This window comes from Rhinoraja longicauda, chromosome 4 (genome assembly GCF_053455715.1).
Source record: "Rhinoraja longicauda isolate Sanriku21f chromosome 4, sRhiLon1.1, whole genome shotgun sequence".
NCBI lineage: Eukaryota > Metazoa > Chordata > Chondrichthyes > Rajiformes > Arhynchobatidae > Rhinoraja > Rhinoraja longicauda.
The window spans coordinates 53,766,234-53,838,322 of NC_135956.1; the positions used below are offsets into that span (position 1 = coordinate 53,766,234).

General features: G+C 42.0%; 1 protein-coding gene and 1 long non-coding RNA gene across 2 annotated transcripts; one reads left to right on the top strand and one right to left on the bottom strand.

Moving 5' to 3' along the window:
• Window positions 1-30,669: 30,669 nt before the first annotated feature.
• Window positions 30,670-34,398, bottom strand: lratd2a (LRAT domain containing 2a). Its single transcript, XM_078397748.1, has 3 exons — window positions 34,349-34,398; window positions 33,644-33,693; window positions 30,670-33,505 (listed from the first exon to the last, which is right to left on the bottom strand). Exon 3 carries the CDS (start codon window positions 33,411-33,413, stop codon window positions 32,541-32,543), a length of 873 nt encoding a protein of 290 aa, XP_078253874.1. The 5' UTR covers window positions 33,414-33,505; window positions 33,644-33,693; window positions 34,349-34,398; the 3' UTR covers window positions 30,670-32,540.
• Window positions 33,285-53,297, top strand: LOC144592768 (uncharacterized). The gene is made up of 3 exons (XR_013547176.1): window positions 33,285-33,387; window positions 34,356-34,537; window positions 51,660-53,297. It is a non-coding gene; the product is annotated as an uncharacterized LOC144592768 (long non-coding RNA).
• Window positions 53,298-72,089: the final 18,792 nt, after the last annotated feature.

The window sequence follows — 72,089 nt, forward strand, 5'->3', positions numbered from 1 at the left end:
GCTGCTTTTGTACAACTATCAGGTTCTTGAACCATCAACACATTCTTAATTTTACCTTGACAACCGAACAACTCTTGCACTACACAGGACCAGGTTTATTTTTTTAAATTATATTTTGCACTAATGTGTTTTTTGTTTATACACAGTCTTTTTTCCTTTTTCGGTCTTGCAGAATTTGATGTGTACTTTATGTGTAATTTATGTATAATTTATGTTTTTACATTTTTTTTCTGAGTCTATGTACCTATAAAGCTGTTGCATGCAAGATTTCCATTGTAACTGTACCTCATCCATACTTGTGCATGTATGTGACTCAACTTGACTTCATGACACCATCACGAACACTAGCTCACCACCAGCTCTGAAAGCTGGAGCTTTGCAGAACGATGAAAGGTTCTGGTGAATAATTCTACACGGATGCTCTTGTTATTTTTGGCACTAAGTGTCCGGTGCATTTGACAAGTTGTAGGTGTGTGCTGTGTTGGTAAATTAGTGAGTGAAAGCTGGATCACCATTTCCCGAGTTAGCAAATACATGATTAAGAGAGTGGAGATGGTAGTCACAAAGACTGCAATAGGAAATTGCTTCAGTTTATTCAGGAAGGAATCCAAATGGCCAACCGAGCGAATAATACACCCCTTGAGGGTATATCAGGCAATTCTTAGTCTCCCTTCCCGTTCTTCTGCCTTGCCTTTAAATTATTTCAAGGGTACACATGGAGAATGTCTGGGTGTGTCTGTTGCTTTACCTGTTGTGTAGAGGAGTGATGGAGTAGCCAATGGATTTTATGAGGTAAAATAGGAAAGGTTGACCACATGTTGGCAGTTGAACAAGTTGGGGGAATATTTGACTACCAATAAATGAACAAAACTTGGAAGATACTGGGGAACTGGACAAAGATTGATGTGGTGATCACATTCACATTCATGGTGTAAAATTTATTGCAATTTATGAATGCTCTTGACTGAGCCAAGGTGCCCCGATAAAGATGGGAGAGCACACAGGCATGCCCTATACGCGCAGGAAGCCAACCATAGCTACGATGACTCAGCCATTTGGACCATTGTCATCAGTCAACAAGGAACAATGTGCATTAGTTCATACTGAAGAAATAATACATGGCCACTTAGAGTAATAGAGTGATACAGTGTGGAAACAGGCCCTTTGGCCCTACTTGCCCATACCGGCCAACATGTCCCAGCTACACTAGTTCCACCTACCTGCATTTGGTCCATATCACTCCTAACCTGTCCTACCCATGTACGTGTCTAACTGCTTCTTAAATGTTGGGATAGTCCCTGCCACCTCCCCTGGAAGCTTGCTCCATACACCTACCAACACATTGTGTGAAAAGGTTACCCCTCAGATTCCTATTAGATCTTTTCACCTTCATCTTAAACCTATGTCCTCTGGTCCTTGATTCACCTACTCAGGGCAAGAGACTCTGTGCATCTACCCGATCTATCCCTCTCATGATTTCTCATGGAATCATGGATTCTCAAGAATCTCGCAATTCTTCACATGGCCACTTGCTTGATGTACTTCTGAATGGCTGGATTCTTGAGCTGGGAATTGTGTTAGAAAAGTTTAAGCACTAACTCAAGAACTAACTCAGTCCCCTTCATCTGTTAGCTTTTGAAGGGATCCACATCCCTTTTAGATGTTGCTGCCATTCCTTCTCTTCTATTAGAGTTACTGTAATAGTTCCAAGGACAAGGGATTTCAGCGACAAGTTTAGAAAGAGAAGCTGGAATTGTTCTTAGGATTTAGAGGAGATTTGGTGGAGGTATACACATTTATGATTGGTGTACTTGGGATAAATGGAAAATAAACTGTTCCCATTAGTGGATTGTTTCAAAGGACATATTTAACCTTTTGGACACTGACACTCAAGGCATGTCTTGACAATCTTTTTGTTTTACTTAAAAGGTGTTTTACTGTGTGTAAGGATGGTGGGGAAAAAAAGTTAATTGGGACTTGGAAAAGGAACTAGATAGGCACTCAAGGGAAAATAATTTCCTGGGCTATGCAGCAAGATGGTGCAGCGGTAGAGTTGCTGCCTTATAGCGTTTCAGCACCAGAGACGAGGGTTTGATCCCGACTACAGGTGCTGTTTGTATGGAGTTTGTACGTTCTCCCCGTGACTGCATGGGTTTTCTCTGTGATCTTCGGTTTCCTCCCACACTCCAAAGACGTACAGGTTTGGAGGTTAGTTAGCTTAGTATAAATGTAAATTGTCCCTAGTGTGTGTAGGATAGAGTTAATGTGCAGGGATCGCTGGTCGGTGCGGACCCGGTGGGCCAAAGGGCCTGTTGCCGCACTGTATCTCTAAAACCAACTAAAACTAAAGAGGGATTGGCGGCACTGCTTCAGTGGGAGCTAGCACTGCTGGCTCAATGGGCCTACTTCTATGCTCCAACAATTCTCCAATTTCTTCTGTGTCCAATTCACCTTGAGCACCAGCATTTGAAACTTGCAAAGCTTCTTCATAATTGGTGACCAAAAGCCTTTAAAAAAAAAAATATATATATCAGAAATCAGTAAACTGGTCTGCGATTACCCTGGCTCCAATGAACTCCATTACTGATAGATACAACATCACTCCGACTTCGGCATTAGTCATAGAGGTTTACAGCACGGAATCAGTCCTTTCGACCCAATTTGTCTGTGCCTATGAAGGTGCCGGCCTGAGCCGGTTCCATTTGCTGGCATTTGGTCCACCACTCTGAACCTTTTCTATCCACATAGCTGTCCAAAGGTCTTTCAAATTTTGTAATGAAACCCACATCTACCACTTCATCTGGCAGCTTGTCCCACATTCCCACCTCTCTATGTGTGGAAAAGGTTGACCCCCCCCCTCCCCACCTCCTGTATGGAGGATGAGTTGTGTCCTTCTGTAGCTTGCTTTGGCCTAGTTGTAACAGAGCAGGAGGTTACAGATTGGTAGATTAGAATGGGATGGGAGTTAAAATGGCAGCAACAGAAAGCTCAAGGTTACTCGTGAGGAAGGTACACAGATGTTCTGCAAAGCACTCACACAATCTGCATTTCATTCTTCCACTGTAGCAAGATAACATTGTGAACACCTAATTCAGTATACGAGACTGAAAGCAGTACTAATAAACTTCTGTAAATCTTCCCCATCCCACCTTAAATCTCTGCCTGTTTGTTTTTGTTTCATCATCCTGCAAGGTATCTCCTACGAGGAATGTGATTTCCAGTTATACTAATACTGAAGCTCAAATAACATATGTCAGACCTTATTTAAACTAAGGTCAGCCCCTGTGCCATGGATACGTTAATGAAAGCAAACATAAAATGGTACTAGTTAGAAAATAAATGATTTTGGTGTAACATACCCATATATCTTCCACAGATTCAGACCAGCAGAAAAAGCTGGATTATGGAACGTTAGAATTTCCCCTATCGCACTAATGTCAAGAGGAATGTCAAATCTCTTGTCTTAGAATCATAAGATCATGATTTCAAGTCCCACTCAGATACTCAAGGACTGGTTGAGAGCTGTCCCGAGGAAGTGCAGCATTCAGTAAATAATTAAACCATGGGCCCTGACAATTCTCTCAGACAGACATAAGATCCCTTGCCAAGACTCGAAACGCCACCCATTCCTTCTCCTGAGAGGCTGCCTGACCCGCTGAGGTACTCCAGCATTTTGTGATTCCTTGCCACTATTTTAAGTGAGTGCAAGGAAGTAATTCCTGGTAAATGTAAATTTGAAAAACAAAACCCTGAGATACTGGAAATCTGAATTGAAAACGGAATAGGTAGAAACATTCAACAATAGACACACAAAAGTGGAGTAACTCAGCATCTCTGGAGAAAAGGAATAAGTGACATTTTGGGCCGAGATTCTACTTCAGCAGGTCAGGTAGTATCAGGGACATAGAGTTAATGGGGACATAGGGACATAGGGTTGAAAACTTGCAGTGCTTGGAGCTGCTTGTCTTTGTCCTCCAGTCAGCTGAAGTAGATAACTAATTCTCTCTCTGTTCGTGTAGCTCCAGGGTGGGGGTAGGGGAAGGGAGCTGGTGTATGGGATGGCAGGTGAAAATGCCCCCTTTTTAGCTGAAGGTGCCTGCAGACCAACAGCATCGAGCAAATCCATCACACTGGTAACCCAAACACTCACATGTATGTGCAGAGTGTTCTTAAGTTGAGTTTTGGTAACCCCTGGAGGACCTGTATGTAAGTGTAAGCTTGTTGGGTATTTTTTTAAATGGTGGCAAAGTGGCTCAAGTAGTACAATTAGTATCTCACAGATCCAAAAACATGGGTTCAATCCGGGCGTTCGGGGCTGTCTCTGGGGAATCTGAACATTCTCTGTTACTATATGGGTTTTATCTGGATGTTCCTGTTTCCTTGACACATCCCAAAGAAATGCAGGCTTGTAGGTTAATTGACCAGAGTAAATTGCCCCTTATGTATAGAGAAGTGACTAAATTTGGAAAAAGTTTATGCAGTGTGGGGAAAATAAAATAGGATTAGTGTAGGATTAGGAGCTTGATAGTCAGCAGGAGATTTGGTGGGCCGAAATATCTGTTCCTCAGCTGTGTAACTCTATGACTGTCACTGAAATCATTGTGGAATTGAGTTCTCGGTTAAGGAATCCTCCAGGGAAAGATGGGGAAAGTGATTCAATATTCAATGTTACACAAATACTTTTTTAAACTTTCTTTCAACATAGTTTCTCGTTACATTATTTTATGATGAAGCAAAGCCTTGCCGTGTACTATAGATTTGAACACAAGCAACTGGAAAGTGCTCCCATATGTTTCAATGGCATTAAACTCGCATTATGTGTTAGACTAACACTATGAACATTGCATAAAGAGCCAGAAATTCATCTGTGAGATGTGCATGTTGAGTTTCCCTAAGAAGTATCACACTGACATTATCATTTTTAGCTCAGCAATTCCTTTTTAATGTGTTGAATTCTCTCCGTTGTCACAATGTAACATGGCAGCTATAATCTCGGTTAGTCAATTCTCATGTGGGCAGCACATAAAATAAGAAATACCTTCCAGCTAATATTCGAGTGGTCGTTAAGAGTGCTTGATTGCCATATGTAGCGAAAACAGAACAATGATTTTTTTTTTACTTGCAGCAGCATAACAAGCCTGCCAACACAGTATTCATAGATAACATAATAAACAAAAACAAAAATCAACAAATTAAGAATCCCAGTATTATTGCTAAAAGGCCAGTCATTTGTACAAATACGACCGTTCGTAGCTTGTGTTTGTAGCCTGATGGTTGTTGGGAAGAACCTGTTCTTGAACCTGAAGGACACAGTTTACAGACTCCTATACCTTTCTCCTGATGGTAGGAGTGAAATGAACCTGTGGGTAGTATGGGTCCTTGATGATACTGGGTGCCTTTTCGAGACAGAGCCTCCTATAGATCCCTTTGATATTGAGGTCAGTACTCTGATGGACTGGGCAGTGTTCACCATTTTACGTAATCTCCATCACTCCTGGGTGTTCAGGTTGCCCAAACAAACCGTAATGCAACCGCGCTGTCTACTGTACACCTGTAGAAGTGCAAGAATGTACTTGTCGACATACCAAATGTCCTCGATCTTTTAAGGAAGTAGTGGCGTTGATGAGCTTTCTTAATGATATATTAATGATTTGGATGAGGGAATTGAATGCAACATCTCTAAGTTTGCGGATGACACGAAGCTGGGTGGCAGTGTTAGCTGCGAGGAGGATGCTAGGAAGCTGCAGAGTGACTTGGATAGATTAGGAAAGTGGGCAAATGCATGGCAGATGCAATATAATGTGGATAAATGTGAGGTTATCCACTTTGGTGGCAAGAACAGGAAAGCAGAGTATTACCTGAATGGTGGCCAATTAGGAAAAGGGGAGATGCAACGTGACCTGGGTGTCATGGTGCACCAGTCATTGAAAGCAAGCGTGCAGGTGCAGCAGGCAGTGAAGAAAGCGAATGGTATGTTAGCATTCATAGCAAGAGGATTTGAGTATAGGAGCAGGGAGGTTCTGCTGCAGTTGTACAGGGCCTTGGTGAGACCGTATCTGGAGTATTGTGTACAGTTTTGGTCTCCCAATCTGAGGAAAGACATTCTAGCCTTAGAGGGAGTACAGAGAAGGTTCACCAGATTGATCCCTGGGATGGCAGGACTTTCATATGAAGAAAGACTGGATAGACTAGGCTTATACTCGCTGGAATTTAGAAGACTGAGGGGGGATCTTATTGAAACATATAAAATTCTTAAGGGGTTGGAGAGGCTAGATGCGGGAAGATTGTTCCCGATGTTGGGGAAGTCCAGAACCAGGGGTCACAGCTTAAGGATAAGGGGGAAATCTTTTAGGACCGAGATGAGAAAACATTTATTCACACAGAGAGTGGTGAGTCTGTGGAATTCTCTGCCACAGAAGGTAGTTGAGGCCAGTTCATTGGCTATATTTAAGAGGGAGTTAGATGTGGCCCTTGTGGCTAAAGGGATCAGAGGGTATGGAGAGAAGGCAGGTACAGGTTACTGAGCTGGATGATCAGCCATGATCATATTGAATGGAGGTGCAGGCTCGAAGGGCCGAATGGCCTACTCCTTCACCTATTTTCTATGTTTCTATATTTCTATGATGCACAGAAACCCAGTTCCCTGAGCTTGATAACAAGTTCAGAAGGGATAATGGCATTGAATGTTGCACTGTATTCGATGAACAACAGCCTGTGGTACAGTGCAGAGAGTAAACTCCTGTTGATCTATTGTGGCAGTAGTCAAATTGTAAGGGGTCTATGTTCTCGCTGAAGTAGAAGTTGATACGCATCATAAACAATCTCTTAAAACATTTCATCTCTGGAATGCAGCCATTGAGGCATGTCACCTTCGTCTTCTTGGGCACTGGTATTTTTGATGCACTCTTAAAACAGCAGGAAGCTTAGACCTTATTAATGAGAGGATGAAGATGTCTGCCAAAACACCAGTCAATTGGTCCGTGCAGTTTTTGAGAACCTGGCCAGGTACACCATTGATGCAGATGCTTTCCGAGGGTTCACCCTCATGAAGGATCTTCTAACGTTCTCCCCAGTGACTGAGGTTACAATGCCCTCAATCGCAATGGAGGTCAGACATCTCAGGGAGGACAAATAATGTAGTTTGTGTGTTTCTTCTTTAAGTATCATAGCTTCAGGTGAATTGGGAAGAGGAAAATGTGGTTGTTCTCTGGGTGAATGAAAACTGCCGTCATTTAGTGCAGAGAACTTGACAATCTTACCAAGAATGCATTTTGCCTGTTGCGCTAACGGTTTTTCTTACACTCGGAAGTAAGTGCTGGGAAGAATGAAAACCCACAGAGAGACTGATTAGCAAATGAGTGCTAAGAACCTACAAATCTGTTTATATCAAGATACTCCAGATTAAATAAATTTTCAACAATATATCTGGAGTTTACAAAAAATTCTGATCCATGATCTCTGGAACTCTAAGTGAAAAATGTTAATAAGTTTTGTCCATGAACTAAAAATTAAGATTGCATGTCATTAACTTTGAAGCAATTATCTACTAAATACAGTAAAGGTTTATTACTTTCAATCTCAAGGCTAATAATAACCACCTTTGATATTGTAGTTCATTTCCAGGGATATGACAGGCATTGAATAATCCTCAATATCAGTGACGACTGAAGTACCCATGTTTCAGAATATTAGCGGAGCAAGTAAGTGGATTTAATTTTATTTTACATAATCATAGAATTATCATTGCACTTATTTCTTCAAATCACATGGACAATTAAGTTAATCTGAGAATTACTATTTATTACGGCCAGCTTCTCGTCTTTCTATCAAGCCCCAAAGCTGCCATTGACGTAGTAGGATAGTTGGAACGATATTTTCTTGATGCAAACAATCAACAACAGAGATCTCCACGACATTTCATTTGAAGTTAGTCGTTTATTTGAAGTTGCAATATAACATATTGGTTTATCTCTTGTCATCGACTTGTTATTGATTAGTTTAGTCAAAATCCAATGTCCTACCGTTTCCTACGTGACTCATGCAAACTGCCAGATCTTATCTCCAGCAGATATTTCTTGTTGATCTTATATCAGCAGGTTCCTTTAGCCAATTTTATCAGCAGCTTCTTCTGGCTGATCATCTATCAGCCACTTCTTCGCGTGAACTGAAGAAATACGTCGGAGCTGGAAGCCCAGCCCATGTATGTAAGCATAGTATTAACCTTTTAGTGTCCAAAATAGACAAGAGAATCACAAGTAGTAGAGTAAAGAACCAGGCAGACCTGCACAAGTAACCATATTTTAAAAGATGTTCGATTAAAAATTGAATTGCATGCAACTGTTTTTTCTCAATGCAATGCAATTGGAAATTATTCTACCCACAGTGAAGTACACCATTGACCATTTCTGGGTTATTTTACATTACCATGGAATGTAATCAGGCCCTTTTCAATGTGAGTGACCCTTGCATTGCCTGCTATCTGTTGGACCATCGTGTATCATCAGGACCATCATAACTGAGCACTCCTGAAATAAATTCTCTTCCCAGTGCACTGTCATTCATAAGTGAATTACTTAGCTGTATTCTCTGCCCTTGTCACCCTGTACAATGCATCATCAATCACAGCATTCTGCCCTCCATTACCCCTGGATCCCAAAACTTGGAATCCCACAATTACCCTTGTCCCAGGTCACATCCCATTGATTCTGCCAGTCCATTCCCAGTCCCTCCTAGTCATCAGGATATAACTTATCTGGATGCTAAATGTTTCCTGACATCAGCAATATAAACTAGCAAGTGTGATATTGCTAATCAAGCACATTATGTGTTAATCCACCACTTATTTGACACGAGGCACATATAGAATATCCTTTATTGTTGTTTTTTTTATCCCAACACTGTTTCCATCTATTTTTAACATGTTCCAATGCATATCCTTCTCAAGTTATTTTGTCTTATTGTGGCTTTAGAGGGATTCAGGATGGGAACTTCAGGAAGTATGACTTGGACATTGTTACTTGTGATAGGGCTTGATGTTTTCAAGAAAGAGTTAGATATAGCTCTAAGGCTATAGGGCTAATGGAATAAAGGGATATGAGGAGAAAGCAGGAACGGGGTATTGATTCTGGATGATTAGCCATGATCATATTGAATGGCGGTACTGGCTCGAAGGGCCGAATGGCCTACTCCTGCACCTATTTTCTATGTTTCTATGTTTAATGGAGGAGTAGCACAAGGGGCCAGAGAAGAACCAGGAGAGTATTAGGGAGATTAAGTTATGCTGCATATGCAAGGTCAAGGAGAGAATTAGGAGACAGCGGCTAATTAAAAAACTTATGATCTTTGCCGATCAAGGGTTATTGACAAAGAAACAAGTAACACATGAGTAGTGCTTGCTCCAGTTCAGGAAATGGACAGCAACATTCGGAATGAGCTAAGAGTTAATTTAGAATAGGATAGAAAAAAATCTACAAAAAGGATAAAATAACTTAAGGATATCCATCGGTTAAAAAAAATAGACTGAAAGCAGTACCAAGATTAAAAAAACAACAATAAAGGATATTCTATATATTCACTTTATGTCAATTCAGTAGTGGATTAGTACTTAATATTTTTCAGTTAGATCGCACTTGCTGGAATTTATTGCTGAAGTCAGGAACATTAGCGTGCATTCATTGTATTTCTCAATCATTCGTACTGTGTTAAAAATAACACAAAAGTGTCACATGAGCACATGAATCACTATGGCTAAATATTATTGATCAAATCTATCAACTGTGAAAAAAGCGTACTGTAGATCACTTAACTATAAATGTGCTAATACTGGACATTGAAAATCGATCATCCATTTACGAAAAACTAAAAATAACAAATTGAAGCTTGTGAATAATTCCAGTTATTTTCTTACTCAAAGTTTAATTCTACAAGAAGTATTAAAAAAAAAACACAATTAAACCAAGCATTTTGTAGCCAATGAGATACTTACAATGAGGCACTGTGGTACTTAAGAAATTGGCAACAGTTTTGTACACAGCAATGTCACAATGCTCAGAAAAAAAGGTTTTAGTAATGTTGAGTGAGATCAGTCAAGACATTAGGGAAATGATCCCTGGTCTTCTCGGAAGAGGTACCAAGGGATCGTTTTCCAATGATGGAGCTGGAGTTTAATGTTCAGCAAAAACTTTACAATTATACATCCTTAAAACTCTGTGGCTCTATTGTAAAACATGTAGCTAGTTAAAATCTTCAGAAACGATATTCAGCATCAGTTATGGGAATTGGAATACTTAAAAAATCAACAAATTAATTACCTGAAAGCGCAACTCAGATGGGCACAATAGATTTGCCAAGATGGGTAATGCAAAACCTTTCCTTTGAAAATAATTAATTTCAGATTTAACTTTCTAGATAGTGAAGATTGCAGCAGGATCTGATTGGCCAGGTGGGCTGAGGAATGGTTGATGGAATTTAATACAGAGAAGTGTGAGGTGTTACATTTTGGAACATCTAACAAGGGAAGGACCTACACAGTGAATGGTAGGCCTCTGGGGAGTGTTGTAGAGCAGAGGGATCTAGGAGTGCAGGTGCATGGTTCCTTGAAGGTCGAGTCACGGTAGATAAGGTGGTCCAAAAGGCTTTTGGCACATTGGCCTTCATCAGTCAGAGCATGGAGTATAGAAGTTAGGAGGTCATGTTGCAGTTGTATAAGATGTTGGTGAGACTGCATTTGGAATATTGTGTTCAGTTCTGGGCACCTTGTGATAGGAAAGATATTGTCAAGCTTGAAAGGGTTCCGAAAAGATTTACGAGGATGTTGCCAGGACTAGTGGGTGTGAGCTGTAGGGTTGAATAGGCTGGGTCTCTATTCCTTGGAGCACAGGAGGATAAGCGGTCATCTTATAGAGATGTATAAAATCATGAAAGGAATAGATTGGGTAGATGCGCAGAATCTCTTGCCCAGAGTTGGGGAATCTAGGACCAGAGGACATAGGTTCAAGGTGAAGGGGAAAAGATTTAATAGGAATCTGTGGGATAACTTTTTCACACAAAGGGTGGTGTATGGAACAACGTTTAAGAAACAGTTAGGTAGGTATATGGATAGGACAGGTTTGGATGGATATGGACCAAGCGCAGGCAGGTGGGACTCGTGTAGCTGGGACATGTTGGCCGGTGTGCGAAAGTTGGGCCAAAGGGTCTGTTTCCACACGGTATCACTCTATGACAATGACTAACTTAAAAGTGATTTCAGCAAATCTTGTCAACACTGAGGAGAATATTAAATGCAAGATTTAATGCAAGAAAGAGATTGCAGGCACATTTTAATGCCTATGATGGCAATGTTCTATCTGATACTAAATTAATGATGAAAGAATAAGTAGTTTGCACATCATGGACGTGATGAAAAATCGTAATGAACACAGCTCTCAGCTTCATTTTCAGTCTCTTCAGCATGAATGAATTTGCACAGTATTCTGCTTCATTAGCTCTTGTGAAGGGTCAATAATAAGCTGATTGAAATAATGAGTAGATCATACTTGTGTTTAGCTAGTGTTTCTGTTGAGAACCACCAGTTATCCTCCATTCCCTACTCAACTCAGTTCAATTTATTAATTTGTGCATTGAAACACCGAATTTGGATACGAGTAGGACATTAGGCTGAATAAGATGTCAACATCCTATGGCTGATTTAGAGAATAGCAACCCCATTCATTTGAATGGGTATCAAATACAGTATGAGTAAAAAGGCTGGTGCAGCTATTTAAACTTATCCGATTTTACTTTATTTTCATGATTTTTGCCTAATGCATTATTTGAATAGTTGAGTGTATTTTTAAAATTTCTCTGACCGTCTGTGGAGCGGCTTCAAGAGTTACCACCTGCAGTCTCATCTCACAGTCAGTGTGGTAGGTTTTGACGAGGCGTTTTAGAGGCAGGCAGATGAGGTAAGACATCATTTAGAAAGCTCTAGTGTGCATGCCTGAGAAAGTTGAGCATTTTACCAGCAAGTGTGAACAGAAGATGAAAACATAAATCAGATACATTAATACAATGGGTATGTTTGGAATAAAGGACTGGAGAAGTTTGCGGGAGGTAAAATCGTCAAAGCAACATGCATTGCTTGACGTATGATGATTTTGGTTTGCTGATTAAGGGAACTATGGAAAATGACCAGGAACTATTGAAACATACAACGTAGAGCTGTACACCACAAGAAAAAGCCCTTCGGACCACAAGGTCTGTACAGAACATGATGTCAAGACCATCTTTTATCTACCTGTACATAATTCATATCCCTCCATTCCCTGCATATCCATATGCCTATCCAAAAGTCTTTTAAATGCCACTATTGTATCAACCTCAATCACCAAACCCAGAAGCACCTTCCAGGTACTTACCACCCTCTGCGTTTAAAAAAAAAAAGGTCTAATCCAACTCTTTAAATTTTGCCCCTCTCTCCTTAATGCTAAGCCTTCTACTATTTGATTTTTTTCCATTTGGGGTAAAAGGTGCAGACAGTCTCCCCAATCTATGCCTCTCATAATTTGATATACTTCTACCAGGTCTCCCGCAACCTCTGGCTTTCCAGGGAAACAATCCAAGTCTGCCCAACCTCTCTCTGTAGCTAATACCCCATAATCCAGGAATCATTTGGTAAACCTCCCCTGCACCCTTTCCAAAGCCTCCACATCCTTCCTGTTACAGGGCGACCTACTTCAAATACAGCCTCACGATAGTCCTTAAAAGCTGCTTCATGAATTCCTGACTCTTATACTCTATGGCCCAACATATGAAAGCAAGCATACTTTATACCTTCTTTAAGTGTTGCCACTTAAAGGAAGTTATGCATTTGGACCCCAATATCCCTTTGTGCGTCAATGCTGTTGTCATTCCATTAGTGGTATATTTTCCCCTTACATTTCACTTTCCAAAGTGCAACACCTCATACTTGCTCGGATTAAACTCCATCTGCCATTTATTTGCCAATTTCTGTAGCTGATCTATATCCCACTGTATACCTTGACAACCTTTACCACAGTCCGTGACCCCAGCAATCTTGATGTGATCTGCAAACTTACTAACCTACCCACCTACCTTTATGTCCAATTCATTTTTATATGCATTTTATATCAAAAAACAGAGATCCCAGCACAGATAACTACTGAACCTGAATGTTGTCTTTCCACCACAACCCACTCTCTTCTATCAGTAAGCTCGATCTAAAATTCATATGACCAAGTCACTGTTAATTTAGTCTAATTTAGAGATACAGCATGGAAACAAGCCTTTCGCCCCTCCGAGTCCATGCCGACCAGGGATCCCCACACATTAACACTATCCTACACTCTAGGCACAATTTAAAATGTTACCAAGTCAATTCACCTACAACCTGTATGTCTTGGAGTGTGGGAGGAAACTGGAAATCCCAGAGAAGACTCACGCAGGTCACGGGGAGAACATACATACTCCGTGCAGACAAACACCCATAGTCAGGATCGAACCCAGGTCTCTGGCGCTGTAAGGCAGCAACTCTACTGCTGCGTCACTGTGCTGCCCCATCCGATGCATCTTCCAGATTGCAGAATTGAATTAGGATGTTGGAGGTTTAAATAAGTTGGAGCATGTGGTACATAGGTCAGGAAATGGAGCCAAAGAGTTATGGAGTCATACAGTACAGAAATGGGGCCTTTGTCCCACCACGTCCAATGCTGTTTGCCTATCTATTCTAATCCCATTTACCAGCACCATGCCTTCATCTTTCCACCTTTTCAAGTGCCTGTCTAAATGCCTCCAAAATGCAGATATTGTATCTGCTTCCACCACCTCCTCAGTGTCATGTAAAATGCTTTCCTCTCAAATCCCCTTTAAAATTCCTCCTTTCACCTTAAATCTATACTCTCTTGATTTGTTATGCCTGCCATGGAGAAACCCTATCTTTGTCTCTTGTAATTTTATAAGCTTCTATCAGATCACATCTCAGCCTCCTTTGTCCTGCCTGTCAACATTTCCCCTTATGACTAAGGTCCTCCAATCCTGATGAATCTGCACGGCACTCTGCCTGGTACAACCACATCCTTTAGGTAGAAAGATAGTGGAGAAATTGAAGTTGGAGTAATTGTTTTTAGCAGCTGTTGTAATAGGGTGGAATTGAAGGCAAGAGGGATTCCTTAAGTTGAAACATGCATAGGCTGCAGAACATGGTGGACATTGCCCAGTCCATCATGGCTATGACCTCCACCAGTGAGGGGATCTACAGGGAGCACTGCCTCAAGAAGGCAGCTAACATGTAAGGCTCCAACACTACCCTGGCCTTACCCTCATCTGGCTGCTACCATTCAGAAGATACAGGAGCCTGAGAACTGTAGTCTCCAGGTTCAATAACAGCTTTTCCCCATCACCCATCATGCTCTTAACCCACACTGCACAACCCTAACCGCAACTCTACCTCAGCAACGAACGATGATGGACTTTGTCCAGGTTGCACTATGTACTTTGGCTTAATTTTGATGGTCAATATATCTGGTATATCTGATAATTTATTGTATTATATTATATTTATGTTGTGTTGATGTATTAATATATCAGTAAATCGACTCAAAACGTCACCCATTCCTTCTCTCCAGAGATGCTGCCTGTCTCTGTTGAGTTACTCCAGCTTTTTGTGTCTATCTTCGCAAGAATATAATTGTTCTCTTCCTGGTGCATATGACATTTAAACACTCTTGACTCTATTATTGATGTGTGGGATATAACAGAGTTCAGGAGCAAACTAGGCTCAAAGGCAAAAACAAAAACTGATTCTGGAAAACATTAAATAAAAGGTTATTTGGTAGGTCAGGTAGCATCTGTGGAGAGGAAAATAGGCATTGACCCGAAACGCTGATTGTGTTGCTCACTCAACAGACCTTCCCTGATGTGCTGAGCTTCCACAGCACTTTTTGTTGTAGTTTCTAAATACCAGGATTGCCCGGTGCTGATATTTATCCACATCATAAATATTGAGATCAAGATTACAGGTAACAAATGGTGCAATAATTTCATGAAATTATAGAAACATATAAAATTCTTAAGGGGTTGGAGAGGCTAGATGCGGGAAGATTGTTCCCGATGTTGGGGGAGTCCAGAACCAGGGGTCGCAGCTTAAGGATGAGGGGGAAGTCTTTTAGGACCGAGATGAGAAAACATTTCTTCACACAGAGAGTGGCGAGTCTGTGGAATTCTCTGCCACAGAAGGTAGTTGAGGCCAGTTCATTGGCTATATTTAAGAGGGAGTTAGATGTGGCCCTTTTTGCTAAAGGGATCAGGGGGTATGGAGAGAAGGCAGGTACAGGCTACTGAGCTGGATGATCAGCCATGATCATATTGAATGGCGGTGCAGGCTCGAAGGGCCGAATGGCCTACTCCTGCACCTACTTTCTATGTTTCTATGACTTTTGTATCATTCCTCTTTCTCTTCGCCAAGTTGACCATTTTCATCCCTGCTGATCATTCCATCCTTTTTTATATCAATTTCACCTTGGGTAATGATGCTACCTTGTACTGTACATGTGGACATTTCCTAAGGGATTGTGAGTGTGTATTACTGAGGGAAAGCTGCCTATCAACCGTGCAGTTCAGTCTGGGGTTATTGACAATAGACAATAGACAATAGGTGCAGGAGTAGGCCATTCAGCCCTTCGAGCCAGCACCACCATTCAATGCGATCATGGCTGATCACTCTCAATCAGTACCCCGTTCCTGCCTTCTCCCCATACCCCCTCACTCCGCTATCCTTAAGAGCTCTATCCAGCTCTCTCTTGAAAGCATCCAACGAACTGGCCTCCACTGCCTTCTGAGGCAGAGAATTCCACACCTTCACCACTCTCTGACTGAAAAAGTTCTTCCTCATCTCCGTTCTAAATGGCCTACCCCTTATTCTTAAACTGTGGCCCCTTGTTCTGGACTCCCCCAACATTGGGAACATGTTTCCTGCCTCTAATGTGTCCAATCCCCTAATTATCTTATATGTTTCAATAAGATCCCCCCTCATCCTTCTAAATTCCAGTGTATACAAGCCCAATCGCTCCAGCCTTTCAACATACGACAGTCCCGGGAATACAACAGTTCCGGGAATTAACCTAGTGAACCTACGCTGCACGCCCTCCATAGCAAGAATATCCTTCCTCAAATTTGGAGACCAAAACTGCACACAGTACTCCAGGTGCGGTCTCACCAGGGCCCGGTACAACTGTAGAAGGACCTCTTTGCTCCTATACTCAACTCATCTTGTTATGAAGGCCAACATTCCATTGGCTTTCTTCACTGCCTGCTGTACCTGCATGCTTCCTTTCATTGACTGATGCACTAGGACACCCAGATCTCGTTGAACTCCCCCTCCTCCTAACTTGACACCATTCAGATAATAATCTGCCTTTCTATTCTTACTTCCAAAGTGAATAACCTCACACTTATCTACATTAAACTGCATCTGCCATGTATCCGCCCACTCACACAACCTGTCCAAGTCACCCTGCAGCCTTATTGCATCTTCCTCACAATTCACACTACCCCCCAGCTTAGTATCATCTGCAAATTTGCTAATGGTACTTTTAATCCCTTCGTCTAAGTCATTAATGTATATCGTAAATAGCTGGGGTCCCAGCACCGAACCTTGCGGTACCCCACTGATCACTGCCTGCCATTCTGAAAGGGACCCATTTATCCCCACTCTTTGCTTTCTGTCTGTCAACCAATTTTCTATCCATGTCAGTACCCTACCCCCAATACCATGTGCCCTAATTTTGCCCACTAATCTCCTATGTGGGACCTTGTCGAAGGTCTGAAGGCCTCCTTCCACAATCCAATGATTTTACAATTCTATCAGAAATTTAGGATGTCCAGTTTGTGATTTCCTTGTTAGAGTTCGAGGAATAAAAGGTCAGGTATGCTGAAATTTCTCATGCATATTACTGACAAAGAAGACTCCACATGGCTTTACTTTTCTCAGCCCACTTAGAACATCTCAACATTACTCATGACAAAATGGAGAAATTGTCTTTCTTGACTTAGGGCCATATCTGTAGTCTGTTTGCACCTTCCTTATAACTTGAGAAGCTTGGTAGCAAAACATATTTTGAGGTCGCTTTCGAATCAGTATGTAGATGGAGGTACTTGGATGCAAAACAAGCAAGACAAAGAGTAAATGTACAGGAATTTGGTGAGATGGGGAAGAGGTGGACTGAGTGCAGTTTTATTCTCTGCACTCAAGGAAGAATGCACTTGTCTTGAAGGCAGTGCAGAGTCATTTCACAGGATTAATTCTGTTGATGAGTTCTGGTATTCTGTTAAGAGGAGAGTTTGAGTAAGATTGGTCTTTAATAACTGAAGATTGAGATCCAATGAAAAATTAGAAGTTCAGAGAGGGCTTGACAGGGTGGATACTGCTTCCTCACGTTGGTCTAGTTGAAGTAGTGGGCTAGTCTCAAAGTAAGGGTTACCTATATACAAATGAGTTGTGAAGACATTTTTTTATAGACTATTATGAATCTTTGCAATTCACTACCGCTGTGGGGTAATCATAATCTTCTCTTTAAACAACTGTGGATGCTCAGTCATTACATATAGCTGGGGGGATTGGTAGAATTTTGTTTTGCAAGGTGAAGATTGGGCAGAAAAATATAAGTAGAATGACATCCAGGAACAGCCAAATCTTATGAAATATCAGAATAGGCTAAAATGCTTCCCAATTTCACATATAAAATATGTATATACAGAGCATAACAAACCTTACCATGAAAACAGTACAGAATTTTAGAAAATATTAAATTTCAAATGTATTAGGGTTAGATGATTGGTGTTAACATATACTCCCATGCTAAGCTTATACCAATGGTTATCTCTTGCAGTCCCATGAACAAATCAAACTCCAGATCTCACTGCAGAGATCATGGAAACAAGTAGTGACTGGTCTCAAGCAGCAGACTGTGATATCTCCTTGGACAATTCTGACAGAGATTCTCAATTTTCTGCTTTCAAAGGCCTTTGCAACTGTTTCTAAATGCCCCTGGCAATCAGAGGCAGTTAAAAATTCTTGACTTTAATACCAATTTAATACATATGTTATTTTAAAAATAAAAATGTACTTCATAAAAATGGTGAACTCTCCAGTCTTCATTGATAACATTAATGCCATCTTTATAAGACCAGACATTTTAAAAGCAAAGTAGCTAGATGATCTGCACCAGGGACCACAGTCTTAGAATAAAGGGGAGGCCATTTAAAACTGAGGTGAGAAGGAACTTTTTCACCCAGAGAGTTATGAATTTGTGGAAATCTCTGCCACAGAGGGCAGTGGATGCCAAATCACTGGATGAATTTAAGAGTTGGTTAGAGCTCTGGGGGCTAGTGGAATCAAGGGATATGGGGAGAGGTTGGGCACAGGTTACTGATTGTGGATGATCAGCCATGACCACAATGAATGGCGGTGCTGGCTCGAAGGGCTGAATGGCCTTCTCCTGCAACTATTTTCTATGTTTTTATGTTTTTATATTGTACACCATTTCTAGCAACCCACAGGGGCAAAACTCTGCATCAGGTAGCTGTAACAAAATCAATTTCCAATCACATACCCTCTTATAGTTTTATGCTTTCCTGTAACTAGAAAGATTTTAACAATATTATTCTCCAATAAAAAAAGTATAGTTTCATTTAATTATGTTGTGATTGAATGCTGAAGTGTTAATTTTAGGGTCCTTAATGCATTCACAGAAATTTATTTTTATGTCCATGGGACTTCTGTTCAAAGCTGTACTGTAATACATGTTACCCATAAATGTCTGCAACTGAAAATAGTACTATTTAACTTTGGCAGTCTGAATAGAGCAGCTGATGATAATCCTCCATGTCCTCACTTCTTTCATATCTTGCACATTTACCGACAACTAAGAGGAAGTGAAGTACATTTTCTAAATTTGCTAGCACCAATGATTGAACATCCAATAACCAATGATTAGTTGCTTCATGCGTAACGCTATCTTTATGGTTCATGCACAAGACCTGGTGGAGCAGCGGTAGAGTTGCTGCTGTACAGCGCTTGCAGTGCCGGAGACTCGGGTTTGATCCCGACTATCTGTATGGAGTTTGTACGTACTTATGTTCTCCCCATGACCGCATGCGTTTTCTCCAAGATCTTCAGTTTCCTCCCGCACTCCAAAGGCATGCAGTCAAATGTAGATAAATTTGCTTGGTAAATATAAAAATTAAAGGGGGAGAGGGGGGACAAAGCTGGCAAGTGATAGATGCATACAGGTGAGGTGGGTTTCATTGGTAGATGGATGGACAAAGGCCAGAGATAGGAAGAGGACAAAAGGCTGAGAGATAAGGCAATAAGAGGCACAACAGGTGAAATAAGAGGAAGGGATATAGGTGGAATGGGACATATAAGGGAAAAAGGGTGTTGTGGGCTAGTTATTTAAAATTATAGTGTTCAATGCTCATACCATAGAGTTGAAAGCTACCCAAGTGGAATATGAGGTGCCTTTCCTCCAGTTTGTGTGTGGCCTTACTCTGGCAATGGGGGAGGCCCAGGACAGAAAGGTTGGTATGGGAATGGGAAGGCAAGGTAAAATGTTAGCAATCGAGAGATCTTGCTGGCCTGGACCGACTGAATATGTGGTTGCCGTATCCACGCTTGGTCTTGTGATGTAAAGATGGTCACATTAGAAGCACCGAATGCAGTAGGTGACATAAGAAATGCATGTGAACCTCCATCTCACCTGGAAGGACTGCTGGGTTACTGGGTGGATGTGAGAGAGTAGGTAAAGGGACAGGTGTTACATCTTTTGCGTTTTCAGGCGAAAGTACCCGGAGAGGGGGTGATTTGGGTGGAAATGGATGAGTGAACCAAGAAGCAGTCTGTGTGGAATGTGGAAAGGGAAGATGTGACTGGTGGTGGGATCACATTGACTTCCATTACCTTCAAGAGGTTGGTGAAATCCATCTCCAGGTGCATTGCACTTTTCCTCATGTATCCAATATCTTGTAGTAATAGTTGGCATACAATGGAAGGAATAATAATCACCATATTAAGGATTCCAGTATGGTTAATAACCCCAAGTTAAACAACAGTAATTATTGCATGACCAACATTAGATGACGTGCGCAAGTCATTGATGGACAACCTTGCAGAGAGCCAGACATGCTGAACAAGTACCCTCAAATAGCCCACAAAGACCACAAGATCTCCATTGTGGTTGATCATGGTATTTTACACCTTAACACCTGTTCAGATAACATTGGTAATTCTATCTGCAAACTGAAAATCCATAAAAAATGAAATGTGTTCAGTGGGACATGTTACCTTCCAGCTATATCAGGGAGGAATTGATACCATTCCCACTAGAACATTGCACAAAGGACAAATATGCAGGCGTCAAAGGCAAATAACTTGATTAACTTGCAAATTATCACAAAAGTTGATATTCCCATATTGGATGTGGTCACTGTGTTGCTTTAACCTTTTGAGGCAACAATAAATGAATTCAGACAAAAATGAATTTATGAGGGGAACACAAAATGATAGATTAATATGCTTGGTCAATAGGATTGCAGAGATAAAGATTCAAGTGCAGTCTTCAAAGGAGAAACAAATATAAATTAGTGAAGCAAAATGGAGAAAGATGGGGACGGCGACCAACTGGGTCGCTCTGTAACAGCACTGCCAAAGTAAAGGCCCGAAAAACATTGCATAATTCTCTGAATATGGGTTATTTGAGTGACCTGGATAAGTCATGCCATGGAAGACCTGATAATCATTTCTCCTTTGAAAGGATAACAAAAGTGACATCGGGACAAAATGGCAATGTTGCTGTTTCTTGGCAGGTGGATAAGAGATTTGCAAACAACTTAAACAATCACAAATTTAAAAGAAGCACCTCTAATTGGCAATCATTACATGAGGTTACAAACACAATCAATGGAGCTTTGGTAAAATTAATATTATTTTTAATTGCGTGATTAATTAATTGTAAGTTAATCATAATTTTAACTTAACTGTTAATATGTTTGAATAGTCCAATGGAAAAGGGGAAATAGAGAGCAGGGGGTGAGACAGAGGCAGAATGTGCTTGGATCCAGCTGGAATAATGCACCCAGTTCAAGGATGTGGAATTAGTTCTGAAGATTTAATGGGATGGTTCCAGGCATGAGGAAATACAGTTGCAATATCAGCTGGAGAAGCTGGGATTGTTCTTCCTAGAGCATTAAGATTAAGAAAGGTTTGATGGTTGTAAAATCTTTTAATACTTCAGAAAGAGTAAATAAAGATAAATTATTTTCAGTTAAGGGCTGATAACTAGCAGACATGGATTTACAGTGATTGACCAAGGAGTGGAACCAACATATCCTTTTGCATAGAACCTGGATCAGTACTTGGAGAAAAAAATCTTAGCGATTTCAGGAGTAAGTTTCGGTGAATGGAACTAATTGGATTACTCTTTGAAAAAGATAGCATGGACTCAGTGGGTCAAACTTTTCTTCTCTGCTGCCTTATTGGATGATTATATCGTCAACTTTCATCTTACCTTCATTTTCCAAAATTATAACAATGGCCCAAAATCTAGGTCTTAATAATATTTAATGACTGATTATCCAAGCCCAAAGGATGGCAAATTCCAAGCAGTCACCAAGCCTCAAGTTAAGAAATTTCTCATCCTCTGAACAGTTGGTACCCAAAACTGAAATAATACTTTGTGATTTTAGATTCCTGGTGTTTACCTTATGCACCTCTCTGCCAATATAACGAATTGCGATGAAACCATTCTGTGCTCGAGCAAATGCGGCCCCCTTCTAAAGTGTGCTGCCTTACTGCAGAGCTCTTTGTGAATCTTTGCTGCACCCCTTGTATGTCAAACAGGCCCTTACTTTAGTGAGATTCAAACTTAGTTTTCAAAGTAGAGTTGAAATAGAGAACTCGGGAAACACTCTGCAACACAGCAGCGTCTGTGGAAAAAGAAACAGTTAACACCGCATGTCCAGGACCCTGTGTCAGAACTGAGAGAGAAACCAAATTTTAGACTTGAAATATTAATGCTGTTTCTCTTTCTACAAATGACCTGCTGAGTGTTTCTAGTATTCTTTGTTTTTCTTTCAGAGTTCCAGTGACTGCCGTTTTTTTACATCTTTTCATTTCAAAGCATCGTAGTGCTTTTCAACACAAACTCTGTCACCATGTTACAAGATTGGAGTAGTTTGATGGAAATCTGCCAATATGTTTCTATCAAAATGTTCCATTAAATTCCTCGTATGTTGCAAAACATACTTGGCTAATAAAGTATGATTATGATGAAAGCACACTTTTTTAAGAAAGCGTCTATTGTATCAGCTCTTACCACGAGCTTAAATAGATCAGAACAATTTATGCAGCTGCATAAAACCTATTTGTATGATCATTTGATGGCCTTATCAAAGCCTTTTATTCTTGCAGTGCAGCGAGACTTCCTTTCTCCTACACAACTCGACAAGTGTGCGCTATCATTCAACAAGATAATGCATGTGCATCAATATCAACTCCACTTTCATGACATTTATCTGATAATGTCAACCACTACTGAATATTCCTCACCTTCACTGGTAACAAATCATTAGTTCTTGCACAGCATGGTACTGTTGGTTTAGGAAGATATTTTGTAGCTGGTATATTCAGCTTTGAGAAAAATGCTCGCCCACTTCCACTTGGAAACCTCTGGCCGATGACTGTTTAACTTGGATGAGCATTGAGGCGATATTGGAAATCTTAGTCCTGTATGTTGGGTACCCTGTGTAAGTGCTAGAAGGAATGTTCCACCTCTCAAACTATACACCAGCCTGCCCAGCCAGACACCTGCTGCACCATCTGTAGAAGAGTCAGGAGGTGCCTGATGGAGCACCTTCGGACACCTGCGGTCTTTGTTCACCAATGCCCTGAAAGTCGTGCTATTCAATGTGATGAGCAGCTCTGGTTTAACTCCCCAAAATGTATCACTTTGCACTTTGAGTTAAATTCCATCTGATGTCCCGTTTGTCTACTTTCCCAGTTGATCCACAATATGTTGTGACTTAAACTACCTCATTCGCTGTATTTTATTCTAGTTTTACTATTTTAAGGTATATTACCACCAGCAATGGTCCTACTACTGAATCCTTAGAACCTACAAAAGCTGGAGTGGGAGCAGGATATCCAAATAAGAAAACTGGGCTGCAAAATAAAATGACTGTACAAGGACGCTTCATGCAACCACGGAAAATGTTTTTGTCTCTTTCGACTTGTTCAAAGAGCCAGCGTGCGTTTAACATTGTACTTCGTACTTTGAAAACACCATTATGCCACATGTCTGCTAAAAAAAGATTATGCTATTGCAAAAATGATGACCCACCCCATAAAACAAACTTTAAAACTAGCTGTGGCTCTCGCAGCCTGCAATTCATAATCTAGAATGATACACACAAAAAATGTGGAATCATAGAATTTAATGCATTAAGCACACAGCCCATTGTTCAGTTATTTGGAGTGGCTCCAAAACTATGTGCTAAGCAACAATGAAGTGCTTATCTGTTTTCATGATCAATTAAAACAGTTAACATCAACTTTTGTTTTCCACCAGCACTGGTGGATTTGGAATGATTCCCAGTAATAGCTCATTTTTCTTTTCCCATGTCCGTCCTGGTGAACAACATTTAAGATAGTAGTAAAGGTCACTACAATGTAGGATTTTATGCTGCCTTGGTCTATTGTCACGAATAATTACTTGTAGTTTTTTCCCCTGAGGCAAAAACAGGACAGTGTTTTATTTCTCTTTTAATTGTAAATTCTTGTCTTGAATAGAACATCAATTAATTATTTTTCTTTCACGCTTTTAATCTTCTTAGTGTCCATTTTTCCACTGGTGCCTTGTAATTTTCTGTCATGAAAACACAAATCTTAAAAAGACAAAAGGACTACAATGTGTAAAAAGTAATCGTTAACAAAGTTTTTTGCTTGAAAAATACAAATTCCTACAAAATGGATTACCCACTAAAGATAGGTAGACACAAAATGCTGGAGTAACTCAACGGGTCAGGCAGCATCTCGGGAGAGAAGGAATGGGTGACGTTTCGGGTCGAGACCCTTCTTCAGACCGAAACGTCACCCATTCTTTCTCTCCCGAGATGCTGCCTGACCCGCTGAGTTACTCCAGCATTTTGTATCTATCTTCGATTTTAAACCAGCATCTGCAGTTTTTTTTCCTACCCACTAAAGATACATTTCTTCTGGTCACCATTAGTATCTTTAAGATTGCTTACATTAAAATTTGAAAGTGCTTGAAATGACGAGCACGTTTGACAGCATCTGCGGAGAAAAGAAACAGAAATAATATTTCTGGTCACTGATATGCCACAGTAGGCTGTGGAGTCCAAGTCAATGGATATTTTTAAAGCAGGATTAGATTCTTGATTAGTATGGGTGTCAGGGGTTATGGGGAGAAGGCAGGAGAATGAGGTTAGGAGGGAGAGATAGATCAGCCATGATTGAATGGCAGAATAGACTTGATGGGCCGAATGGCCTAATTCTGCTCCTATCACTTATGACCTGACATTTCATTGGAATGGGACAACAGTTCTAATGAAACCACATTGACCTGACTTGTGTGGTTGACTTGAACTGCGAGCATCACATTTGATATACAATAAACAAACTTTCGGAATGTCATTGGTTGCTATGGATTGGGCTTGTTATTAAGATGGGATCTCTTGTGATACCAAATAGCTTTTGCAGCATGCTTTTAAAATTGGCTAAGGGATAGAAAACAGAAAATTAAAAATTAAAATTGCCAAACTGACGGGGCACACAATTTCCCAGGATTCAATACTTGGACCCGGAATATACAGTAAAATAGTATGACAGACAGTGAAGAAAGTCATTTTCAGGTTACAACAAGATATAGATCAACAGGGAAACGGGAAGTGAATTAACTATTTAACAATAGGAAGATGGTATTAAATTCACATATAATGGACAAGACCAAACTTCCTTTCGCATTTTAAGGGATATCCACTTTGAAAGTAACTCAACTTTGCATTGTTGATGTGTGTGAACACCGTGTCTCTAAGTAAGTTCACAAAACAGTGCAGCTCACAGAGAAACCGTGCAACCCGATAACATCTTGCTGAGTTCCAAGTTTAATGGCACCTGTACAGGTACCAGCAGCTGTTGCCTGATTCACTTTAAAATTCAATTTGAGCTTTATCATCAATCTTGCTGCAAAACCTAGATCAATTATTGATTAAAAAGATTGGATGTAAATGCTTGTCCTTTGCAAGCAGTAATTGCACTTAGATTATCTGTAAACTGAACTCTTCTACAATGCAATTTTAAACACGGACAGTGACGCAGTTTCTGGATCCATTGTTCCAGGTGATATAACTGCAGCTGAGCTCCTAAACAATCAAAGTTGTTGTGCAATTTAATATTTTAACCAATTTTATGTGGTCAACAGTGATAGGTCTGGTTCTTGGTATTTGTATTTTTGAGGTCAAACTATCGACTGTAGATCCATGAAATGAATGCAAACTACACATATGCACCTTTTTAAACTTGCGGGACATTTTTGTTACTTCTCCACATAGGGAATGGACTTGTGAATCACAGGGGAGTAGGATAAATGACCTAGCTAATCGGAGAGCATGAGGCCACTGGTACAATTTGCCCTGGCCCTAAGCCCAATACTCTATTTTCCTCTCATTCAGGTCGTTACTTGGAACTTCTTGTTCACAGAAACAAATTGTTCTCTTTGCTGGACTGGAGAAATATGTTATTCAATACATTTTCTAAACTATTATTTATAAAAGGCTGTGACTCCTTCTCAGTTACATCTGTGGATCAGAGGGTAGCAACCTCTGGGTCTAGAGTAAGGAACAATACTCTTGACAGCACTCCTTGAATGATACATTGTTAGAAGTATAATCTTCTGGATAATATTTTAAATTGAGGACTTGTTCACCCTAACTTGCACACTCTCAAGAACAAAGTGGCCTATGCACATGATGCTCCCCAATATTTTTTATTTTATTTTAACAAAACTGGATTATCCCTTTGTTTTTTTGGAGTTTGCTCTAAATGAACTGGTTGCTGCATTTCCTACATTTTATTACAATAACAATATTTCAAAGAGCACTGGAAAGATCTCCATTTCTAACAGACTGTTATTTCTTCAAATCAATTCAGCCCATAAAACAGAATGAATTTGTTAAGGAGTCAGAATTATTTTTCTTATTTTCAAAACACCACGTTACCATGACACTACTCATGTCCATACACATAATTATGTCACTTGCCTCTGATTGGGGCTGAAGGAAGGGTGATGCACAACCATTGCATTTATTGTTCCTGGCATAAGTAAGACAGCAATGTGGTTCTTTTATAGAACAACCCATCAATTATCTCTTCACCGTCTCTGCTGCAAATCACGATTGTGCTGTCTTTATAAATCAGATTCCTGATTCCATTCTGAGCTAGGGTCCACCTGCAGAGCACAGGTCCCCTGAAGATATTCTGAAGAATCTGTCCATTGAATTGACACTAATCATTAAAATATGGTTACTATTTAATTTTATTTTAAGTCAATTCATTGTTTTTTTAAAATGAAACACTCAGAAAAATATTTATAGCCCTTGCGCTCCTTGACAGCCAGCATAGCCAAAGGCTAAATTCATCCTTTCAATATTTTCTTCAGCCATTTTGAAGGAGAAAATGGCCTATGTTGACTACCGAACTTTACATAGAACTTGTGTATTAGGGGAAAGGGGAGTGAAAGGATAAAACAGCTTGTAGAGGGACAGCCACTACTCTTGATTACTAGGTTGCTCTGAATTCCTGATACAATTCTGACCATGAATTGCTAGGATTTAGAAACCACTAAATATTGGTTCAATCTTTACTCACTTCAGCTGCATTGAAAAATATCTTCACACAAATCATCATTGTCTTTTACATAAAATAAAATACATTAGCTGTAATCATATCCCTTTCTCCAAAGCCTACCTTAAATAGTTCTACATCTGACATGCTAAAACAAGTGCATTTTCACAGTAAAATAATTACTTAATTACAATGTCTTCCTTTGTGAAATTTTATCCCTATAAAAATAATTTTTTAATTAAGTTACCAGCTGGCTTTAAACAATTTCTAAAAGCAATCTTTCTCATAAACACAATGACAACCTGAGACAAATGTTTCCAATTAGACTCTACACACTGCACATGCTCAAAATACTGCATGCTGGGATTGGTAAACACAACTGGTATTGTAAACTCTGGGAATGTGACCTTCAACCCCAAACTTTTCTCAAAGGTTAGGCCTCTTACAGAGAAATGTTAATGAAAGCACTTGCTGATGCTAAAGGAGATTTGTTCTAGGATTTCTGGTGCATTCTTTAAAAGTTTCCATATCAGAAATCCTGTTTAAATACCTGCATGGTTTCTGAAGGAAAAGTAAATATTTCCAACCTGGGGAAGGACAAACATTGAATGCAAAACATTTGCACAAACACATGGCAAATTAATATTGGATCTTCTTTCACCTCCTTATAGCATCTCATTAACTGGTGTTCTCCTCCGTCACATTAACTTAATTTTTTTTTGTGCATTCAGAACTTTAAATCAAATAAGAAATAAGTTATGTTGCAATGATCATTGTTAGTTCATCTCTTTTTAAAATTAGTCCTTCAGTAATTATCCTGCCACCATGGGTTCAAATTAGAATAAAGGTTTGAATAAATGTTAACAGCTGATAGAGTTGGGTAGTCTATGTTCATGAAATCATATAGTTGCTTTACTCAACACAAAGGAGCCATTGTGTTTCTATATTGGGCATTAGAAAGTACTGACATTGGACTGGTGGCAGAGCTGTTGTACAGAGGTTTCAGAGGACCACGAGGCTTTAGATATTAATACAAACAAGAACAATTCCCAAACACACCTGCTGACAAAATAAAAAGGAATTTGGGAAAGGAATTAATACAATTGAGCCATCTCCACTTACTGTCTATACCAACCAAGATAAGCTTTACATTTTTAATCGAATTCTACACCATTTGCTTCACTTTCCTTGCCATTTAAATAGGTTCATGGAAACATACAGCATAGCTTCAAGCCCTTTTGGCCTATTTTGTCCAATGCTGAGCATGATGCCGATCTATCCTAATCTCATTTGCCTGCATTAGGCTCATGTCTCTTCACACCTTTCACATTTAAGTATCTGTACAAATGCCTTTGAAATGTTGTCATTGTATTTTTCTCTACTACCTCCTCTAGTAGCTCGTTCCAGATAGTCACCAACTTTTTTGTAAAACTTAATTCCTCAGATATCATTTAAATTTCTGCTTTCTCACGTTAAACCCGTGCCTTCTACTAGCTCTGTGGAAAAGATTTTGACTATCTATTCTATCTGTGTACTCATCATTTTATAAACCTCTCTATGACCATAAGGATTGATTTGGTCCTATTTAGGAATATAATTAAGTCCTATAATCCATAAACAGCAAAATACAATCTGACCACTGTATTGGTGTGACTGCAAGTTGTATCCTTTACCATTTAAAGTATTCAATTTCTTGGAAAAAATGTGCGAGATACTACTCATGAAAACTGCTAAAAACTAATGGTCACTTTGGCATAGGGTGTCTCATTTCAACAAACTTTTACGTAGTTACAATAAGACTGTTAAATAACAACCCAAATGAAACATGAAGATTATGTGTTCCTATTCTAGATACCACCTGCTACTGGCTTTTCCTATGTAATTCTGCAATTCCCTTGGTTCAAACAATCAATCAGATCACCCTTAAGTCTTCATATCCCTTGGGAAAATATCCAAGTTTACCATTCTCTTACATTTTAAAAGATGGAATAGCATTTGCTAGGATCACTTGCCTAAAGTTACAAGGTATGTGTGTCAGGTTTTCCTACTTCACTGTGGAGGCCTGTTAAAAGAATATGCGAGATTAGAGAATAGACAGTAAATTCAATAAATCGCTCTTACCTACTTGAACCCAGTGCTTTGTCTTTATCTGTTCAGAATTTGTTTGACATCGTGCTCCCCTAATAGAATGATATGATACTGATGGGCCTCTTTTAGAAAGGGGAAGCATGTCTAAAACATCTTTATTATGTTCCAAGCTGCAGAATATCGCACTGTAATTAATGCATTTAATTATATTGATTTGTAGGTTTAGAACTGACACCAGGCTTACAAATGTCAACCCTTTATACTTCAGACTGACTACCTACTCACTTTATTGTAGTTTCTCTGCTCTCAATGACTACTCCCTACACTAATTTGATAAATCCTTACAGAAGGTAGAAATTCTTCCTACCTTGCTGTTTCTCATTTTGATGTGGCAAAAAGCTTTAATCTTGTGGGATGGTTTGATGAATTACAATGTTATTCCAGATTGGATTAGAAATGCCCTTCGCTACTGCAAGTTGTAAATTACTGCCGATTTATATCCAACCATAAATCCAGAACAAAGGGAAAATGCTACAATAAGAGAGTTCCCTGTGGCTTGATAACCCATTTATATTTGCAATCTGCAGCTGAGAATATTTGCAAAATCAGATATGTATAGTTGCACTTCATGTGTTCTCTGATTTTAATGAGCAGCAATATTGCTGTGCCACATCAAGACTTTTCTTTGACTTTCTAACCAATGGGTCCAAATGGAGCCTCGATCAGGGATGCAAAAATATAATAATTACCTGGGGTCTGATTAGCTTTGAATTGCTTTTGGTTGAGCTGGGTTTGGTTGGATTTGGATTTCTAATGTCATATTTGAAGTCAGCCAGGTTACAGCTCATACAAACTAAACATCCTGGACATTTCACTGCAGTACGAAGGGAATGTGACACTGTCAGATAGGCTGCTTTTTTTGTTGTTGATGTGACATTAACCCACAAGAACACAAGAAGATAGGAGCAGGAATAAATCACTCAGGTCTGCCTTGCTATTCACTATAATCATAGTTGATCTGCCCTAGGTCTCAACATCTCCGGTACAGTAACCTGAGATCCTGTTTTCCCTCTCATATTGATCCCAAGAACATGAGTCAAAGATGAGGGTGAGGAATCTCCACAGTGTCTGGTCTCAAGCAATACTATTAAAGCAGATTAAACTGTCATTACCATAACAATCTTTGTGGACTCTTGGTGTGCACAAATGGCTGTCAAATTTCCTACACTACAACAGTCAATGCAATTTGAAAAAGGCTTCATTGGTTGTGAAATCCTAAAATTGTAAGTAGTCCCACATAAATTCTTTCTTTTAAAAAGTTTTGCTCAGGAGCAATTATTTCGAAGTCTTTTTGGTTAATACAGAACTGCAAGCTTTTAGTGTGCCACTTTGAGATGAGTTAGTCGTGGATAAACATTTCAAAAAATAGATATGTTTAAATATAAATGTAGTTTAAAGGCAGTTCGTCAACTCCTTCACACTTGTCATCTGGTGCCTTTCATTTCCAAAGCTCATAAATCAAATCTCACGACTGCATCAAATGCCAGAATAATCCTTAAAAAATGAAAGAAAGTTCTATGTCCACAATTGTTGTTTATAAATAAAAATTGTAACAATCTTTTCCATTCTCTCCATTTTCTTTCTAAAACAGTATAAATGTAATTACGTGATAATTTCTGAAATTTTATTTAAAGGTCCGGACGTCATACCTGAACTCACACAATGTTGGGTTTTGAAACACAGTGATCTCATCCGATCCCTCCAATTGAGATCCCTAACATAGGAATTTTAGAAAATCTTAACCAATTTTACCCACAGGCTCTTTACTGCCTCCTGGCTAAGATTAATTAACTCAACAAACTGTTGTTTGAACAGATCTCCGTGATCTATAACACTGGAAATATTTGAAATATTTACTGATCACAACAGGAGGTGGTTGTATTTCTGATTGATGTTTTCAAGTTATTACTGATCAGGCTAATGAGTTTTTGTACCATGATAAAGGAGCTCACTGCCTAAGTATTTTTTTCTATATGTATATTCAAGTGTACTTATGTTCATACAGAGCATACAAAGCAGGCTCCGGAATTCAATTTGATGACTTTTAGAGGGACAAGCAGATGCACATTATGAATCATGTACAAATGTCCTTAATGATTTGCCGAGGAGAGAATTCTCCTGTGCTCCTCTTGCAACTTACTCTGGTTTTAGTATTTTGAGTCAGACAGCTAAAACAAAGAACTGCAGATGCTGATTTACAACAAAAAAAAAGACACAAAGTGCTAGAATAACACAACAGGTCAGACAACAAGCCTGGAGAACATGGACAGGTGATCCTTCTTCAGAACGTTTCAGGTCGCGGCCCTTCTTCAGCTAAAATAATGTTAAATCACAGTCCAACTTTTGATAAAGGGGAGGTAGTGAGGTAGAGAAAATTACTTAACAACTCATTTCAATGGTTTATGGTAACACTAAAGATTCTCACATGGAAAACCATGTAATTCAACAATTTTATTACATGGTTTTGCAATTAACACAAGTGCTCATTAAGACACAATCAATACATAGTTTGTGCATTCTGTTGATCTTTAAGAACCTTTCCAAATTTTGATATGTTATGCACATCAACATTAAGGCAGGTGAAAAAATGAACAGGAGTGCATAACTTAATGCACAATAATTCAAAAATATCATTACAAAAATATTTAATTTAATTTCGATAAAGATATGCAAGAACTATGGACATTGTGCATTCTCTGAGTGTATTGGTGATAGAATAAACATTTGTGATAGAATAAACCTGCCTAGATTAGTAGGGGCTTCTAAACCAAATTTAAGAAAATAAAATCTATTGAGCACTATTTCTCAAATCAACTATATAAAGTCTCTATGTTTAATATAACACCAGAGGAGTGTGTATTTGGTGAATGATGCAGTTCACTGTGATCACTTCTTCCTGTGATCATTGCAATCCAGCAAGCATGCTCAGTCTTCACAAGTGTTTACCCGTCTTCCTGTTTGTAACTGCTATCCATCTCCGGATCAGTCTAATCCCTTCAGAAGAAAATAAAGCCATTCATTCCGTTTATTTTACTTTGCCCTTCATTTTGAAGGAACCATTGATCCCGCAGCCTTCCCTGGTCAAAGAGAAGTCTGCGCTCGGTTACACTCCAGCACGCCGAGACTTGGGTGGAGTGGGATGGTGGTGGTGGTGGGGAGATGTGGGGGAAGAAAGAGGCTGTTTCAGCGTCGATTGTTTTTTTGTTTAAGTTAGTTTGTTGCAGGGCAACTACAATCCCGTCTTGCAGCTGAAAGAGGCGTCGTTCAAGTTAACTGCAAGACTCAGCAGCCACCTCAAGACCATTTCCCAGTACTCGATTCCCAGAGAATTAAGTGGTTTGCCACCCGGAAGTTCTGCACAAGAATTAATGTCAGTTTCCCACAAGACGGTAATGGAATGTAACAGCCGGACACATGGCTCTGTGTCCTTCCAAAAGTACGGAGCTGGCTTCACTGAGAGAGTGGCTGGGTGGAAAGCCCCCGCTCATTGAGCGTCCAGTTCAGTCCGATGCTGTTCCTCTGTCTGCAGGTGTGCGGTTAGCTCCTGCATCAGGGCCACTCTGCCAAGCTGGTCGTTCCTCCTCCTCTCCATGATCAGATCTTCCAGGCTCTGGAACTCCAGCGTGTGGCTCACCTTGTCGCTCAGGTGGATCTTCAGGCGGTAAGGCTGCTTGCCGATCCTCAGCTCACCCCCTGCCTTGAACTCCCTCCTGCCGCACCTGCACCAGGCGGCGAAGCACTCGGAGCTCCGCCAGATCAGTTGGACCCCCTTGAGTCCCACCTGCTGGAGGGCGCATTGCACCACGCTCTCTGGAGGCCGGGCTTTGAACTTGTACAGGTGGTTCACCAGTCTCCCCCTCCTGCCCTGACTAGTGTCGGTCAAGAAGTCGTTCTTAATCTCGGCCTTGTGCAGATGGACGACTTGGAAATCGCCCACGTAAACGGCCCAGTGCGGGCACTGGTTCTTGCCCACAAATTCCACCAGGTCGCCGGGTTTGCATTTGTTGAGGAGGGTTTCTGGCGGCTGGGTGGTCAAGTCTACCCCTTCTCCTTCTCCTTCTCCTCCTCCTCCTCCTCCCTCGCTCTTGCCGAAGCTGCCCCTCTTCTCGTAGATGCACTGGTCCCTGTAATACACCGAGCACTCCACCTCGTTGCGTGCATCGTAAGTGTTGTCCTCCGTCACCCCCCCCGTGCCCGCATTCGTCGCCACCGGCTCCTCCAGCTCGTCCTCGTCCACAGAGAAGATGTAAGAGACCCCGATGCGAGGTCCCGGCTCCTCCCGGTCGCTCCCCGTCGGGTCGGCAGTGGGAACCTCGGCGTAGCTCAAGTGCGTAAGTCTTTCCACCTGGTTCCCCATTGCAGTCAATGATCTGTCGGGGAGTCAAGCCGACCCCCTCTCTCTCTCCCTCTCTCTCCACCGAGCAGCAACGCGAGGGAAAGTAATCTCACCTACAGGAACAGAGAAGAATTGATCCAAGCCCCGCTAACACACGCACAAACAAACAAACGCACAAACAAACAAACAAACAAACGCACACACACAAACCCCAGCACAAACTGCAATGCCACGTCAGCCCGAGAACTAACCTTAACTCCTCTCGGTAGCAGGTTCCTCCACCCCGACCTCCATCGCCTCCCTGGGGAGGGGAGAGGGTGAAAAGTTAGGAGGGATCGCTGGAGGGGGGTGCTGGAATAAAGTTTCCCTGTGCTCGCACTAATTCAGCGTCCGATCTCGCTGCTTCCTTCCTTCCTTCCTCCCTCCCTCCCCGGCAGCGTCGCCCAGGTGTAGCCGGAGACTAGTTGCGAGTGATCTCAGGTAGGGAGGCAGCAGGCAGCAACCAGTAGCAATAATAACCCTTGTTTAAAATCCTTAAGTGCCGTGGCTCCACGCCGTCTGGTATCCTGAGGTCAATATCACCCACTCACACACACACACACATATGCAACACAAAGCGAGTGTGCGCCGGCCGCGCTGTTGTAGGGTGAAGTGTGACTCAGATTGCACTGAGCTCTCTCTCATTCTCCTCCCCCTTTCCGCCCGTCCTCCCTCCCTCCCTCTCCCTTTGCAAACGTCAAGGTGAGCGAACGGAAACGCGCCAGGGTCTGTCAAAAGCCCTAGAACAGCCTCCGGAGTGCCTCTTCCACTCACAGACAGGTCCCGGGGTCAGCCAGCCAGCCTCTCTCTCTCTCTCTCTCTCTCTCTCTCTCTCTCTCTCTCCCACCCTCTCCATCTCCACCAACCTCAATCTGACCTTTTCTTTCGTTTTTTTGGACAAAACAAAAACAACTTACTTTCCAGCGCCTGAGAAGGAACGGGGAGGCGGGCACGTTATGGTTCCGAGCCGCCACTACACTGGCAACAGATGTGAAACACGAATGGTGTTGATAAATAATGTGCCGCACCCAACACATGGAACGTGAAACTAACTGCTCGAGTCTGCACCTCCCCTGACTCCTTCTAGACAAGGAAGGGAGGACCCGGTATGTATGTTTAAACCTTTCAGATAGTATTTTTTCTATGCCTCGTTTTTTAGCTCTGTTGCCGGTACAAATGACAATTAAACCATCCCGACTCCTACGAACTGTTACAATCGGATAAACCTACTGTGGCGCTAGAAGCAAGGGCTTCACTCCCCCTGGATTGGAGAACGATAAGAGAGCACAGCGAGAAGTATCAGACACAACTCTCTCTCTTATTTCAAATAAAGCACCCAGTGGGATTTCTACAGCATTGACACAACGCTGGATGCAATGGTTAAGATCCAAATAAATCAAAAGTTTATTCATATTCTAATTTAAACTAAGACTGGCTTTGAAAAGCATGGAAACATGGAACTGTAGATGTTGTTCTACAAAAAAACCCGCAAAGATAGTATCATCTCTGAAGGCAAATCTGAAGCATCTCTGAAGGCTAGGTTGCATCTCTGAAGGCAAATCGTACAGCATTAGTTTCATATCCCTCTGAGCAAGACCACATTGCAGACCATTTTGAGATAAAGATTAAATAATAGACTTTTAAAAAATAAATTATATTAATGCTTTCACACTCCTCTCCAGTGCCATGAAATTATTTTACACCTGATGATGTACTATAGTCTCTGTTATAATGTAGGAAAGGCAGCAACCTACATGTGCACAGCAAGCTCCCACAAAAAGGTAATGCCCCATGGAATATCCATTGGAATAATGCATTCCGGGTGTATTCAAGAAAGAGTAAGATTTGGTTCTTAGGGCTAACGGAATCAAGTGATATGGAGAGAAAGCAGGAACCGGGTACTGATTTCGGATGATCAGCCATGATCATATTCAATGGCGGTGCTGGCTCAAATGGCCGAATGGCCTACTGCACCTATTTTCTATGTTTCTATAGTGACGTGAGTGATGCATATTGGTTCATGAATGTATGGCCTAAAAAGTGCATAATTCACAACCATAGTGATTCTCAGGGAACTCGTTCAGAAGCGCAGCCATTGTTGCTGTCAAGGAGCAAATATTGTCCAAACAACCCCCAGATACAGTATTATTGTAATGACCAGATGCTGGGGTTGCCTGTGGTATACATATTAGTCAAGATGTGAAGCAATGCTGAGGAAAAAAAGCTGCAGATGCTGGTTCAAATCAAAGGTAGACATTCTAAGTGGCGGCACTACTCCTGCAGCTCAGGCTCGCCGGCAGTCAGTTTGTCTTTCTTTGTCTATTGTTCGCATTAGATGTATGTAATAGCCTATATTTAGTTGTGTATTGTGTAGGGGGTGGCGGGGGGTTGGGGGAAACTTTTTTTAATCTCTTCCTCAACAGAGATGCGACCCTTTTCCGTGTTGCATCTCTTTTCGCGCTACGGCCTAACATCGTGGAGTTGGCGGCCTCCAGCTGGGATCGACCTTGAGGGCTCCGGTTGCAGGGCCTGGACTTACCATCTCTGAGCTGGCTGACTTTCGGAGGCTGTGGTGGCGCTGCGAATGCGGCTGCAACTCTACCTTCGGAAGCTTTAGCCGCGGGCTCTGCGGACCGCAACATCAGGAGCTCGCAGGTCCCTGGCTGGCGACCGGCTTTCGGGAGCTCCAGCCATAGCAGCTTCGACTGCCCCGAATTGCAAGGCTCGATTGTCCTGTTCACAGGACCTTCATCGCCCTGCATGGCTCGGCCAAGGGATCTTCCATCGCCCGGTGTGGGCTTCAAAAAAATTGGGTGCCTCGATCACCTCGATGCAGCAGTTTGACTGCCTGACCGCAGGACAAGAACGAAGGATGAGATGACTTTTTTTGCCTTCCATCACAGTGAGGAGGTGCCTGGAGGAATCATTGTGATGGATGTTTATGTTAAACCTATGTAATTGTGTGTTTTGTGCTCTTTATTGTCATTTCATTCAAATTTATTTTGAATGACAATAAATGCTTCAATTCAAAGTACTGGAGTAACTCACTGGGTCAGGCAGCATCACTGGAGAGAAGGAATGTCTCTCCAGAGATGCTGCCTGACCCGCTGAGTTACTCCAGCATTTTATGAAGAAATGCTGTTCTTTTTTAAATTGCCCAATGAGATCTTTACCACCCATCTGGAGTTCAGATAATTGGTTTAACAATTCACTCAGAACAGCTTTTGTTATGTTAAAAATTCCACTAGACATTTTGCACACAGGATGATAGACACAAAAAGCTGGAGTAATTCAGCGGGACAGGCAGCATCTCTGGATAGAAGGAATGGGTGACATTTCGGGTCGAGACCCTTCTTCAGACTGGTTAGAGATAAGGGAAACGAGAGATATAGGCGGTAATGTGGAGAGATAACGAACAATGAATGAAAGATATGCAAAAAAGTAACGATGATAAAGAAAACAGGCCATTCATTGTAAGCTGTTTGTAGGGTAAAAATGAGAAGCTAGTGCGACCTGGGTGGGGGAGGGAGAGAGAGAGAGAGAATGCCGGGGCTACCTGACGTGAGAGAAATCAATATTTATACCACTAGGCCGTAAGCTTCCCAAACGAAATATGAGATGGTGTTCCTCCAATTTGCATTTAGCCTCACTCTGACAATGGAGAAGACCAAGGACAGAAAGGTCTGTGTGAGAATGGGAAGGAGAATTAGAGTGTCCAGCAACCAGGAGATCAGGTTGGTTCATGTGGGCTGAGCGAAGGTGTTCCGTGAAACGATTGCCCAGTCTGCATTTGGTCTCGCCGATGTATTAGAGTCCACATCTTGAACAACGGATACAGTAGATGAGGTTGGTGCAAGTGAACCTCTGCCTAACCTGAAAGGACTGTCGGGGTCCCTGGACAGAGTCGAGGGAGGAGGTATAGTGACAGGTGTTGCATCTTCTGCGGTTGCAGGGGAAGGTACCTGGGGAGGGGGTTGTTTGGGTGGGAAGGGATGAGTTAAACAGGGAGTTGAGGAGGGAACGGTCTCTGCGGAAGGCGGAAAGGGGTGGAGATGATAAAATGTGGCTCGTGGGGGGATCCCGTTGGAGGTGGTGGAAATTTCGGAGGATTATCTGTTGTATGTGAGGAGGCTGCAGAGTGACTTGGATAGATTAGGCGAGTGGGCAAATGCATGGCAGATGCAATATAATGTGGATAAATGTGAGGTTATCCACTTTGGTGGCAAGAACAGGAAAGCAGAGTATTACCTGAATGGTGACCGATTGGGAGAAGGGGAGATGCAACGTGACCTGGGTGTCATGGTGCACCAGTCATTGAAAGCAAGCATGCAGGTGCAGCAGGCAGTGAAGAAAGCGAATGGTATGTTGGCATTCATAGCAAGAGGATTTGAGTTTAGGAGCAGGGAGGTTCTGCTGCAGTTGTACAGGGCCTTGGTGAGACCGCACCTGGAGTATTGTGTGCAGTTTTGGTCTCCTAACCTGAGGAAAGACGTTCTTGCCTTAAAGGGAGTACAGAGAAGGTTCACCAGATTAATCCCTGGGATGGCGGGACTTGCATATGAGGAAAGACTGGATAGACTGGGCTTGTACTCGCTGGAATTTAGAAGACTGAGGGGGGATCTTATAGAAACATATAAAAAAGAATAAAAAAAGAACACTTATGTAAACCAAAAATAAATGGAGGTCTAGCTCTACCAAACTTTACGTTTTATTATTGGGCAGTCAATATTAAAAATATTAACTTTTGGTTAGTAGAGACAGATAAACAACCAACCTGGTTAAAAATGGAAAAAGAAGATTGTTTGCCCTTTGAAATTAGTTCGATCTTATTCGCCAATAATAAAATAAGTAAGAAAACCTATAGTGAAAACCTTATAATAGATAGTGGAATACGTATTTGGAAACAAATAAAGAAAACATTAAAATTGGAATGTATACCACTAGCTCTTACTATTGTAAATAACATCACATTTAAACCTTCAATGATAGATAAAGGTTTTTTACAATGGAAAAACTGTGGAATTAATAAGATGGGAGATCTCTATAGGGAAAATTTTTTCCTTTCATTTCAAGAATTACAACAAATTTATGGATTACATTCAAAAGATTACTTTAGATATTTACAAATTAGAGATTATGTAAAAGCAAATACACATGAAATTAGAAATAGAAAGACAGAGATTTTAGATGAATGTCTGAATAAACACCCAAATACAGAAAAATTGATATCATATATTTATAATATTTTACTGGAAAACGACGCTCCAAGGACAGAAATATATAGACAATCATGGGAAAATGAATTAGGTCAAATTATTAGACCTGATATATGGGATGAAAGTTTACAACACATACATCACTGTTCGCTAAATGCTAGACACTCTCTTATACAATTTAAAATATTACATAGACTACATTATTCAAAAGCTAAATTACATAGTATTTTTCCAAATATATCTGCCATTTGTGACAAATGTCAGCAATTGGAAGCTAACTTAACGCACATATTCACAAACTGTGAAAAAATCACTAAATTCTGGACAGAAATATTTAAAATAATTTCGAATGTTGTTAATATGAAGCTGATCCCTGACTCAAACTTAATAATACTGGGAATATTAGAAACAGATCAATTAATAACAATGAATCAAAGAATTTTTATTGATTATAGTTTAATAATTGGGAAAAAATTAATATTGAAATTCTGGAAAGGTCCTACATCCCCCACAATTAAAATGTGGATTACAGGAATGTCGGAGACACTTCATCTGGAAAGATTGAGACTTGTACTAATGGACAGGTTGAATCTTTTCAGAGGAATATGGTCTCCATTTATTGCATATTTAAAGGGTCAAAATGGCTTGGTGCGAGGACCTGACCGTGGCCTGAATAATGGAATGGAGGAAGAATTATGTATAATAAATCATGGATATATCTCCAATGATAGATAACTTTTTTAATACTCCATTCATTTCTCCAATTTGGATTTCTTATTTTTATTTTATTTTTCTCTATCTTTCCCTCTCTGGAAAAAAAGAAAAAAAGTATAGAAATATGTAAGACATAATTGTTAATATTAATAATATTACGAATGTATGTGATAAGTATATTTTATTAATATGTACTTATGTTTAATAAAAATATTTATCAAAAAAGAAACATATAAAATTCTTAAGGGGTTGGAGAGGCTAGATGCGGGAAGATTGTTCCCGATGTTGGGGGAGTCCAGAACCAGGGGTCACAGCTTAAGGATAAGGGGGAAGTCTTTTAGGACCGAGATGAGAAAACATTTCTTCACACAGAGAGTGGTGAGTCTGTGGAATTCTCTGCCACAGAAGGTAGTTGAGGCCAGTTCATTGGCTATATTTAAGAGGGAGTTAGATGTGGCCCTTTTTGCTAAAGGGATCAGGGGGTATGGAGAGAAGGCAGGTACAGGCTACTGAGCTGGATGATCAGCCATGATCATATTGAATGGCGGTGCAGGCTCGAAGGGCCGAATGGCCTACTCCTGCACCTATTTTCTATATTTCTATGTTTCTATGATAGGGTGGAAGGTAAGGACTAGGGGGACTCTGTCTCTGTTGTGACGAGGAGGGGGGGAGCAAGGGCGGAGCTGCGGGGTACCGAGGAGACCCGAGTAAGGGCCTCATCTATGATTGGAGAGGGGATCCCCGTTCTCAAAAGAATGAGGACATCTCGGATGTTCTCATATGGAACATCTCATCTTGTGCGCAGATGCAGCGTAGACGGAGGAATTGGGAGTAGGGGATAGAGTCTTTGCAGGAAGCAGGGTGGGAAGAAATGTAGTCGAGATAGTTGTGGGAGTCAATGGGTTTGTAATAGACGTCAGTCAATAGTCTATTTCTTGTGATGCAGACTATGAGATCAAGAAAGGGGAGGGAGGTGTTGGAGATGGTCCAAGTAAATTTGAGTGCAGGATGAAAATTGGTGGTGAAGTTGGTGAAGTCCATGAGTTCACCACCAATTTTCATCGGTTGATTTCACGCCGGCTGTTAGAAATAAAGAGGTGTAGAGAGCGTAGGAGACCCTTCTGGGGAGTCCAAGAGGAGGGGGCCAGTGGAGTCATCATTGGGTGGTGAGGACTCCTTCCAATAGAAAAAGCCACAGAGGCGGAGGCGACGGAAGAAAAGCTCTACGTCGTGGCGGACCCGAAACTTGTTGAGGTGAACGAAGATGAGGCCTTTGATGAGGACAAACCGTTCTGTATCAGAAAGAGGGAGGTCAGGGGGGATGGTACAGACACGACAAGGGTGGGGGTTGGGGTCAGAGGAAGACCAGGGAGTGGACAAAGGTCCAGGCGAGATCGGGTGAGGGGGATGGTGGGTGTTCAGAGAGGAGTGGGGCGTGAGGACTATTGTATGGGTGGGGTATGATCGGGTTAACCTGGTTAAAAGAGGGGAAAGGGGAAGACTCATCTCTACTGTCATTCCCTGTAGGAGGGGGGGGGGAGCAGTAGGACCCAGCAGAGTCAGACTACGTTGGTGGAGGTTTCTGTAGCGTGGAGGTTGTGGGTCTGGTGCTGAGCCTGCAACTCGGGTGAGGTGATGGCTCTGACCCGCTGGTGGGCAGTGGAGAGGTGAGAGTCGGCGGAGTCGCTGGTGGAGGCCCGTGGGGGGCCGGAGTAGGGATATGGGTCGGCGGCAGCAGCAGGTGAGTTGGCAATCTCGGCCTCGTGGTGTTCGGGCAAGCGTGTAGGGGCAGGAAGATCCACAGCTCAGTATATATGTAATAGTGACTATTGATCCAAACTAAATTAGAGTTGTATGACTTGGCATAGTTGTGCAGCCAATAGAACCACTGGCTCATTGCACCGGATGCCAAGGTTCAATCCTGAGCTCAGGTGCTGGAATTTACATAATACATAGAAAATAGGTGTAGGAGGAGGCCATTCGGCCCTTCGAGTCAGCACCGCATAATCCCCTTGTGACTTTTTTCCCATCACATCCCAAAGACGTGGACAATGGGATAATTGATCGCAGCAATCTGTCCCAATTATGTAGGCGATCTGTAGAATCGTGGAAAAGTTGAATGAGATTGTGGGGATGATTTAAGATAAGAAACTATTGTAGGATTAATGTAAATGGGTGATTGGCGCACATTAAGTGGTCTGTGTTGTTTGGTTTCCATGACTTTACGACTGAGAATCTACCATGCAATCTGATTTGGCACAGCACCACAGGTTCTATGTTCTGTCCAAAGTGTAGACAGTACCTTGAAAGGAAAGCGAACCCTGGATGACAATTTGCTCAAGTCCTACAATGGAACATATAATACATATAATCAAGATTACCTAATAAAGTATGATAATGTGAATTTGCAATTTAAACAAGAGGAAAATACATTTTCTATTCTCGGTTTTTTGTTTATTAGTCATTATTTAAATTGCTTGAAGGAAAAAAGACTTAGACGTGGTAAATAGATTCTGTTGAATGCTTTATATTTTGCTGTTATTTTCATTCTTTGTCACATCCAACAAAATGATATTCATTACGTACGTGGGAAACAAAACAGAAATATTTCTTTTCCAGAGTAGGATTGACAAATAAAAAGTCATGAACATGTTTTTTTTTGTTGTGATCAAATTCAATAAAATTTTGAAGGAACAAAACTGACAGAAGCTCAGTCATTGGTGGTTTTACAACAATGAATATGAGGCCCAGAAATGATTTTGTTTTTTCCTCTCTTTTTTTTCTCTTTTTTTTTTCTCTTCTTTTTCTCTCTCTTTTCGTTTTTCTTTTATCCTTATCTTTTTCATATATATACCGACATATCTTCTAGGTATAGATAACAATTTGTTTTACACAACCTGGGGATATTTATGTTATACATTGCCATTGCTTATGCTTATGTATTCCCTTATATTTATCCACTTATGTATTTTTGTATGCCTATTGAAAATACTATAAATAAAAAATTATTTAAAAAAAAAAAAAAAAAAAAAAAAAAAATCAGACCAACTTGAAGTAATTCATTACAGCTTCAGCCTAATTTGAACATATGTGTCCACTTGAAAGCGGGATAAAGAATCTTCAATTACAGGGACACAGCAAATGTTGGAAACACTCAGCAAGCCAACAATGCGTCGTGAAGAGAAACAGGGATAAGGTATTATCACCATCCCCATGTTCACTATCCCCCCTGACCTCCCCCTTTCAGATGTTCACCATCCCCCCTGACCTCCCCCTTTCAGACACCGAATGGTCTGTCCTCAGCAGAGGCCTCACCTTTGTTCCCCTCCGCCCCCACATCCGCCGTCCGCCCCTGAGTTCCGTGTCCGCCATGATGTGGAGCTCTTCTTCCGTCACCTCCGCCTCCGAGCCTTTTCCATGGGAAGGAGTCCTCACCCCCCAGTGGTGACCCTTTCTCCTGTCTCCAGTGGACTCCCTCCTCTTGGACTCCCCCGGTTGGCCAACTACCCTCACTACAACTTTTCATCTCCAACTGCCGTCGTGACATTAGCCGCCTCAAATTCTCCACTTCCTTGACTCACTCTAACCTCTCCCCTCCTGAACGTACAGCCCTCCACTCACTCTGCAACAACCCTGACTTAGTCATCAAACCCGCTGACAAGGGAGGTGATGTGGTAGTCTGGCGCGCTGACCTCTACCGGACCGAGGCGAGACGACAACTCTCAGACACCTCCTCCTACTTATCCTTGGATTATGACCCCCACCGTCGAGCACCAGACCTTAATCGTCAACATCACTGCCCTCACCAATTCCGGCGCTGCCCTCTAATGCCTCCAAACGTATCGTTCCCCAGCCCCGCACAGCCCGATTTTACCTTCTACCTAAAATCCATAAACAGAACTGTACCGGCAGACCCATTGCCTCTGCCTGTTCATGTCCCACCGAACTTATTTCCACCTACCTTGACTCCATCCTATCCCCCCTGATCAAATCTCTCCCCACCTACATCCAAGACACCTCACACGCTCTCCGTCTCCTCGATAACTTCCGGTTTCCAGGCCCCCACTCCCTCATCTTTACCATGGATGTCCAATCACTCTATACTTCCATCCCCCACAAGGATGGTCTTGAAGCCCTCCGTTTCTTCCTCGACCGTAGAACCAGCCAATCCCCATTTACTAACACTCTCCTCCGCCTAGCAGAGCTGGTACTTACCCTTAACAACCACTTCCTCCAAACCAGAGGCGTAGCTATGGGCACTTGCATGGGCCCTAGCTATGCCTGCCTCTTTGTCGGGTACGTCGAACAATCCCAGTTCCGGACGTACACTGGCCCCATCCCCGAACAATAAAGTCTGCTACATCGTCGACTGCATTGGTGCTACCTCTTGTACCTATGCAGAACTCACTGACTTCATACACTTCACTACCAATTTCCATCCTGCTCTTAAATATACTTGGACTATCTCCAACATCTCGCTCCTGTTTCAGGACCTCACCATCACCAGCACAGGAGACAGACTAGTGACTGACATCTACTATAAACCCACTGAGTCGCACAGCTATCTGGACTACACTTCTTCCCATCCTGTCTCCTGCAAAAAGTCCATCCCCTACTCCCAATTCCTCTGTCTACGCCGTATAAGAATAAGGGGCAGATGCGGCACAGACGGAGGAATTGGGAGTAGGTTGCGGCGGAATACGCCATATCTGCGCCCAGGATGAGGTGTTTCACACTAGGGCATCAGAGATGTCCTCATTCTTCAGGAAACGGGGCTTCATTATAGATGAGGCTCTCACTAGGGTCTCTTCTACATCCCGCAGCTCCGCTCTTGCTCCCCCTCCCCCCATTCGTAACAAGGACAGAATCCCCCTCGTTCTCACCTTTCACCCCATCAGCCAGTGTATCCAATAAATCATCCTCCAACATTTCCGTCACCTCCAACGGCCACATTTTCTCATCTCCTCCCCTTTCTGCGTTCCGTAGAGACCGCTCCCTCCGTAACTCCTTGGTCCACTCATCCCCGGGCACTTTCCCCTGCAGGAGATGCAACACCTGTCCCTTTACCTCCCCCCTCAACTCCATCCAAGGACCCAAACAGTCTTTCCAGGTGAGACAGGTTCACCTGCACCTCCTCCAAACTCATCTATTGTATTCGCTGCTCTAGATGTCAACTTCTTTACATCGGCGAAACCAAACGCAGGCTCGGCGATCATTTCGCTCTACACCTTCGCTCAGTCCGCCTTAACCAACCTGATCTCCCAGTGGCTGAGCACTTCAACTACTCCTCCCACTCCCAGTCTGAACTTTCTGTCATGTACCTCCTCCAGTGCCATAGTGAGGCCCACCGGAAATTGGAGGTTCAGCACCTCGTATTTCGCTTGGGCAGCTTGCAGCCCAGCGGTATGAACATTGACTTCTCCAACTTTAGATAGTTCCTCTGTCCCTCTCTTCCCCTTCCCAGTTCTCCCTCTATCTTCCTGTCTCCACCTATATCCTTCGTCCCACCCCCTGACATCAGTCTGAAGAAGGGTCTCGACCCGAAACGTCACCCATTCCTTCTCTCCTGAGATGCTGCCTGACCTACTGAGTTACTCCAGCATTTTATCAATAAATACCTTCGATTTGTACCAGCATCTGCAGTTATTTTCTTACAGGGATAAATTATTTGATCAGTATTTTATGATTTTGCTTTAGATTTCTAGGAACATGGTATTTTGCTTTGGCATGTATTCAACTGGTCATTCAAGCCCAGTGTCAATGCCCAGAGCCCAGCTTCAGTTCCAATGCACTATCTTTGATATGTAGGCTCTGCAATGCAGGGAAAGAACAATGAGGTAATTGACCATTAATCAATGTGAGTTGAGGATGGGACCGGTTGCTGGGAGAATTCCCCTGCCATCCTTTGACCTACAAGAAATGGCTTACAGTGTGCCACTCTATGCCATAGTATCTTTACACCCATTTGAGGAGATGGTTTGCTTTCACTATTGCGTTTGCTACATTCTCTCAATCCTGCACTGAACTGTTGGTTTAATCATATGGTTTTGACCTTCTGTCTCAGAAGTGAAGGACCTAAAGGCAAAATATAATGACTTGTTTAACAACACAATTAACCTGTGGGATGATAGGCGCACTAGCATTTCTGCCCTGATACTTCAAGTTCTTCTGTTGATATTGATTCTAGAAAAGTGAAGACATTCTGTATTTGGACCTAAAATTTTCAAGTTCTTTGTCGCCTTGGTGGAGATGGAGGGTCACTAGATGTGCTTATAAATTAATAACAAGTGATGGATATTTCAAAAGGTTTTGGCTTTAGACGTGATGCTCTGCAACACTTTTATTTGCAGTATTTTTCCAATGCCTTGGGGATGCAATTAATTGTGCCATGGAATGGTTGTACCTGGGACATGTCTACGAGGTCTTCTGGTGTAGGAAAAGCTCAGAGGAAATTTCTTGTTAGTCGGTATTTTAGGCCTAAGAATGTTTCCTCCATAGAATGCCATGGTGAAGAGATGTGGCGACAACCTATTCAAACAAATTCCTTAATAATAAGCATAATTCATGTGAATGCCAGTGAATAAAGACAATGGTTTTTCAATGCAAATTCTCAGATCCAAATATTGAAAGGGAAAAGCTGTACAATGGTAAACAAGCAAGTGAAGCTGCCAAAATGGTGTTGAGTTTCACTGACTTTAATTGCCTTCACGTATAATCCTCAAATGTCCAGCTGGCAGCTAGTATTGATCCTCATTTATACTAATTGTGGCTTCTACAGGAGCCATGGAAAATGTTATGGGTTGTTGTTGGTTTAAATCCCAAGTCAACTCAAATTGAGTTTATTGTCACATGTCAGGCAGACGATACAGGAGTATGGCTGCGCGTACCACCAGACTTAAGAATAGTTTCTACCATCAGGCCATCAGGCTTCTGAACTCATAAACACATTTCAAATCATATATGTTGATTATTTTTAATATTGTCCTTTTACCTATTTTGAATATTGTCTTTTTACCTTACTAATGTCATTTTAAAAATCTTATTTATCCTTGGAATATTACTGCTGAGGTGACCCATTGTCTTGTCAAATACATTTCATTGTACCGTTGACCCTGTGCCAACCTACATATGACAAATAAAAATTATTATTATTATAAGCACAGTTATGATGAAAATGTTGCTTGCAACAGCTTCCCAGGCACATAGAATCAGACAAAACCCCAAAACATAAATCATGCTGTACATAAATATACACATAAATTACAAGAAAATGAAAAGAATGTGCAAAGAAAAACAATAGTGCAAAAATACACAATTAGAAATCAAGTCCATGGTGGTGTACGAGGTGATCCATGGTGTTCCACTGCTAAGGTAGGATTAGGGTTGTGAAGGTCAATTCAAGAACCTGATAGTTGCAGTGCTTTCCCAGAGACTTGAATGCAAAAATCTGAGTTCTGCTCCAGCACTGAGTGAATGTTGATAAACACAAAATGCTGGAGTCTGAAGAAGGGTCTCGACCCGAAACCTCACCCATTCTTTCTCTCCAGAGATGCAGCCTGTCCTGCTGAGTTACTCCAGCATTTTGTGTCTATCTTCGGTTTAAACCAGCATCTGCAGTTCCTTCCTACACATTGAGTGACTGTTGATGTGTTGGAGGTATTGTCTGCGAGAGGAGACTTTAAAATGAGGCACTCAGATGAAAGTTGAGAATGATCAGCCATGATCACATTGAATGGCGGTGCTGGCTCGAAGGGCCGAATGGCCTACTCCTGCACCTATTGTCTATTGTCCATAAAGTTAAAGATCCAGTGAATAACCTGAGGAAGAGCAGGTGAGTTCTCAATGTGGCCTGGTTAATGTTTATGCCTTAACCAATTAATTAAAGAAACTGCTTACCTGCCCGTTGTCGCTGGATTATTTGAGGGAACATATTTACAGAAATTGGTCATCTTGTTTCCTGCATTGGAAACGTGGCTACGTTTCAAAAGTATTTAATTCGCTGCAAAGCATTTCGGGACCACCTGAAGTCATGAAAGATACTGTTAAACGCATCTCTATTTAGAATTGACAAGGCCTCAGCAGTTTGAATTTCACTTTCCAGTTTTTAGCTTGGCCTTTAACAAGCTGCAGCTTTTGACAGTCTTAACAGCATTATTTTCCTTCCTGCCAAAGACATTAAGCCAATCTTGTTTTCTGGCCTTGAACCATCCTGCCTTCTGGGCATTCTGTCAGGAAGCAGCATGGGGATACAGGGATGCCCACCTTCCCAGAGTGTCTGTGAGTCTCTCCGAATGTGTACGTCTCCTTCCAGCTGCTCTCGAGAACATTGCTTTCCTTTACCATAAGCTGTCAGTGTAGAGATGCCTCAGCTCAAAGATCTCAGTGCATTCCACGCCCCTCTGACATCTCCCATTGTAACTGCTGGTGAGGAAACTATTGCCACTGAGGGTGGACCTGAAACAAGGATGGTTGGACAGATGCTGGGGGTTAGGGGCTCACCGTGAACTGGGTGAATTGTAGGGGTTGGTCAGGAAATGGGAGCTTGAGAGTGATGGAGATGTATGGATCCTGAGGAAGGCGAGATAGAGAGAGATTATCAAAATATCATATGCACCAGGGGCAAACCAATTAAATTCTTTCAATTATACTACGTGACAAAGTGCAAGCCAAAGTTCAAATTGCAACCTTATACAAAGTCTTATACCGCAATGCTGATGTGGGGGCGTAGTTAGGATGAATTTAGGATGATTGATGGGAAGAAGCTGTTCTTGAACTTGGAGGTAATAGTGGGAAAATGTGCTCAAGGTGAGAGATAGACAACTAATATTTTTATAGGCTCTCCAACAGACTGAAATATTCCAAGATTCCTCCCACCTGATTGTCATTAAAGTTGAGACTTATGATAGGATTTTGGTCTAACTGACTGGATTAGTTTATTGTCAAATAGCCAGAGCATAATGCAATTGCTTGAATTCCATGAAGCCCAGAAAATAAACCATACACATGTCAATTATAGATACAACAATAAATAGAATAATGAATGCAAAACAGCAGAATAGTGCTAAGATTATAATACAATCTGAATTAATGCAAAATAAGTGCAATAAATGAAGAAATGAATGAGGTATTGTTAAGAGACAGAGTAGATGGCAAGTAGACACAAAATGCTGGAGTAACTCAGCGAGATGGACAGCATCTCTGGAGAGAAGGAATGGGTGATGTTTCGGGTCGAGACCCTTCTTCAGACTGATGTCAGGGGAGTGGACGGGACAGAGATAGAATGTAATGGGAGACAGTAAGACTGGTGGGAGAACTGGGAAAGGGGAGGGGATGGAGACAGAGGGAAAGCAAAGGCTATTTGAAGTTAGAGAAGTCAATGTTAATACTGCTGGGGTGCAAGCTACCCAAGCAAAATATGAGGTGCTTTCCTCCAATTTGTGCTGGGCCACACTCTGAGAATGGAGGAGGCCCAGGACAGAAAGGTCGGATTGAGAATGGGAGAGGGAGTTAAAGTGCTGAGCAACCGGGAGATCAGGTAGGATAAGGTGGACTGAGCGGAAGTGTTCAGCAAAACGATCGCCAAGCCCACGCTTGGTCTCTCCGATGTGCAGGAGTTGACACCTGGAACAGCAGATACAGTAGATAAGGTTGGAGGAGGTGCAAGAAAACCTCTGTCTCACCTGAAAAGACTGTCGAGGTCCTTGGATGAAGTCGAGGGGGGAGGTAAAGGGACAGGTGTTGCATCTCCTGCGGTTGCTGGGGAAAGTACCTGGGAAGGGGGTTGTTTGCGTGGCAAGGGACTGTGGAAAGCAGAAAGGGGTGGAGATGAGAAGATGTGGCCAGTAGTGGGATCCTGTGGAGGTGGCGAAAATGTTGGAGGATTATATGCTGTATGCAAAGGCTGATGGGGTGGAAGGTGAGGACAAGGGGGACTCTGTCCTTGTTACGAATGGAGGGAGGGTGAGCAAGAGCAGAGCTGGGGGATATGGAGGAGACCCTAGAGAGAGCCTCATCTATAATGGAAGAGGGGAACCCCTGTTTCCTAAAGAATGATATTTTCCTAAAGAGTAGATGGCAGCACCTCTGGGAAGGGGTTGTGAAAGATGCTTGGTTCAGAGTCTGTTAACACTGGGGAAGAAGCTGTTCATGAGTCTGGACATTCAGGTTTGCAAGCTCCTGTAACTTATCCAAGAAGATGGAAGAAAGAAAAGGGAATGGCCAGGGTGGGAGGCATCCAAAGACTTTTCAACATAAGGTTTGGACATACCTAAAGGAAGAAAGTTTAGAGAGGGAATTCCAGGGAGTAGGTCTTAAAGAAAATGCTCTGACTTTGGAGCTATTTAATTTGTAAGGCTCAAGGGACATGGACTGGGCACCATTAGGTTTGGAGCTAAGGGATGAGATGATTAGGCCTGGATCTTCTAGGAAGACCTGCAGCTGGAGTTGGTAGCTCTTGAAGGTGAGCAATTGATTTCATATTGTGAGTGAAGAGAAGACTCACAATTTCTTTGTAGGATTAATAGGGTTGATATAGACAAATTATTTAAATTGAGAAAGTATATGAAAGGGTGAGAGAAAGATAGAGATACATTTTCCATCGAAACAGGATGCCATTCAGACTATTGTATCCATCCTGCTTCTGAGGGGAACAATCCCTTCATTCCTATTCCCCCTCTTCCCCCTCTGCTTATTTCCCTACATCCCTGCAACTTAATCTCCCAACCCATCTTTGGGATACAGGAAGAAACCAAAGCAATGGGAGAAAGCTCATTTGTTCATGGAGATCATGCAGACTCCACACCGACAGCATCTGGGGTGAAGATTGAATCTGGAGCACTCTCGCTGCACCATGGCACTGGCCATGATGAGACTCTCAACAGAACCAAATCAGTTTCTAAACAATAACATTTCACCACGGGTAATTGACTGGTAACCAAGTGACTTATATTTCAGGGGCAGGAGGCTGACAGAAAAGTGAGGGCTATGGATGATGACTTCCCCCTTTTTAATATGGCTAATGATTAAATTGTGAATCACATCTTTTTTTGTATCTGAGCATTTCTGTTCAAGTAGTATTGATGACATTATAAAGGGAAACTTGCTTGATGGAGTTTCTAAGCCAGTAAATGGGAAAACGTTCTATTACCACCCTCGGATGCGGTTGTTAATTAACCCAGAGTGCTTCAGTAATTATTCAATTTGAACTGTAGTTGCTTTATTCCCTGTGATAAAATGCATTGGACCTGCTCAACACTGTCATAGCATCTCCCCTCTCAGCTCTTTTTACAACGTCATCAACAATCCAAACATATTAAGCCCAGAAATATTGAGCAGGAGCCAAAGAGCCTCTTCTGCAGAATATTAAACATTTTCAGAGACTTTCTCTTGGTTTTAGTTTTACTTTCCACGCAACTCTTTCTTTATTATATCACCTATCATGCTATTTTTATTGAGTCCGACTGAGTTTGGTATACAATCCTTAAAAAAATCCCATCTAGGTGACATATGTGTGGAACCTCCCTCTCTCTATTATTTCTGTCTGTACTATTGTTTATATGCTAAGCATGCTTTTGATATCAACTCTTACTTTTTCTCTTTGGATTCTTTTGACACCTCTTTCTTGCTTGCTTGGAACTCAAACTGCCTCCCACATCATTTGATAAGCCAGAAGAAGCATCTTGCATGACTGATAACGGGGCACTCCCTCATTACTGAACTGATGTATCATACCAGACTTTATGCATTGGGATTTGAGCTCGGAACATTTGCATTGCAGAGATGCGGAGCAATATTGTAATATTGCAAGCCGACATCTAAAATGACTTTAATATACATACATTTCTTGCAGACTGTGCAGGGTCTTGAAGGTTTTGTAGAGTGAAGATGATTGTGAAATTGTCTGGAAGTAAATGGAAAGAAATAGGAACAAAGGTAAAGGATAATGAGGCAGCAAAGTAGGAAAGATGGGAGTTGGAGGAAGGAAGTTAATCAAGACAATGGAAAAGGGGAAGATGAGAGTAGAAAGGAAATGAAGCATACTGGTGGAGAATATGGATATATCAGGAAAACAGTATGGCTCACAAAGGCAATTGAAAGCTTAAAGTCTGAGGAATGTAGAAGGACAATGAGGTGTATGGTGGAATGTGATGAGACTAAAGGTGAGGGATAAACAGCTTGAGTTGTCAAGAATTTAGTGATAATATACAAGTGTACAGTGATAAATTTGCTCTCATGGTTTAAAGTGACAGCAGAGTCAGACAAGAATTAACTAACTGTATTTACATTGAATGCATTCCAGCCATTTCTACAGATGCCCATTTTTGTAAAAACCTCTTGAACTGACTGAAGGAGCAACTGCAATGGAAGATGGCACAGAGAAAGAATGGAACGGAAAGTACAGAGAAAAACAACAACATTAAAATGACAAAGATGGATAGGCAGAATATTCCTCCACTGGTAATGTATATATCCATAAAAATTGCTTGGTGCTGAAGGGCTTCTAGCTCTGACATAAAATAATATTATGAGCCAACTATGAAATATGATTCATATTTCATTCATGAAACTACATAACTCATTCATGACCAGAACAGGTTATATCAAGTCTGCCCAGTTATGCTATAACTTCCATCTTTCATGGCTTGGACATGTTCCCTTTAACACCACTTAACAATATAAGTATATATTCGGCCAGTATAAGTACACGGCCAGTTTCTCGTCTTTCTTATCAAGCCCCAAAGGTGCCATTGACGTAGGATAGCTGGAACGATATTTTCTTGACGGAAACAATCAACAACAGAAATCTCCACAACATTTCATTTGAAGTTAGTCGTTTATTTGAAGTTGCAATATAACATATTGGTATATCTCTTGCCATCGACTTGTTTTTGATTAGTTTGGTAAAAATCTAATGTCCTACCGTATGCTACGTGACTTATACAAACTGCCAGATACTTCTTGCTGATCTTCTATCAGCAGGTTATTTTAACCGATTTTATCAGCAGCTTCTTCTGGCTGATCTTCTATCAGCCACTTCTTCGTGTGAACTGAAGAAATACGCCGGAGCTGGAAGCTCTCTGGCTCCGCCCAGCCCATGTACGTAAGCATAGTATTAACCTTTCAGTGTCCAAAATAATACAGCAGGATACAAAATAATATAATATACTAAAATAATTAATAAACGCAAAATGGATCCTACACACCAGCCCCTAATTGTTATGTGTATAATGCAACAATTACTAATGAACATTAAAAGGAGCCATAAAAACCATTCATAATTTTAAAAAACCATGCACTATATTTCGGCATCTAATCTACCATAGTGATTCTTCAATCTTCAAGATCACCAGTCTTTGCTGTATTCAGGTATCAGCTTCAAGTAGCAGACATATCTTGGTTATCGGTCTTTCCAAGATGTTGCTCTTAGTCTGGAGTCGAACTGTATGCACATACCCTTGTGCGTCCTTTATGGTCTCCAATATTTTGCCCATCAGCCAGGAGCCACGGGGTGCTGTAGAATCGACCACAAGGCCTTCTACGCCCGCACCTCCAGACTCAGGAACAGCTTCATCCCCAGGGCCATAGCTGCTATGAACCGGTCCTGCTGAGCCGGATGGTCACATCGCACAATGATCCGGCACAGATCTACTTGCACTTTATTCTGTTTTAAAACTGTTACAATTTGTTTCATTGGGTTGTTTAAATTAATACTGACTAGCTAATTAAATTATTGCATCGTATGGGAGTCGCATTCCCAATCTCGTTGTACCCCTGTACAATGACAATAAAGATATATTGTATTGTATTGTATTGGATGTGCTTTTTGTGCTGTTTTGAGCTGTATAAATATTGCCTGTATTCGGGGTATTCTTTGAGAGGACAGAAGCAGGTGCTTGAGTGAACAACAGTGCACTCAGGTCTCTGTGTCTTCTCCCACCTTGGTGTAAAAGTAAAAAGTTTTGTTAACTGAGTCTTGTGTTCTTTGAATTATTTCGTAGATAAGTCCAGCTGACTCTCACAAAGAGAGACTGCATTTGTGTTGCAGATCAATCGGTTCTAGCATCGAAGACTCGGCTTCTTACTACTGTATCGTCTATGTCAAGGGATTATGATGAATTGGAACATCAAGGTTTTGTTGGAATCAATTTTGGATGGTTTGGTCACAAACAGCTTTAGATTCATGGAGTCATACAGCACGGAAACAGGTCCTTCGGCCCAACTTGTCAATGCTGGCCAAGATGCCCCACCTAAGCTAGTTCCATTTGCCTGCATTTGCCCCATATCCCTCTAAAACGTTGGTGTCCATGTATCTGCCGGGGTATTATATTATCTGCCTCAACTACCTGCCCTGACAGCTTGTTCCATATATCCACCACCCTCTGAGTGAAAACATTGCCCCTCAGGTTTATATTAATTCTTTCCACTCATACCTTAAACCTAATCTCTCTGTTTTTTTCAATTCCCTTACCCTGGGTAAAAGCTTTGTTCAGTAAAGGGCTATCTAGGTGCTCCATCCTTTCCTGTAGCCTCTTTCTCCTCCTCTTCCTTCTCCTATTTCTAGTCCTCCCCTTCGACTACTCTCCGTAAAGCTGATGGCTCCATCTCTAACCGAATTAGGCTTAAGTTTGGAAAGACTGGCTGTCAATCTCTAGCAAAACTACTGAGAAAGGGGAGTGGTGGAAGAAACATGCTCCTTTCCTGAGGGCGGGCAGCTAGTTTGTGCCATGTTATTATCTTGAATAGAAGTCATTCAGCATGGCAACGTCCTTTGGCCCAATACATCCATGAAAACCATCAATTCCCCATCTAAACTAACCCCTGCGTTCCGATAACCACCACCTCCCCAGCCCAATCTCTAGCCATCCACCATTACCAGAGGCAATTTGCAGTGCTCAATCAACCTACCAACTTCTACACATTTTTGGCATGCTTGAGGAAGCTGGAGTACCTGAGAAAATACATGTTTATTACATTTCAATATCCATTTTACAATCTTTGAGTGTGTTTCCTATATAAGAATGCTGTATATAGGTACAAGAATGTGCTGTGAACTGCAAGGGATTGATGAGGTGGCATAATGAGGTCCTTTTTGAGGGGCAACATTGTGCGTGTTAGGTCTTTAATGCAAGGAATTTATTTCATGAAGCTCCTGACACTTGATAGAGACGCTGTTAACCTTGGGAGAGCTCAGCGCTCAGTCATATGTTGCAAACCTGACTGCTGAACCCATGTGGTTCCCTACAGGCTCTTTGCAAATTGTCTACAACAGCAATACTCTGAACTGTAGACGAGCAGTCCTCAGCACTGCCCTGACACAGGGTGTTCTTTTGTTTAGCACCAGTAGAAAAGCTGTGACGTTGGATCTACAATTGTGTGAAGAGTTGGCCTAGTCTTCCCTGGTGAAAAGAATGGGCTGCAGTCGCCTCACGAAGCTCAGTGCCAAATCCTTGCTGCATTCGTCCATGTTTCTTGACAGTGCATGAAGCCTGACAGGCCGCTGATGTGTTATTATGCACTCTCATCAGCCTTCTGTTAGCTGCGCCATGAAAACTCTCAGCGGAATCCTCTGCTGTGGAAACTTGTGTAAAACTTCACCCTCCAATGAGCTGACACCCATTCCCTCTACCTTGGCTGTAGGCTAGTTGCTGTCAGTGAGCCAATGCAGGCAGATATTGCCTCCATGTTATCCTGTAGGTTATGTGTGGCATCAGTGTCGGAGCTGATTGTTTACAACTGCGAAGTGCAGTGACCGTGTGTCTTCCCCTTCACTCTCGTCTAGCCCTCCATCTGGCCAGGTTGTCCTTGGCTATCTGAAAAAAAGAAACATTGTCGGGTTGGGGCAAGTGTAAGTCATCCAAACTTGCATTATCAACAACTTCTGGATCAGGAGCGAGTGTGTGGGTTGTGAGGAGGTGGGAAGCAGTAGAAATACCTATGATCATCTTCTTCAGTCCCAATGGTTGCTCCAAACGCTGAAGCAACGGCAGCATGGTGGCGCAGCGGTAGAGTTGCTGCCTTACAGCGAATGCAGCGCCGGAGACTCAGGTTCGATCCTGACTACGGGCGCCGTCTGTACGGAGTTTATACGTTCTCCCCGTGACCTGCGTGGGTTTTCTCCGAGATCTTCGGTTTCCTCCCACACTCCAAAGACGTACAGGTACGTGGGTTAATTGGCTTGGTAAACGTAAAAATTGTCCGTAGTGGGTATAGGATAGTGTTTATGTGCGGGGATCGTTGGGCGGCACAGACCCGGTGGGCCAAAGGGCCTGTTTCTGTGCTGTATCTGTATCTCTAAATCTAAAGAAGATATCATACTTGCCCCCTGCTGCTTCACAGCTGCTGCCTCCAGTTTTATCCCAGATTGTCCTGTGCAGAGATGGAATGTGTCAGTGAGTGTCTTGCAGTGTATTTGGATGTCATGGGTATAATGATAGAATAGATAGGGTTACGTGCAAGCTATGAGATGTGGGTCTAATTGTTGAGGAATAGGAACTGTATGAGGTGAAATAAACCGACAAACACTGCAGTGGACTCATGGTAGAAGAATGTCAAGGATGCCTTAATAATATACCGGCATAATATAATATTTAATGATGCTTTCAATGACCTTAACCACTCATGTGAAGACATTAACTATCCCTTGGCAGTTCTTGAGTCATTTGGGACCTCACTCCTTACATCAACCTTTGCAGTTATTTCACACAATCACAATAATACTTTAAGGTCTGTCCCACTTCGGCGATTTTTAAGGCAACTGCCGGTGACTGTCAGAGTCGTAGCAGATCGCCGAAAAACTGGCGACTGGACTCCCCCTACGACAATGTCTACGACAATGTCTACGACAACGTACCACCTAGTCGACGGCAAGCTACCGGCGACCCAGTCGTCGCGACTTAGGACGTCCATCTACGACAGTGCCTACGACAAGCTACGACAACCGGTCAACCTACCCCCACCCTCGACAAGCTACGACCCTGTCGGTCACAACTGATGACAACTGTAGCCATTTCACGTAATTTTGGTGCCAAAGGGGTGTGGGTAAGGTTTCCAATCATTCTGCTTCATGACTGCCATGGAGCAACATATGATGGCATTGCTCTTACAAGTAGAACAAGCCCTGCTGCTTGCAGCGGCCCTCATGCTTAAAATTTGGCAAGACAGAAGGACAAGAAGAATGGGGAAGAAGAAGCCCAAGAAGAGGTCTGTGTGGTTGAAGCCCTTGCCCCTGAAGAGACCCAATGCAGTGCAATGTCAAAATAAATGAAAAGAGTTCGCTTTTCAATGCAGTGCAAGGCTTGTGTTTGTGTTTGTTTTACTGGTCAAAATAAATGAAATTAAAATATTTGAAAGAGATGCCATGAGAAACTACTCTGAAATACAATAACTTCAAACATCAATCTTTTGTCAAAATGTCCAAAATCTACTTTATTCAAACATACAAAATTCTTATAAAAGGTGGATAACTGTCGTCAGCACCGGCGACAACCTAAGTCACCTGGAGACAACCTGGCGGCAACCTATGACAGCGCCCATGACACGAGACGACAAGCTACGATCATTGGCGTCAAGCCAGCAGTCGCCGAAGATTTTCGAGCAGGGAGAAAATACCGCGGCAACCAGAAAAAAGCTATGACTCTTTGGAGCCTACTCACGGCCATGCCCGCGACACACCGGTGACAGTGCGACAACACCCTAGTCGCCTGCAGTCGCCTTAAAAATCGCCGAAGTGGGACAGGCCCTTTTATTAGCCAAGTATGTGTTGCAACATATGAGGAACTTCATTTACCATACAGTCATAACAATAAAAAGCAATAGGACACACAAAATACATTTTAACATGAACATCCACCACAGTGACTCCTCCACATTCCTCACTGTGATTGAAGGCGAAAAAAAGTTCAATCTCTCCCTTCTTTGTTCTCCCGCGGTCGGGGGCCTCTAACCTGCCGTTGATGGGACGATCTTGACTCCCATAGCCAGTGGCAGGCCTTCCTCATCGGGGCGATCAAGCTCTTGCAATGGGGGTGGGGGATCTCAGCTCCCCCGCGGCAGCGATCTACCCAGGGTCGGGACCAGTCGAACCTCGTGCAGCTTTGGAGCTCCCGACCGGTCTCAACCCGAGACTGCGAGCTCCTTGATGTTAAAGTCCGCAGGCCGTGTTGGAGCGTCGATCCCAGGCAAGGAATCGGCTCAGATGTTAAGTCCACGCCCCCGCGGGTGCTCAATCACAGAGGTCCCAGGCAGGGCCTCCAGCACCATGATGTTAGGCCGCAGAGCGACCGGAGATACGATCCTGAAAACAATATCATCTCCGGCAAGGTAAGAGATTGAAAAAAAGTTTCCCCTCCCCCCTCCCCCACCCCCCACATGAAGCAAACCAGAGAACATTAACACAAACTTTTAAAACACATTTAAAATAACAAAAAAAGTTTGAAAAGGACAGACAAACTGTGGGCGAGGCAGCCATCGTGCGGCGCCCCCTTTTCCCCTGTTGCATTTCCACTGCTTGTCCAGAGGATCTCCCAGTCTCCCGATGGAGAATGTATCTTCCAATCTCCACCTCTTCTAATGCAGTCTTAAGACTCTTGGTCACTGCTCTCTTCCTTACTGAAGTATTCTTAACAAAGCTGTTGACTAAGAATAAATCTCATAACCATCCCAGTTGCAGCTCCAGTACACCTCCACTGTTAAACGCACATACCGGCTTTAGGTGGTCTGCTGTTCATGCCAACAACAATGTGAACTTGTATGGCTGGAGACGAAACACCCAAACAAACAGTCAGCATGACTTCAACAACCTGTCGGCAACAACTTCAGCAGGCCTGGATTAAGCAAACATTGACTGGAAAAGTAACTCTCTCTTCACTGACATTGATTCTGTTGGATCTGTTGAGTATTTCCCATACTTTTTGTTTTTATTTCAATTTTCCAACATCTGCAGCATTTTTCAATTTGGGAATCTATTTTCATTTAGCACTCGTTTATATCAAATATTGTGGACATTAAATTGAAGACCCTCTTATCAAGCTTGAAAATGATGGAAGAGGAACATATAATAAATTCCTTTTTCCCTTCTCCTCCCTTTGTAATAATATTTTTATCTCACCATATGATAAGTGGTGATTGATCGTTTATCTCCACCATTTTAAAAGTGCTGCAAAATATTAAGTGATTTTGTGCTGACTGGTAGTTCTGTCTGTTTCTTTAGCATTTGCAGGTGAATCATAGGGTATTCAAAGATTAACCTCAATTAAATGTATATTCTAAGCATGGAATTGCTACAGCTTTATAGTGCAATGGGATTCCCCCTGGCCATGTAGTCTTTTCAGTCTTTTTTTTCTTCTGTTGCTAAATTTTTCTCGATTGCCAGGCACTCACCTCAATAGCCTCTGATATTTTTCTCTGTAGCCTGATTTGCATTCTCCTCACTGAATACTTCAGCACTATCATCCATTTCAGTAACTTGATTCCTTTTTTGATTTATATGTCGTACTGCTTCTAGCATGCCCTTTCTCTTTGAGTTACATCGCCAAAACAAGGATTTTTATTAAAATGGATTATCCTGGGACTCATTTTAACCACAAGTTTTAAAGTTCCGAGTGGTGGCACTGCCCCTGCAGCTCGCCGGCAGTCTGTCTTTCTTCTTTCTTTGTCTTTGTTAGCGTTAGATGTGTGTAATAGCCTATTTTGAGCTGTGTATTATGTGGGGGGTGGGGGATTAAAAAAAAAAATCTCTTTCCTCAATGGAAATGCGACCCTTTTCCGTGTCGCATCTCCATCCGCGCTGCGACCTAACATCGTGGAGTTGGTGGCCTCCAGCTGGGATCGACCTTGAGGGGTCCAGTCGACTTACCATCTCTGAATTGGCTGACTTTCGGAGGCTGTGGTGACGCTATGATTACGGCTGCGACTCTACCTTCAGAGGTTTCGGCCGCGGGCTCTGTGGACCATAACATCGGGAGCTTGCAGGTCCCTGGCTGGCGACAGGCTTTCGGGAGTTCCAGCCGTAGCAGCTTCGACCGCCCCGAATTGCAAGGTTCGATCGGCTCGTTCGCAGGACCATCTCCCTGCGTGGCTCAGCTGCGGGATCTTCCATCGCCCGGCGGGGGCTTCAAAACAATCGGGAGCCTCGATCGCCTCGATGCAGCAGTTTGACTGCCTGACCACGGGAGAAGAATAAAGGAGGAGATAAGACTTTTTTTGCCTTCCATCACAGCGAGGAGGTGCCTGGAGGAGTCACTGTGATGGATGTTTATGTTAAACTTATGTAATTGTGTGTTTTGTGTTCTTTATTGTCATGACTGTATGGCAAAGACATTTCATTCAAATTTATTTTTGAATGACAATAAATGCTTCAATTCAAAAAAGTCAGGATTATCACCATATCATATCATATCATATCATATCATATATATACAGCCGGAAACAGGCCTTTTCGGCTCTGCCTTGTCTTACAAATTTTTCCATTAAATGTATTCCAGGTAACGAACTATTCGGTTAATTTCAACATATTGCCTTGATATTAAATACAACAATAAAAAGGTTCAGCACATCTCTGTTTTAAGTTATGCTTGAATAAAAATCAAAAATGCTTTACACTACATCTGAACACAATGTAAAAATTCTGCTGTAGATACAATTCCATTAAAGGATGATGATAAAAACTGACCGCTCAATTTGCTTTCTTCACCCCGAGAATTCACAAGTCATAAGAAACCTTGTATTCTGCACTTCATTATTCCTTCACACATGTGAACGGTTACATCACACCAGTTTTTTTATGCAAAACTAATCAGCCCTGCGCTGGACCTTCTTAACCATTCAAATGTCCCTCTAAGCATCATTTTAATTAAAATAACACAGTTGTGCAACAAAGGAAATCATTCTCATTATAACAAATTGTTAAGATTGTATGCTTTAGTTTTAACTAAAAAGAAGCAGAAAAGGAACAAACCGCAAATCCGAACCTGGTGTTTATGTTCACTGATAAAACTCTGTGCCAGCAATCAGTGCCAATCATGAAGAATTTGCATTTTCATTTATTTTGCAATGACTGCTGTACATTTCAAACTTTTCAGACAGTAATGAACAATCCCATTTGTCTGCGTGATGTGATGGTGGAATAATCTGGAGGTGTAAAAGCACTGGTGGAAACAAGGCACAAACAGCGCCTGCGATTGTGCGTAAGGTGATGAAAATTTTGCTGCAGAGATAACCATGGTAAAACCTGTATCTACAGTAAGTAAGTATTCAGACCCCTTCACTTTTTCCACATTTTGCTATGTTACAGCCTTATTTTAAAATGGATTAAATTCTTTTTTTTTTTATCATCAATCTACACACAATACCACATGATAGAAAAGTGAAAACACGTGTTTATAAATTTTTGCTAAGTAATTTAAAATAAATAACTGAAATATCACATTTACATAAGTATTCAGACCCTTTACTCAGTACTTTGTTGAGGCACTTTTGGCAGCGATTACAGCCTCAAGTCTTCTTGGGTATGACGCTACAAGCTTGGCACACCTGTATTTGGGTAATTTATCCCATTCTTTTCTGCAGATCCTCTCAAGCTCTGCCAGGTTGGATGCGGAGCGTCGATGCACAGCTATTTTCAGGTCCCTCCAGAGATGTTCGATCGGGTTCAAGTCCGGGCTCTGGCTGGGCCACTGAAGGATATTCAAAGGCTTGTCACGAAGCCACTCCTGCGTTGTCTTGGCTGTGTGCTTAGGGTCATTGTCCTGTTGGAAGGTGAACCTCTGCCCCAGTCTGAGGTCCAGAACGCTCTGGAGCAGGTTTTCATCAAGGATCTCTCTGTGCTTTGCTCCGTTCATCTTTCCCTCAATCCTGACTAGTCTCCCAGCTCCTGCCGCTGATCAACATCCCCACAGTATGACGCTGCCACCATCATGCTTCACCATAGGTATGGTTTTGGTCAGGTGATTAGCAGTGCCGCTTGGCATTCAGGCCAAAGAGTTAAATCTTGGTTTCATCAGACCAGAGAATCTTGTTTCTCATGGTCTGAGAGTCCTTTAGGTGCCTTTTGGCAAACTCCAAGCCGGCTGTCATGTGCCTTTTACTGAGGAGTGGCTTCCGTCTGGCCACTCTACCATAAAGGCCTGATTGGTGGAGTGTTGCAGATATAGTTACCCTACTGGAAGGTTCTCCCATCTTCACTGAGGAACTTTGGAGCTCTGTCAGAGTGACTATCGGGTTCTTGGTCACCTCCCTGACCAAGGCCCTTCTCCCCCGATTGCTTAGTTTGTCTTCATGGCTTAGTTTTTGTTCTGACACGCAGTCAACTGAGGGACCTTATATAGTCAGGTGTGTGCCTTTCCAAATCATGTCCAATCAATTTAATTTACCACTGGTGGACTCCAATCAAGTTGTAGAAACATCTTAAGGATAATCAATGGAAACAGGATGAACATAAGCTCAATTTTGAGTGTCATAGCAAAGGGTCTGAATACCTATGTAAATGTGATATTTCAGTTATTTATTTTTAATTACTTTGCAAAAATTTCAAAACACCTGTTTTCGCTTTTTCATTCTGGGATATTTTGTGTAGATTGATGATAAAAAAAAGAATTTAATCAATTTAAAAATAAGGCTGTAAAGTACCAAAATGTGGAAAAATTAAAGGGGTCTGAATACTTTCTGAATGCACTGTATATTGCATCTGCCAAGCATCTGCCCACTCACCCAAGTCACCCTGCATCCTCATGGCACCCTCTTCACAGTTCGCACTGCCATCCAGCTTTGTGTCATCTGCAAATTTGTTAATGTTACTTTTAATTCCTTCATCTAAATCATTAATATATATTGTCAATAGCTGTGGTCCCAGCATCGAGCCTTGCGGCACCCCACAAGTCACTGCCTGCCTTTCTGAAAGGGACCCGTTAATTCCTACTCTTTGTTTCGTGTCTGCCAACCAATGAGTCCCCTTATCAAATCCGGTTCATTACACAACACTAAATCCAGAATTGCCTTCTCCCTGGTAGGTTCCAGTACAAGCTGGTCTAAGAATCCATCTCACAGGCACTCTACAAATTCTGTTTCTTGGGGTCCAGTACCAACCTGATTTTCCCAGTCTACCTGCATATTGAAATCTCCAATAATCATTGCAGCATTACCTTTGTTACATGCCAATTTTAACTCCAGATGCAACTAACACCCTATCTCCAGGCTACTGTTTGGGGCCTGCAGATAACTCCCATTAGGGTCCTTTTACCCTTTCAATTTCTCAGTTCTATCCCCAATGACTCTACATCTTCTGATTCTATGTCACCCCTCGCAAAGGACTGAATTTAATTCAATACCAACAGAGCTACCCCACCCTCCCTGCCCACATATCTGTCTTTTCGATAGGACGTATAGCTCTGAATATTCAGTTCACAGCTCTGATCCTCTTGCAGCCATGTCTCTCGGCTAATTTGTAAATTATTTGAACCTGGGCCTTTGGCGCTCTTTTTAAATCTCCGTTCCCTCTGACTCACCTTCTTTCAGCCAATACTCACTCTCGCTGCTTCTGGCTGCTGCTTCTCTTCGACCTTCAAGGTAAACCCTCGAACCTGCCCTATGGCGCTCTTTTTAAATCTCCGTTCCCTCTGACTCACCTTCTTTCAGTCAATACTCGCTCTCGCTGCTTCTGGCTGCTGCTTCTCTCCAACCTTCATGGTTTTGGACCTAAAGTGTTTCTTCTCCTCCCAACTACATTTACAGTTCTACCAGATAATGATTGCTTGTGCCTGGATGATCCATAGCTACAAGATCTCCTAATAATCTGCACATGACTAAATCTAAAGTCGTCTGTTCTATTAACATAGTGGTATATGAAACAATCCCGGATATACTCACACTGATTTCTCTTTCATAGTACCATTACCAATATTGATCAGAACAATGAATATGCAACCTAAATAACACATGATAATTGCAACATGCTGATGATGTTGCGTTGATATTTCACAATTTTTCCTTTGTCCTGTCATGAGGCAATACTTTGGAGACCTATAGACCAATCATTTTGTGCCCTTTTCTGTCCATGTTATTCATCATTTTTACCCAAACCGAGTTTGTATCAGCTATATAGAACAATAAGATGAAGACCGAAATGGAACAGTCTGTTCCAATTATTAAGGAGTTTCAAAATACAAGCAAAGCCTAAATGCTTTTCCACACTATTTTCTTTCAGCTGAGTCCAAGAAAGCAAGAGAGTGTATTTAAAACCCTTGTAAGAAGAGCTCTCACTTTTATCAAAGCAGATGCTTACTATACGAAAGAAATAAAATAAAATGACACTAAATCATGTTATTGTGAAGATGTCATTTGACTTTGCTTTCTGGGCATGTGTGACTCTGGAAGGATATTTGCAGAGGTGCATTATTTTCTTGTGAACAACAAGTCTGACATGTAATTAATCAATTGAAACTTTAAGTAGCACAAGAAATGGCCAGGTAGTACTGCTGCACAAGGGGATTATGGTGTTTTACTAGTTGAAGAATAATTGCATTTTGCAATGTACACTTTTCTTGGAATTTCAGTCGAACAGGAAAGTAAAGAACACTACAATGTGTCCATTTATCATTCATGTTATGTTGTTCTATTCCAGCCTGAGAAAGGTGCTTCATTTTCTGTTAAAATCACAAGCCAAGAATCTATTCTGATTCATTCAGTTAATATATTTAATGCTGTTGGTTAAAGACTAAATGATGTCTACAAGAATTTGGATGCAGAGAGTAACCCTGTTGCAAATCCCAAGTAACGGCAGAATGTACACAGAGCACACCAAGGGTTTATCTAGTTTTCTGAGGAGAGAAAAAAAACCCAGAGCTAACATTTCAGGCGACTGAAGATGTTGCAGATGTAACACTTTGGAAGCAAATGGAGAACCGGGAGTGGGGGTGGGGGTGGGGTGAGGGGGAATGGGAAGGTATGCTATAGTGTGAAGAACCAGAAAGAATAAATGACAATAGTTATTGTCCACAGCAATAGTTAGTAGGAATGAGACATGAAGGGAACCAGAATCGGGTCGAGAGGAGGGGCAAATGGCAATAGCATAACCATTGGCAAATCCTAGATGCAATGATTCTGATATATAAATGTTGAATGCATGGTCGAGGCTGAAAGGTGAAAGGTTGTAAGTGGTCCAAAAGTGGTCCATACATGCATCATAGAAAGCATCTTATTGGGATGAAAAAGAGCTGTTGGCAGTGGTTTTTGCGTGTTCCAAATTCAACGATTACATCTACGGCAAGCCAGTGACCATAGAAACGGACCACCACCTCCTGGTCACCATACTAAACAAGCCCATACAAGCGGCACTGGCACAACTTCAAAGGATGATGTTAAGACTTCAAAAGTACACCATCACCCTCATTTACAAAGGTGGAAAAGAGATGCACCTGCCGGACACTCTGTCTCGAGTTCCCAGGAGTTCCACAGTTCAGCATGCTGACGAGGTAGACAGCTTTGATGTCATGACAGTCAGCTACATATCCTCTTCTCGCCTTGAGACACACAGCAGATGACACGACCCTGCACACACTCAGCACTATCATCGGACATGGATGGCCCTGCAAACAATGCATGCGGCCACATGTTGTTCGCCCTTATTTTCCTTTCTAACTATTGACGACGGGGTCATCATGAAGGGTCACAAGGCTGTCATTCCTTCCTCAATACCCAAGGAGTATATCAGCATTATGCACAGAGGGCATCCTGGTGCAGAAGCTACTTTAAGGAGAGCAAGAACCATAGTTTTCTGGCCTACAATGGCAGATGACATCAACAATGAGGCACAGTCATGCTCTGTATGTAACAGCACAAAGTCGCACCAGCAGAAAGAACCACTCCTGCTGCATCCAGTTCCAGACCTGCATTGGTTGTCTGTGGCAACAGACAGTTTTGAATGGCACGGCCATGGATACTTGTTGCTTGTGGACTCATATTCAAGCTAATATGAGATCGATCTGCTTCGTGGTGCTACTTCAGCAGCCGTCATTTTAAAACTCAAGAGACACTTCTCGGTTCATTGAGCACCACACACCCTTATATCAGCCAATGTCAGACAGTTCACAAGCCAATGCTTCAAAGACTTTGCTACACAGTGGGACTTTACTCATGTTACCAGCGACCCAGAGTATCCCCAATCTAATGGGTTAGCTGAAGGAGTTGTCCGGAGCGCTAAACACCTCATGGGGAAGTCTCACAGAGACGGAACTGATGTTTTTCTAAACCTCCTCAATCTCAGAAACGTGCCTCGTGACACAACGCTTGGATCTCCAGCACAAAGACTAATGACAAGGCAGAAATGTACTACTCTCCCAGTCTCAAGGAAGCTGCTTAAACCACATATGCGTAAGACTCAGGAGGTACAAGTCCAGCTTCTAAATAAAAGGCTGTCACAGAAAAGGTGCTATGAACAGTCAAGCTGACCACACCAGCCTTTGATGGAAGGACAGGTTGTCAGGTTGTAGACCCCACAAGGTTACAACTGGATGGGCATGGTAAAGGAAATCTGTCAGGTGCCCAGGTCTTACCTTATCCACTCAGAAGGAAAGCTGTACAGGAGGAATCGCAGACACATTTTGCCTGTAGTTGAGCCTGCCCCAGCACAGCCAGATTAACCAGCACTGCTAGATCCATGTGACACTGATATTGATCACCAGGATACTGGACTTGGGTCAAGCGACAATAACACTCTCACAAGAGACGGACAAGCAATAATGGACACTGAGCAGTTTCAGGTTCAGGTGCCTGTGGCTAAGCTGCCTTTGAACACCACTGAGGGTCTGCACCGAACGCGCTCAGGTCGTGTCAGCAAGCCAAATCCCAAATACCAAGACTGAACTATTGTTACTCAGAGTAAAAGTTCCCAATACATCAGGCACTGGACCTGATCTGTTGGATTCAGTTACAGAATTTACACGTGGAAACATTTTGGGTAACAGGAATCTCAGTGAGGAAGAGTTATTTTGTTCTTTACTTACTTGATATTTTAAGTTTGGTTATCCGAGGAATAAAATCTCACCAACTACCAGTCTTAGAACAAGGCATATTAATGTGCAAAAATTCCAGTTCAGCCAGCTGGTTGCATAGTTCCAAAGTAGAACACATTGGTAAGCACCCACTTCTTGCAGTTGTTTTTAATCACCCAATACCTTGGCAGCTAATTATAAAATTGCTGTGTTATTAATCACCATTGCCTATTAAGGCAGTCCAGTCCAAATACTCAGCACCCACTGGATAAAATATTACCATCCTCCATTATTTTTGTTCTTGGCTTGTGGCTAATGTTGTCTAATTACACTTCCTATTCTAAGGTGTATTCTATACCCACATCAGGATCAAACTTGTCATTATTCACTTGGACTTGAATACCTCAGTAAGATCTGAAGTTCCTGTAGCCAATATAAAACCAGTTCTGTGGTTCTGTCATAACCCGGGGACTGATCTCAGCACAGAGATAGATATCCTTTCTCCACATTCGCAAGTTGGTTTTCAGTAATAAGGCAACCAGCACCACACACACCCATCCACATGGGAGCAAACCTTTGTTTTATTTAGGCTGTGGCACATACAATAACTTTTATTTTTATCAAAGTGGTGCATCCCAAAATTCGATTTGTATTATTTACTGCTGCTACACATTGTGTAGATGAGTATGAATCATTCATTCACTGACCTTTTACCCTGTTCTGGACCCATAGCATAACTGCATTTAGTTTGAAGTTCTCATAAACATACATTTTCTATTGTCTCCTCATTCTGCAATTTGGAAGTTCAGTAGATAATCATTAACATGGTAAGTGGTTCATATTCTACAAAATATGCTGTGTGCAGGCTATGACTTTTCCATTCAATTGCATAATATAATATTGTTGAGGTAAAAGCTCCTCCAGATCTCTTAGAATATTAATCCACAGCAGTGGGAGGATGAGAATTGTTTCTTTCCAAAATTGGGTTGGCTGACAATTCCTGATCGACTGATAACATGTCTGGTCATGTTTATGATATCAATCCATTTGTTTAAAGAACTTTTGTGTCCTTTTAGCTTGTCTGTCCTGTTATCCCTAGTCATTACCCTGCCTTTATTCCCTTGAATATTACCCAACAAACATGAATAGAAGCAGTCTCATTGTTAGAAGCAGTCTCATTGCCCCTTTTTATGACATTTTTTTGTCCATATAGGTAAGAGGCTGGAACTTGCTTTAAATGCCTAACTGCTGGAATTCTTCTACCTATACATCAGCAAGTTTGGAGTTTCCACCCCAAGATGAAAGTCTTGAATTTGTTGGCTGACTGCACTCTGACGGACCGCATGAAGAGTTCAGGAGTGGAGCTTGGATTAGCATACCACCAGTGTTTGTGTACCAAAACAGAGCAAGAACAATGAGTCCATTCATGTCAATGGAAGAGGAGTGGTTGCAAAGGAACCAGGTTATTCATTAATTTATTTTAAAAAATTAATTGCCTTTATTTAAATACAAAATTATTTTGTGTTTCTAAATGTTTTACTTATTAAAAACATTTTTTTTTCCTATATAAGTTTCATTCATTTTAAATAATTTTGTAAAGGTACTTTGAATGTTAGACGCATTTTGAAACAGCTAGTCCTTGAAATGTTTGAAAATTGGTTTAGCTGGGTAGCTGGGTAACAGTGGTTGAGGGTGGTTGGGCCTCTGGTTGGGCAGGAGATGTGCTGATAATATTTTGTCAGCATGGCCTGAGGGTGAGCCTGATTGTAGTCCCCGGTTAACAACCAGGGAACAAGGTACTTCATTTTAAGGCTGTCGGTGGCAGTGTGCAGTTCCTCAAGTTCAATCTTAGCATTGGCTTGGGGTGGGATGTAGACTGCTGTCGGGGTAGCCAAAAAGAATGCCCATTGTAGGTAGTAGGGACGACACTGGCAATCTGGTATGTTTGTAGACATTGGCAATCTGTTATGTTTGTACTTAACCACATTGGTCAGCAGCAAGAAAAAGCTTCTCATCCTTCTTAGAAGGATGAGAGGAGATCTTATCGAAACGTATAAGATTATTAAGGGGTTGGACACATTAGAGGCAGGAAACATGTTCCCAATGTTGGGGGAGTCCAGAACAAGGGGCCACAGTTTAAGAATAAGGGGTAGGCCATTTAGAACTGAGATGAGGAAAAACTTTTTCAGTCAGAGAGTTGTGAATCTGTGGAATTCTCTGCCTCAGAAGGCAGTGGAGGCCAATTCTCTGAATGCATTCAAGAGAGAGCTGGATAGAGCTCTTAAGGATAGCGGAGTCAGGGGGTATGGGAAGAAGGCAGGAACGGGGTACTGATTGAGAATGATCAGCCATGATCACATTGAATGGCGGTGCTGGCTCGAAGGGCCGAATGGCCTCCTCCTGCACCTATTGTCTATTGTCTATCATCAAAAATAAGCTCTGGCCGCCCTTTGTTTTATTCCTGCAATGGGTGATATGAACCAACATTTTAGTCCCAGCATATGGCTTTTAATGTGTGCCACATCTTCTCCAACACTATTCCAGTTTAGCTTTATGAACATCCCACTTTGTCCTCTAAAGTTCACATTCCAAAAACTGGAAGTTCCCATTGCGTTCACTTTATTAGCAGTAAATCTGAGGGTACACTTAATGAACAAATTGTAGTTTCATTTAATATAACACTTATTACAAATAAATAAAGTTTGGATATCTGTGCCAAGTTACTTAACTGTTTAAGTCAAGGCGTGTCACATTCCCATGCCCAAGATATGGAGAGAGTGTAGAGAAGTTTACCAGAATGCTGCGTGGATTAGGGGTATTAGCTGCAAGGAGAGTTTGGACAAAGTTGGATTATTTCCCCTGGAATGCCAAAGGTTGAAGGAGACCTGATAGAATTATAGAAAATCATGAGAGGCATAAATAAGCTAGACGGACAGAAACTTTTCCCAGGGTGGAAATGTCAAAGGCCAGAGGGCATAGCTTTAAGGTGAGAGGGGCAAAGACTAAAGGAAATATGCAAGGCAGGTTTTTTTACACAGAGGCCAGGAACGCCCAGAACACAGTGCCTAGGGTTGTGGTGAAAGCAGATATGATAGTGGCATTTAAGAGGTATTTAGAGGCATATCCACAATATGCAGAATGTGGATAGATCATGTCGAGGCAGATGAGATTATTTAATCTTGGTATCATGTTCAGCACAGATGTTAAGGGCCTGTGTCTGTGCTATTCTTTTATATGTTCTATGTTTTATGTTCTGTACAATGGAGGAGGTTTTTGTTGCTGATGGGCGAGATTATCATTCACCTGCCCTTGAAGTCTCCTCTTTCTTGAAGTGAGCTCCAGGCTGTGGTCTTCCATTGGGAAGCTGCTTATCTTCTCATTGGAAAGCAAGTATAGTGTATAGGCTCTCAGTGTATGGCCAGCAGGTTCTGCCCATGTCACTGGCTGTTATTTAGCGTAAGCTTTTTGTGCCTGTCTTCAGCGATCACAATCAAATACACCGAGGCATTGTTTTAAAAAAAAATGTCGTCAATCATTTGAAATATTAGAATATTTTAAAACTCCCACACACCTAAAAATGAAATGTACCTGCATCATTTGAATTAATCAAACAATTAAAAAGTAACTTCTATCTAACTTTCCTCCAACGGCTTCCCAAGGCCGGTTTGTTTAGGGATATAGCATGGAGACAGACTCTTCGGCCCACAGAGTCCATGCTGACCATTGATCTCCCATTCACACTAGTTCTATGTTATCCCACTTTCTTATCCACTCCCTGCACATTAAGGGTAATCTTATAGACCCGCACGTCTTTGGGACGTGTGTGGAAACCCTGTGGTCACAGGGAGAACATGCAAACTCATCACAGACAGCACCCGAGGTCAGGATCAAATCCGGGTCTCTGGTGCTGTGAGGCAGTAGCTCTACCAGTTGCTTCGCTGTGCCACTTTCCTTCTCATTGGTTTCAATTGGGCGCTGTATGTCAGCCAGGTTACTCAAATGCAAACTCAGCAGGAAAATATCCAAGCCTGAGTTCAGGAAAATCTGAGTAAGTCCAGCCTGTGTAGCACAAGAATCTCTGCAACATGATCTATATATGAACTTTAAAAGCAAGGCCTTTGACGGGTTTTGAAGGTTTGATCATATAGGGCACCACGTGCATGTGGACACAGTGGGCTGTTTTGTGCATACTGTACTGACCAGAGTGATTGTGCTTATGTATGGGGATAGTCTTGCAGATAAATGCAAAAAATGTATTTCTCTGTACCTGGTACACGTGACAATAAAGAAACCATTGAAGCGTTGAATCCAAGGAGAGCTAGCGAATTTGATTCAAAACTGGTTTGGAGGAAGGAGTCAGAGGGTAGTTGTGGAGGGTATTTTTAATGACTGGAGGTCCATGCCCAGTGGTGTGCTACAGGGCTTGATACTGGGTCCACTATTGTTTGTTATCTACATTAACGATTTGGATGACAACATAGTTCACGTTGTCAGTAAATTTCTAGATGATACCAAAAGTGTTAGTGCAGGGGACAGTGAGGAAGAATATCTCATTTTACAACAAGATCTAGAAAGTGGGCAAATGGAATTTAAATCTTACAAGTGTGAGATGGTACACTTTGGCATGTCAAACTAGGGCAGGGATTTGCACAGTAAATGGTAGAGCCCTAGAGAGTGTTGTGCAGCAAAGACATCTAGGAGTACAGGCCTGAAGAAGGGTCGCAACCTGAAACTATCCATTTTCTCCCGAGATGCTGCCTGACGGGTTGAGCTACCCCAGCGTTTGGTGTCTATCTTAGGAGTACAGGTGCATGGCTTCCTGAGAGTGTCAGTTCAGGTGCATAAGGTGGTGATGAAGGCAATTGGCATGCTTGACCTCATTGGGAAGGTTACTGAGTACAAACGTTGGGATATCATGATGCAACTTGAATTATAGGGAGAAGTTGGATAGGCTAGGACTTTTTTCTTAGGAAAGTAGGAGGCTGAGGTACGACCTTGTGTACAAAATAATGAGAGGCATGAATAAAGTAGAATATTCACTGTCTTTACCCCAGAGTAGAGGATTCTAAAACTAGGGGGCATGGGCTTCAAATGAGTGGGAAGAGATTTAAGAGGGAGCTCAGGGGCAACTTTTTCATTCAGCGGGTAGTCCAAAACTGGAACGAGCTTCCAGAACAAACTTAGGTGTTCCAATATGCTAAGTGGGTAAAAGCTGGTAGTTGATAAGGTCTTGCACATGCGGGGTATCATGTGGTTGTTCACTAAGGGATATGGGAACAGGAGTGGAATATTCTGCCCTGGAACCTGATTTACTGCTCATCTAGGTCATGGCTACTCTGTATACTGACTGTTGGCCTCCCCACTACAAGCCTCCGTGATGCTTTTTTAAACTTCTTTTAGAGACACAGCGTGGAAACAGGCCCTTCGGCCCACTGAGTCCGTGCTGTCCAGCGATCACCCCATACATTAGCACTATCCTACACACAAGGGACAATTTACTATTTTTACCGAAGCCAACTAGCTTACGAACCCGTGCGTCTTTGGAGTGTGGGTGGAAACTGGAGCTCTCGAAGAAAAGCCACGCAGTCATAGAGAGAATGTACAAACTCTGTGCAGACAGCACCTGTAGTCAGAATTCAATTCGGGTCTCTGGTGTTGTAAGGCAGCCACTCTACTGTTATGCCACTGTACTGCCAAAGATTCTTCGTATCCCTTAATTCTTTGTATCCCTGGCTAACAAAAATCCT

Coding starts and splice junctions, on each gene's coding strand:
- lratd2a (XM_078397748.1), bottom strand. CDS start 33,413: ATGGGGAACCAGGTGGAAAGACTTACGCACTTGAGCTACGCCGAGGTT.